A 71,622-nucleotide genomic window follows, 5' to 3' on the forward strand; every position below is an offset into this window, starting at 1 on the left:
AAACAGACTAACTGCGCGAAGCGGCCTAAGGTTTTGGTCCTACAGGAATCACGGAAGAGCCCCTGCCCCGTGTAGCCTCCGGCGGGGACACCGCGCGGTATGAAGCCTTCTGTCCTCCTGCAGTCACAGAGCTGTGCGATTTCACCCACAGACTCGCTCCGCACGACCCAGGTCTGCGCCTGCCCCGAGCGCGAGGTGGCTGATCCTGTACAGTCGGCTCAGAGCGTGGGGCTGGGCCGGACCTTTCCCTGTGAGCAGCACCCTCGGCGTCAAGGAGCACGGTCCTCCCTGTCCAGAGGGGAGGGGTGGTGCTCCCGTGGTGGCTGGAAGCCGCGCGCAGCGGGGAGACGGAGGGCACAGAGCAGGTCCTCGCCCGGAGTTACCGGGTCCAGGGGCACCTCCCTCCCAGGTCAGCTCACAAAGGTCCCAGACAATCGTCCTTGGCGATGACCATTCTGATGTGGCTGCGGCGACCGACAGGGAACACGGCTGCCCGGAAACCTCAAGTTCTCAATAAATGACCACAAAACCCAATGCACAGACCCATGTGTCTCATTTTAATGCTTGACTTCCAAGCATCCTTACTCAACATACCGTATGTATGTTTTGTTTCCTGAGTAAAGCGTGCGTTGGGCTTCCTCCCGTGGCTGTCCATACACCAGCCACCATCACTGCCGTCGTTATTTTGTTTCTGAACTTTTCATTTGCACATGTAGGTCTAGCTTTTTCCTCCATATTATTGAAATAAAACACCCATTTCACAACTCAGCCAAAGCTAGGGCCTTCGGTTCCAGCCTGTTGCCTCAAACGGCCTTTCCTATATCTTACTGTTCACTGTCTGACTCACTCCAGCGTGTTTCTGCCAGATAGCCTTGTTTTTATTCCTCTCCCTCCCTCCCTCCCCCACCTCCCTCCTCTGTCTCTCTGCCTCTTTCTCTCTCCCCATCCCTCCCTCTCTTCCCCTCCTTCCCTCCTCTGTCTCTCTGCCTCTTTCTCCCCTATCCCTCCCTCTCTTCCCCTTCCTCTCTGGACCCCTTCTTTCCCTGTTGCTCTTCTCTGTGTCTTCCCTGTGTCTGTGACTCCATTACTCAGAAATCCCAGGCAGAGCAGCTGGAGCTTCGAAAGAAACCCAGCGTCCTGTGCTGCTGCCCTTGCCTCCTCCAGCTGGTGAGCCCGACACACCCACTTTTAGGCAGCGCTGTGGCTGGAAATGGGTCTTTCTTCTGGGGTCTGCTGCTTCCCTCCCCCTGACTCAGAAGAATGAGTCAGGAGGGAAGAGCAGCTCAAGTTAGGGACAGGGTCCCTTGTGCTGTTGCCTTTTTCTGAATCACTTCTATCATGTTTGCCAAATCCCCTACGAAGTTCTGTTCCCTTGTTTGACACGAGCAGAGGCAGGAGAGATGAATTGCTAAATGGTCGGATCCAGCAGGGCTGGGAGGCTGTGTCAAGCAGGGCTTCCTTCCCCACCAGGCCCATCAGCCTGCATTTTAACTTGTGACTTGCGACAGGAAGCAAAATGCCAATTCCTCCTACCCCTTTCCCCCGGCAGAAACCCTGCTGATTCTTTTTAAAAAAGGGAGAGAGATCATGTGTAGAAAACCTTTTTTTTTTTTTTTTACAATTTATTTCCTGTTGTTAATCTTTAAAAGTGAGCTTCTGGCTAAGTGCAGGGTTTCAGTGGTGAAACTTTGACCATGTGAACACATAAATAAATATTACAGTCTTTGGCAAAACACATGACGTTTCATCAACCTATACGAGAAATTTGTTTAGAAAAACATAAATAACTTACAAAAAATATGGTACATTCAAAATATTCACATCATGATCATTCCCACACCGTCGTACGGTACGGTTGGCCCCACAGCACGGAAACAGAGACCCTGCACGCTGTTGACAGTCGCCACATTTAATGAAGTCTCCCAACGCTTCGTTGGTCTTGGGAATACAGCTCCACACAGAAAAGTAAAAAGTGCAGCAAAACAACGCAACAACGAACCTCAAAGGAAACAACAAAAATAATTGTATCAAAATGCAAGTGTACATTAAAGTTACGGATCGTTCCTATTTGGCATAGAAATGTGAAGACTAACAGAAAGGGGAGAACGACTTGCCCTGTCGGACAGACAGACTTCTCTTACCAAACCCTTTATGTGGAGTGGGATGAGCGACTATTTCCTGCAGAAAGTTCATGCAACTTAAAGCAAACAAACAAAAACGAACACAACAAAACTTGTGCATATTACACATGACTGGTTATTGGGTGTGCCTGGCAAGAATAAATGCCGATTCATTCTCGGCGTTTGAATTGAAAGAATTCCATATACAGCAGATAGATAACAGGATATTGGATTAAAATCACTGGCAACATTATATATTAAGGTTCCATTATAAACTCCTCATTATTCTTTATTTATTCTGTTACAGCTTATAGCATGCTTCATCATGACAACCTAACAGTATAAAGCCTCATATTTTCACGGGATTATATACTTGTGATATGTTTGTTTTTAGGAATTATGCTACATATGCGTTACTAGGCATATTTAAAATAAGTTATTGGTAAATGGTGCTGCATTCTATATTCATTTAATAAATATTAACAAAACATTTATAACTGGAACCTTAATGAAATGTATTATCAAATTAGGTAAAAGCAACTTTTCTGCAGTTACCAAAGCCTAGTTACGAGTTCGATGCCAAGCGCCCTTTTCCGGCTCCTCTGCGGCAGCAGAGCTGGGGAAGGAAGCTCAGGCAGGAGGCCCCGCCCCCGACGCCACAGCCCCACACGCGGCAGCTGAAGGCAGCACGCTTTGCTCGGCTAACCTTTTACTTAAATGAGGTTTTGCCAAATCCACATCTGGAACCGCGTCACACCCATTTTGCAAGGATATTTGTTCTTTGATGAAACTGCATGTCTACTGCACGTGAGGGCTTTTATTGTCAGACAAGAGGAGAGTGGGGAAGGGCTGTTCGTTTATTTCTGTAACTGTTTACACGTTCCAATTAGTTAATTGGCAGCTTATGTCCTCTTGTCTTCTAATCTCTCCTTAGGATAACATCACTTCAAATTTGAACTGAACCTTCTTTATAATTGATTTAACAGGATTCGTGTGTCATTGTGGAGCAGCTCTAATTCAAGAATAGTCACAACTTGAAGCACCAAAAGTAGTTCAGCCACATTTTCCATGCTTAATTTATCATAACGGCTTATGCACAATATTCCCTTCAACTCCATATACACATAAATACAATAAGTAATTACATTTTATATGTAAACGTCGTTCTTTTTAAACAAACAAGAAAAAGCAATGTAATGGCATGCCCAATTTTCACTCCACATAAAGTCTTATATGTCACCAAACTGGATTCCTCTAGTGGGTTAGATGTTCATTTCTGAGTTCCATTGATATGTATCCTCTGAAGGCACTTGGGTTTGGGGTTGCTGACGGGAGGTGAAGAACCATCAGAGTTAAGGTCAAGGGACAGGAGGTGCTGCTGGAGAGAGAAGCCGCAAGGACCACGATGAACTGAGGTGTCTAGGGACCACAGCATGCACAGGGCATTGCCGGAAATGCAGCAAATCTTGTTTAGACATCTACAAAAAAAAAAAAGAAAGAAAGAAACAGAATTAGGATAACTGGACCATCTGTAGTGTTTTATTTTACCTAGAACCTGAAATACAATTACTTTAATTAAAAATGAGATCTACAATATGGATGGATGGATGGATGGATACATGATGAGATGGGTGGGTGGATGGATGGATGGGTGGGTGGGTGGGTAAATGGAGGAGATGGAGGGATGGATCAGTGCATAGGTGGGTGGATGAGATGGATGGGTGGATGAGTGGATGGATGGATGAATAGATGGCTGGGTGGCTGAGATGGATGGATGGATGGATGGATGGATGAGTGGGTAGGTGAGTGGATGAGACGGATGGATTGATGGGTGGGTGGGTGGATGAGATGGATGGACAAGTGGGTGGGTGAATGAGATGGATAGATTAATGGATAAAATAGATAAGTGGGTGGAGGTGGACGAAATGAATGGGTGTATGGGTGGGTGGATGAATTAGATGGATATGTAGATGGATGGGTGGATGGATGGGTGGATGGATGGATGGATGGGTGGGTGGATGGATGAGATAGGTGGGTGGATGGATGGGTGGATGGATGGGTGGATGGATGGGTGGATGGATGGGTGGATGAGATGGATGGATGAGATGGGTGGGTGGGTGGGTGGATGGGTGGATGGATGGATGAGATGGGTGGGTGGATGGATGGGTGGATGGATGGATGGATGGATGGATGAGATGGGTGGATGGGTGAATGGATGGATGAGATAGGTGGGTGGATGGATGGGTGGATGGGTGGATGAGATAGGTAGGTGGATAGGTAGATGGATGGGTGGATGGATTGGCTGAATGGATGAGATGGTTGGCAGATGGATGGATGGATGAGATGGATGGGTGGGAGGAAATCAGATGCCTTAAAAGGCATCCTAACATAAGGAGAAGGAAATCTCCACAGAAGCAAGCAGAGAAATCAAGGTTCTTGTCTTATTCTCTTTACTTCATACTTGATTTTCTTTCTTTCTTTTTTCTTTTTTTTTTTTTTTTTTGGAGGATGTCTCACTCTGTTGCCCAAGCTGGAGTGCAGTGGCAGAATCTTGGCTCACTGCAACCTCTGCCTCCTGAGTTCAAGCGAGTCTCCTGCCTCAGACTCCCGAGATTACAGGCATGTGCCACCACACTCAGCTAATTTTTTTTTTATTTTTAGTAGAGATGGGGTTTTGCCCTGTTGGTCAGGCTGGGCTCGAACTACTGACCTCAGAGGATCCACCTGTCTTGGCCTCCCAAAGTGCAGGGGTTACAGGCGTGAGTCACTAACTGGCCCAATACGTGATTTTCATTGTGTGATTTTCAAGAAGCATCCTGAGCTTTATTTACTGCATCTGTGAAGGGAATGTTTTCATATCCACTTGAAGGTGTGGAATTAAGCAGATGGGATTCAAGTTCTCTTCCAGGTCTATAATATTTTGATTCCAATATACTTGTAGCGAGATAACTGTGGAGAAGCCCTTCCTTCTTCCCTTTCTGCCTGGCTGCCTGCCATTGCTAACACGAGGACCAATCTAAAATGGCTTCAGGAGCCTGGAAGGTGGAGAAAATCGGGGAAGATCTGGAATGTGGCACAATGAGGATGGGTGGGACTGTTGATAATTGGGAAGTGTCCAACCAGAGGCATCCAAATGCAATTAAAAACAAACAGAAACAATCCAGGCTGACCAAACGAAACGGCTGCTTGGAAGGTGCAGGGCGCCCTGCGTGTCACTGAGACCAGGTTTTTCCCCTGAGGTAAAGCCGAAAAGCACACTGTGTACCCCCTCCCTTTCTGGGTGTCGCACGCCCTCCCCACTGGTCTGAGGCGCTCACACTCACCTCTGCATTCGTACTTGAGGTCTGAGAAATAGACCATTTCTTGAGAGAAGACAAACAGACCCAGGCGCCCGCCCGCGTAGGTTTGGTCATAGACAGGTCCTGAGTCCGCCATGATCTGTTTTCCTTCATGCACTAAGACTCTAAAATTGGTTTTGAAAAAGAACAAGAGGAAAGAAAGAGAACACGAACTCTGTGAGGGCCTCACCAGTGGTGGAAGGTCGGCTCCAGACGCAGGCTGTAGATCTGGGGACCCAGCCCTCTGCCTGGGGCTTCAGCACCCCAGGAGGCATTGCTGGCTGTTCCCTTCAAGCTGCAGCCACCCCTGGTGCAGCACTGAACCAGGGCACGCCTTCCTGCAACCTCAACGTTGTCACAATCTGTGAGTTCATTTACAGTCACCTGGGCAAGGGCTTGAGAGGAGACTCAGACTTTGGTGGGGTGAGGAGGGAGCTCCGCCTTCCTGGGAAGCTGCACCGCACTCTCCCCACTCCACCTTGTGCTGAAATCCTGAGCTCACCGGCTTTCCTCCCCACTTTGGAAGCTGCGTGGGGGCAGGGCCTGATGCACCACGCCCTCGGTGGGAGGATGGAGCGCAAATGTGAATACACAGGACACCCCCCAGGGAAACGTCCGGCCAGGCCACCAGCCTGTACGTCACCCACACAGATCTGCCCACTGCTGCTCGGGACTCACACACTCCTGGCATCTGTGCAGAGTCAGCCTGATCTTGGTGCTTATTAACTTTGCAAAAAAAAAAAAAAAATCTTGATTTTAAATTGTCCACATTTTGTTTCAGTAAAAATCGATTACAAATGCCGTTAAGCCAGGAGAGAAGATTCTGTTAGGCTAATGGTGTCAAAACTTCATACAACCGTGTTTTACATTCAGCCATTTACATCGTCAGAAACGGATACAAATCCAGTCTCCAATAAAGCACCAGCTAACTCTGCAAAGACGCAGTTATTTTAATTGCAGGCGTTCTCCCCTGCCTAGGGTATTCATTAGGAGCAAATACGGTTATCATCCCAAAGTTATTTTAAAAACAAAGCAGAATGTTCTACTTTTCAACCCTGTTTTAAAAACAAGTAATATTTAGCACAGATGCAGCGCAGAAAAGAGGAGGCAGCTAATGCCGAAGAATCCAGAGAAAAACGGGAGGTTGGAATTCACTTGAGCAGATTTGTCTGTTAATGCTCCCACCAGCACCCGACAGGAAGCCGCGCGGAGAGCCGCCGCACCCCCGCCTCACCTCATGTAGCCGGTCTTGGGCCTGTGAGTCAGGTGCCACCTGTAGGCTGTGTAGTCCTTCCAGCCAATGTTCCTGGGGTCGTGCCACAGGGTCCGCACCTGAGGGAGGACACAGCACTCCTGAGTGTCACTGGCACCCAGGGTCTTACCACAGCTCCCTAACACCACGCAGGAAGCAAAACTGACTCCGCAAGTTCACTCTTAAGGCTCGTGGTGCTCCATCTCTCTCTCATGTGTTTATCTTAAAAACCTCTACTGTGGATCAAAGTCCAGGGACAGGGAATGTGACTCAGGGCTGAGACCCCCGGCACCTGACCCTCACATTCCCGGACTGGAGAGCAGAGGAACCTGACCCTCAGACTCCCGGATTTGAGAGCACAGGAGCCTGACCCTCAGATTCTGCATTTGAGATGACAGGCGCCTGACCCTCAGACTCCCAGATTTGAGATCACAGGCGCCTGACCCTCAGACTCCCGGATTTGAGAGCACAGGTGCCTGACCCTCAGATTCTGCATTTGAGATGACAGGCGCCTGACCCTCAGACTCCCAGATTTGAGATCACAGGCACCTAACCCTCAGACTCCCGGATTTGAGAGCACAGGCGCCTGACCCTCAGATTCCTGGATTTTAGATCACAGGCGCCTGACCCTCAGACTCCCAGATTTGAGACCACAGGCGCCTGACCCTCAGATTCCCGGATTTGAGATCACAGGCGCCTGACCCTCAGACTCCCGGATTTGAGACCACAGGCGCCTGACCCTCAGATTCCGCATTTGAGATGACAGGCGCCTGACCCTCAGATTCCCGGATTTGAGATCACAGGCGCCTGACCCTCAGACTCCCAGATTTGAGACCACAGGCGCCTGACCCTCAGATTCCCGGATTTGAGATCACAGGCACCTGACCCGCACATTTCTGGGTTCACGTCTGGATCTTTTCTTTCCTTGATACAGGACCTTGGGCAAAATACCTAAAGTTTTGGATATTCAGTTCTTCCTATCTCTAAGTTTTAAAACGTTTTCATATTATATCTTTGATCATTATGTTCTAGGCTCACTGCCTATCTCCAGAAGACGGTAAAATAGGTTTAATTTGTAGGAGGATTAGCAACGTGTTTAACTGCTAATTAGCAACTGCGCTTAGTTGTAACCCCAGGCTTGCTGTCTATAATGAAGTAAGATTATTAAAATGAGCCTGGAGTTGAAATTAATCGAAACAAAAGTGGGATCTCCGGCATGGGCTAGTCCCACTGAAACGCCCCACGGCGCAGCGGTACCGAGGACACGCATGGGCCGGGCTGGCCTTGCTCACCTGCCCCGCCGTGTTCCCCGTGTGCCACAACGCATTCCTCAGGTGCTCGCCGGTCCCCGTGGTGGAGTTCACCACCTTGAGGGACACGCCGGAGTAGCCGTAGGCCCGCGTGGGCTGGTCCTCCCAGTAGGTCTGCGTGACCTGCTTCCACATCACCACGTAGAAGCGGCTGCTCGACTGGTAACCAAAGACGAAGCCGGCATAGTCGTCGTCCCGGTCGGTGTTTACGTAGAAGGTGCCACTGAAGTCCACAGACCCGAACTCGTCAAAACCTGGGTGCAACACCGTAACGTTTCGTTAGAGACACCTCTCAGGTGGCCGGGCACAGTGGCTCACGCCTGTAACCCCAGCACTTTGGGAGGCCGAGGTGGGCGGATCACCTGAGGTCAAGAGTTCGAGACCAGGCTGACCAACATGGCGAAACCTCGTCTCTACTAGAAATACAAACATTGGCCGGGCATGGTGGTGGACGTCTGTAATCCCAGCTACCCAGGAGGCTGAGGCAGGGGAATCACTTGAATCCAGGAGCGGAGGTTGCAGTGAGCCAAGATTGTGCCACTGCACTCTAGCCTGGGCGACAGTGAGACTCCTTCTCAAAAAAAAAAAGGAAACACGTTTCAGGCAATCTCCAGCTTGACCATCTGACAGTGGATGCCCAGTGGGCAGGGTGGGCTCTCCTCTTCACCCCACCGGGCTCTTTCACCAGGAGATTAGTGTAATTGAAGAGACTTTTTTTAGATTCAACTTACAAGAGCTCTGAGAGGGGTATGAGGTCCCATTTCATAGACCAAGTCTATAAGATAAAATGGTTTACTGAAATTTCAGAGACTTCAGAGAGGCAGGTGCATGCGCCTGTCAAGATTATTTAGGCAGACAGTTTCACAGACCATGGAAGGATGGGGGCTTCGGAAAGACCACACCGCATCGTCCCACCTACAGGATCTGAAAGCGCAGTCTGCATCCTCTGCGGGCGCCTCCCCATCGCCTATCTCAGAGACTCACCTACGGCAATGCCAGGGTCCGAGTTGGCCGTCTGAACCAGCTCCTTGCCTTGATGGCGAATGACCCAGTTGGGATCAATCTGGGTGGTCCCTTTGGGATCCAAGGGCACCATCTGGAAGTTCCTGAAGTCCGTCTCACTGATGGCATTGTTTTCAGGACACACGTCATCGATATCTGGGACGTTGTCATTGTCAAAATCATCTTTACAAATATCGCCCCGGCCATCACCTGTTCACAAAGAACAAACAGAGAGAAAAAAAAAAGCAAAGTCGGTGGTTTGCATTAGCTTTTCTGTGTCTGAGAAAGGTGAGTGCATCGTCCTCTGAGCCTCCGAGACTGAGTGCTCTGCAGTGCTCTGTGGATTCGTGCCCTGCAAACTCCAGAACATTTGACTTCGCTGCTGCAAGGAGCCTCACAATGTTTTTGTGACAAATACGCAGCAAAGGCCAGCACAGCAGATTCACAGACAACCATTTCTCACCGTGTTCCAAACCCAGTGCTGAGGGGATAAACCGGAATGGCTGTCAAGTGATGTCGACCTGCATGCCCAGCTGTGTTTGTGAACAGTCTTCTGAATGTTTGTTATGACTTTTCTTAATCATCTTTGCCTCTTACAGTCTATTTGGCTTTAAAGTGGGACTCACACTAAAATGGCTTCTCCTGGGAAGACACAGACGTCATTGTCTAGGGGTCCTTGTGGTCAGGTTTTCAGTGGGGTTGTGACATGGTGGGGAGTGGGGGTGAGGTGGGCCTGGTGCAGACGGGGGGACCACGGATTTGCCACACGTGTCCAGTCTATGAGTCTACGGCGGTGATGATAACCTGACAGGCAGATTGAAATGTACTGAACTAGCTATCACATGGCCTATTGTTTTAGAAGGAGAAAAGGCAGTTGGATTGAATATCTCATCACATTCTTCCACTAGTTTTCGATTCAAAAGCGTACTCTACCTGCTGCGTGGCAGGACGAAGCTGGTATCAGGGCATTCTGAAATGCTAAAATGCTGTTCTGCCTGTCGGCTTCTCCCCGTCCCAGCCCCTCCTTGGGGGAACGCTGCCTGGGGAACAAGTCCCCGCCCGCCCAAGCGTGGAGTCCAGATGACGCTTCCTGTGCTGGCGCCATCCCTTCACGCTGCTCAGGGAAGGCCCGGGAGCTGCCCTTCTGATCCCGGCATCTCCCACGTGCTTCTGAGTCACGCTGGCTCAGACAGCCCTCGTGTCGTCATCTCCATCTGTCTAGGACGTGCCTTCCACAGGCAGCCTGCATCAGCCTGGCCCCATCCGAGGGCCACTTTCTCGCAGCCTCCCCGGAAGCCCCGGAGCACAGCTGTGCCCTTGTTTATTACTCGGGGATGCTGGCTTAAAGGACTGCAGCCCATCCAGCGCCTTCCCGGGCACCCGTGGCTACCGGCCACCTATCCGTGCTCCCCACTGAGCAAAGCAGCTCTTCCTTCTCCGCTTCATACTCCTGCCTTTGTTGTTTGCTTTGCCCTTAAAACAGTCCTCCCTGTCCCCTGCCTGGCCCACACACCAAATCCCCGACTCATCCTACGTTTTAACCAGCATTCTTTCTAGGAGATCATCACCATTCTGGAAGTAACACGGAGGCAGGGATTTCTCCTCCTCCGCCTGACGCACACATGTGCCTGAGGCAGCACACCTGCTGGAGGGCAGAGGAACTCGTACTGCATGGCCCCACGGGCGGCTTAATGTGCCCAAAGCGACCTCACTTTTTCCAGTGGGAGACTCAAGACCATCTCTACGCTTACATATCTCTGCCCCGGCCGGCTGCTCGGAAGCCGGTTTCCCGCACGCCCGGGAGTGGAGGCGGCACCCACCGTCCAGGTCCTCCTGGTCCGGGTTGAACACCAGCCGGCAGTTGTCCCTGTCATCGGGGACGCCGTCGTTGTCATCGTCGGGGTCGCAGGCATCGCCCTGGCCGTCGCTGTCGTGGTCGGCCTGGTTGGCGTTGGAGATGTAGGGGCAGTTGTCCTGGTTGTTCTGGTGGCCGTCCTCATCTATGTCCTCGTTGTTGTCACACTGGTCCCCGACGAGGTCATTGTCCATGTCGGTCTGGGGGAGAGGGCGTGAGGGGTTATGACCGGGGGCAGTTGTCATAGTGATCCCCCACAGTGTCACTGTGCACGTCCCTCTGATGAGGACCCCCAAACCCCCCGCTGCCCGCGGCGGCCCTCACCTGGTCGGGGTTGTGTACCAGGGGGCAGTTGTCACAGTGATCCCCCACACCGTCACCGTCCGTGTCCCTCTGGTCAGTGTTGTAGACATAAGGACAATTGTCTCGTTCATTGAAGACATCTGTTGGTGTTGAGCAGGAAAATAAAAAAACAAACAAACCAGAAGGAAGGACAGGTGAGCTTAGAAAAAGCACACGGCTTTTCCTATCACATTAAATTGCTTATGGCCACACTTTTATTTAATGATAATAAAAAGCCTAAGAATATAGTAAAATATAAACACTACTAGATTCTAGAAGAACATATGACATATTTTATTACAATTCAAATTCCCTTCATTTGAAATAGAAGCAACTTTTGAAGATTTCTGGGCAGTGTTGCAGGAGGAGGAGTTAAACGTACTGTCGCCGTGTAAATCTGAGCTTGCTCAGCTGCTTATTTCTCCCTAATATCCACTGGCGGAGTTCCTAGGAGCTTATCATCCGTGTGCATGAGCGGGAAAGTAACACTGGCAGAGACTGGCAGGGTTTTCAGATGTAATGTCTCAAGAAATCTGAAAGTGATGAATTGCACTGATACTGAAGTTATAAAAATATGAACCAGGCTGAAGTAAACAGCACCATCAGTAACAGCATCACAGATGACAAGGCAAAGCATGACATGTCAGCGGGTCCACGGGAAGAGCCATAACCGAGCTGAGACGCTTGCCTTGCTTTGCTCACGTGGGATCTAGGGAAGGGAAGTAAGGAGCCCTAAAAAATAAAAAAGGAAGGGACTGGGAGCTTGAGATCTGCGTCCAGCACATCACAGACGCCACCCAGATGAGAAGCAGAGGAGCCTCCTGGCCACGGTGAGCCCTTAGACGGCAGCTCACCACGTTTCCCAAGACCATGATGAGGGTGGAGGCAGAAATAGGTGGAAAAGGTTAGATGCAGGTTGGGGAGGCTCAGAAGGGGCGAGACTGGCACCGGGCTGGGAAGAGGAATCCGCGAGGCGTGGCATGTGGGGAGCTGGGGCTGAGCCCGAGCATGCACTTGAGCCTGCCCCAAGCTCCTGCTGCTCCAGGCACCCTGAGAGAAGGAACAGCCATGTGGTGACGGTGGCACTGAGCTGCAGGGCTCGTCCGGGTAAAGCATCCACCAGGAGCAGTGGCAGAGGTAACCACGATACACCCACGTTATTCTAACTGAGCCCTGCGGGAGGAGTTTCCAATACACAGTTAGAAATAAGGGCACAGAGGCGGATGTGCCAGGACCGGGACACAGGACAGACCCATGGCTCCTGGAAGCTCTGTTTGATGAAAACATGTCATGACTTCTTGGAACTTTTGGATGAAGAGTGACCATCGGAGACACCATGAAGAGGCACAAGACCCAGGACTGCAAGGCTGGGGGCAGAGAGAGGAGGGCGCCCAGTTCACAGCTTTCCACAGGGCGGGCCTGTGGCCGGGGACCCCCGACCCGTGGGAAAAGGCACGGCAAAATGAGCATGGGCCCCATGGGAATAACTGAATGAGCCATTTAATCTTACAGTGGTGTAAAGACGAAAGGAGCTTATCCAAAAAAGGCCTCCAGTGGTGCCCCTTTAAATGCATGCATCGGGCAGGTTGGCTCACACCTGTAATACCATCACTTTAGAGGCCGAGGCAGGTGGATCGAGACCAGCCTGACCAACATGGTGAAACCACATCTCTACTAAAAATACGAAATTAGGGCTGGGCGCAGTGGCTCCCGCCTGTAATTCCAGCACTTTGGGAGGCCGAGGCGGGTGGATCACGAGGTCAAGAAATCGAGACCATCCTGGTCAACATGGTGAAACCCCTTCTCTACTAAAAATACAAAAAATTAGCTGGGCATGATGGCGCATGTCTATAGTCCCAGCTGCTCTGGAGGCTGAGGCAGGAGAATTGCCTGAACCCAGGAGGCAGAGGTTGCAGTGAGCCGAGATCGCGCCATTGCACTCCAGCCTGGGTAACAAGAGCGAAACTCTGTCTCAAAAAAAAAAAAAAAAAATACAGAATTAGCTGGGCGTGGTGGCGCGCACTTGTAATCCCAGCTATGGAGGCCGAGGCAGGAGACTCACTTGAACCTGGGAAGTGGAGGTGACAGTGAACCAAGATGACACCATCGCACTCCAGCCTGGGCAACAGAGCAACACTCCATCTGTGGGAGGGAGCAGAAGCACTCACCGTCCCCATCGATGTCCACGGAGCAGGCGTCGCCCTCTCCATTGTTGTCCGTGTCGATCTGGGCGGGGTTGTGCACGTACGGGCAGTTGTCACAGCGGTCTCCAACCTCATCCTTGTCATAGTCAGCCTGGCGGGGGTTGAAGAGCAGCTGGCAGTTGTCCTGGGAAACCAAGAAAGGAAAGACTTTAGCAAGGATCATAGGAATGTGTGTCGGGCCCTTTAGCACTTACAAGTTCCATACTCAGAGTTCATCAGAATCAACATGGAAATCAAACAAACAAAGAAGCCGGTTAGGGCTGGGCCCGGTGGCTCACACCTGTAATCCCAGCACTTTGGGACAGGCAGATCACCTGAGATCAGGAGTTCAAGACCAGCCTGGCCGACATGGTGAAACCCTGTCTCTACTAAAACTACAAAAATTAGCCGGGCGTGGTGGTGCTTGCCTGTAATCCCAGTTACTCAGGAGACTGAGGCAGGAGAGTCACTTAAACCCAGAAGGTGGAGATTGCAGTGAGCCAAGATCGTGCCACTGCACTCCAGCCTGGGGGACAAGACTGAAACTCCGTCTAAAGAAAAAAAATGCCAGTTAGCCCTCGCCAAACACTTTTTCAATATCAAATCATTTTATCATTATTTATGCGTCTGTCTTTTGTTGAAAATTTGGAGACTGCTATGGCAAAAATAGTATACCAGACACGATGGTGAGGAGAGATATGTAAATATCAGATAAATGGATGGGTTAGTGAGCCAGCGCCTCCATCAAAGTCAGATGTGAGGAAGCAGTAAGTGAAATCCATCCATTCGTGCTACAGCTGTTTTGTGTACAAACACGTCAAACCATTTGTGTTTGCAGCAGCTTTCTTGGAAGAATAGTAATGTTTTAAATGTTGCCATAAAGGCAAGTCTATCACCCACGGTGGTGCCAGCCTTACCCATCACCGGCTCCTCGGCAGAAGGAGAGGTCTTCTATTTTTGTGCAGTGAAAGTAGATAAAATTATTCAAAACCTTCCCGGCAGCACACTCCAGGTAGCCCCATGCCCTGAGGAAATGTGCTTTCGAAGCGACTGACTTGATAGTGGCCGTTGGGAGCCGCTCATGCGCAAACACTTGCAAGACGGTTGACCGAGACCCTTCGGTATAAAGCGGCCTCTGCGGACCCCGCTGCTCGCGGACCCCGGGGCAGGTGCGCGGTACGAGCCGCTCCTACCTTCTCGTCGGTCACACCGTCATTGTCATCGTCGTCGTCACAGGCATCGCCAATCCCGTCCTTGTCAAAGTCTTCCTGCCCAGAATTAGGCAGATGGGGGCAGTTATCCTGCAATTGGAGAAGGAAGAATGCTTGCAAAAACATTTTGGAAAGTGTCTCTTTCAGGAACGCAGGTGAAACGAAGTAAGCACAGCGCTGAGAAGGAAGCGTGGCCCGTCCGCCCCGGGTCGGATTGCACCCTCCCGGGAGCTCAAGGAGGAGGCCGGAGGCGAGGCATTTCTTCTCAACTCCTGCCCTGGAAATTATGTCACCACCACTCGTGAGGGAGACAGAAGCAACTAGTGTTCGGAGCCCAGAATCCCAGTGAGGTTTTGCCAAATAGCTGCAGACACAGGAGTATGACAGGGTTTTGCTCCGAGAGAACGTGGGAGAAAAGAGGCTCTGGTGACCCTTTCCTTCCCAGACTTGCACTTAGAAATCAAAAGCCAAAGCTTATAAACGTCTCACCCGCAACCCCTACGAGCTCTCCAAGAAAAGAGTCTTTTGAAAGTGTATGTGATACGTTCAGAAACCAGGGCTGAGGCCTTGAAATTGTCTGCTAACTTAGGCCCACGGTGAGTGTGTAATGCGTGTAACTGGGAAAAAAACTCATTTCATTTCAGTCCAGTTACACCAGAATTTAAAGCTGAGCTGTGCGGACACTAACAACTGGAGGGAACTGGAGATCCAGGAAAAGAGCGTCTGTTTCAGCCTCGTGAACACGCGTACGAGAGCTGCAAGGGGCGTCTCCTCCCCGTGGCTCAAAGCGCATCACTCGTTCAGTCAGAAGGCAGCTCCTGGGGTCACGTCCCGGAGGCCAGAGTCTCAGCACTCACAGATTAACAAAGGAGAGCATGTTGCTCGTCGGGGAGGACCCAGGTCCCCAAGAGGGGCCCTTGGCAACGGGGAGGATTCAGCGCCTGTGTGTCGGGTGAACATGGGAACGGGCACAAAGGCCTTCTGTCATGTCTCACTTTTAAATCCTTTTGTTCTCATAAATTATATATTTACATATGTAACTTTGTAAATTATGTACCATTTCTGAAGTAATTAAATTTTCATCTAAAATTCCACCATAATGAAAAGAATAATCAGGATGTCTTCTGGCAGCGTGACCTTCTGAAGTGCGGAGCTGCGGGAAGGGTAGGCTGGGTGGCCACGGGGTGTGACATAGGTGGGGGTCAGTGCTTCATTGATTTTAAAGCGTATTCATATTTTGTTTTAGTCAGTATTTGCCATCTTTAATCAAGAGGGACTGAAAGAAAAATTAACACAAAATTCACGAGAATGACTAAATATTAAATACGTGAGTCTCTTTATACCTTCAAATGACATTTTGTGTCGGTTTGTGGTTACATGTCTGACTTCTTCAGGAATAAAACTGCACTGAAACATCTTGGAACGCCCTGTGCGGTGGACTGAGTGGCAGTCCCCACAGGGGATGTCCACGACCTGCTGTCTGGAGCCCGGGAATGTCGCCTGATACGGCCGAAGTGAATTTCATCTATATGGTAACAAGTGCAATCAGGTCAAGGACCTTGAAAGGAGCCTCATCCTGGACTATCTGGGTGGGGCCTAAATACAACCCCACGTGTTCTTATCAAAGACAGGCAGGGGAAGCTTCCGGAGAGAAAGGCACTGGAGAAAGCGGGATGAAGACGGAGCAGGGGTCCGGGTGACGCAGCCACCAGCCCCAGAAGCCCAGTGACTGCCACTCTGGAGAAGCTGCGGGAGGCAGAGGGAACGCCCTGCTATCACCTGGCCGTTGTGTTTCTGGCCTCCGGAGCTGGAAGATAACAGATTCCTCTTGTTCTAAGCCTCCTGGCGGCCGTGGCGCTCATGAAAGCCATCCAGCCTGCGACGGGCCCTGACGGAGCTCTACCTCCCCGCCAGCCGAGCTGCTCCTTTACTGCAGCACGCTGGGCTTTGGGCAGAAAACCGTGTCCTAAGTCTTTCCAAGCCGGTCCCCACCTGCCTGAGACACCACGGCCTCTGCACAGCCTGGAGCTAAGCGTGGAGCCGGCCGCCTCTCCCGCTGCTCACCACGTCAGGTGTTGTGACACACGCAGTTGGGAATACGAGCCAAGACGCCTGCCGTTCCCAGGCCCCCAGCAGCGGGCAGCACCAAGATGTGGCTACGTCCAGTAAGGACCCCCAGAAAGGGGAACAACAGGGATGCCTTCAACCTGGTGATCGTGACCTTTAGGCAGGAGGCCCGAGAAACGCTCCCTCCAAATTCACCATGCTTCCGAATTCGCTGTGCTCCCTCCCCGGACCTGGAGGAGGGCTGACCCCGTGGCCCTGGGTGTCCTCACCTTGATGCAGTGGTAGGTGGCGTTGGTGGCGCAGACCAGGTTGAGGTTGGGCCAGCCGTCCAGGTCCGAGTCCTCCCCGCAGATGAGCCCGTCGCCGGCGTAGCCCGTCCGGCACTCACACTTGTACATGGGGTCGCTGAAGTGGCCCAGGTAGATGCACTCTGCGTGCTTGTGGCAGTTGTGTGTCTTGTCCTTGCACGGGTTTTCGGGCTCACACACCTGCGGGAGAAGGGCTGCGTGGTTAGCCACAGGCAGGACGGTGGCTCCAGAGGCGTCTGGGTGGGGTGTCGGGCACGAGGCCACCAGCAGGCCCCATCCCAAGCAGATGAGAGTCCTGAACTGGGAGGGGCTTTCTGGACATGCACTTGAGGTGCCGGTCAGTCGTTCCTGAGGCTCTGAGAGCCACTCGGCCATTGTCTCTGAGCCTCCGCTGCGGCTCACCAAGGACGCCACTGACAGCTGAGAGGCGGTGGGCCGACACTCACAGGCGCCTGGGTGAGCGCTCAGCCCTGCAGCCACGTGAGAGAAGCCACGGAGCCTGGCAGGTGCTCTGCTTCCCGGCCAGCCCCTCCCACATCCCTCCCGGCCACGCCACCCCTTCCTCTTGTTTCTCCTGCTCTTTTCTGGACTCATCTGGTTTTTCCAAAGACTTCCGCAGCACAAAAGGAAAGCTGGCCTTCCGTACTTGCTTTTCCGTCTTGGCAGCCTCCAGGCCGACCCCGGTGGGCTGGCTCCCTCTGTAGCGGGGCGGACAGGGCAGGCAGTGGAAGCCGGGCTGAGTGTTGACACAGCGGGGCACCTTACTGGTGGAGAAGCAGACGTCGGGCACCAGGGCACACTGTGGGACAAGCGGACGTGAGAGGCCACTCCCAACCTCCACGGCACCCACAGCCCGGGGCGGGGTCACCCACCTCATCCAGGTCCTCACAGTGGGTGCCATTGCCCAAGAAGCCCACGGGGCAGGAGCCGCAGGACCAGGACCCGTCCGGGAAGCTGCTGCACTGGGCTCCCGGGAAGCAGGGGTTGGATAAACACCCATCTGGGTGGGAGAAGGTGAAGCAGAGTTAACCACACAGCCTGTTCAGCACAAAAGGAAGCCAGCCCTGTGTGCCACCAAACACTCTGGGATGTCCTTGTCATAAAACTGTGTAGTCAGGAGGGCTCTGGTGTGATACTGCACCATCATCAAGAGGCATCATCTCCAAGAATGCATTGCTCAGGAGGACGCAGTGCAAAGGGTGAGAGGAGCACGTGTACATTATGACTACACATCACGTGCCACGCCGCAAAACTACACCTTCCACAACGCACAACTCCACGCCACGTGCCACACCGCAAGACTACCACCTTCCACAACACGTAACTCCACACCACGTGCCACACTGCACAACTACCTTCCACAACACACACCTACATGCCACGTGCCACACCGCACAACTATCACCTTCCACAACACAACTCCACGCCACGTGCACTGCACAACTACCACCTTCCACAACACGTAACTCCACACCACGTGCCACACTACACAACTACCACCTTCCACAACACACAACTCCATGCCACGTGCCACACCACACAACTACCACCTTCCACAACACATAACTCCACACCACGTGCCACACTGAACAACTACCACCGTCCACAACACACAACTCCATGCCACATGCCACACTGCATGACTACCACCTTCCACAACATACAACTCCATGCCACATGCCACGCCACACAACTACCACCTTCCACAACACACACCTACACGCCGCGTGCCACACCACACAACTATCACCTTCCACACACAACTACATGCCACATGACACACCTTACAACTACCTATGTGCCACATTCCAGACCACACAGCTACACACCACATGCCACACCACACAACTACCACCTTCCACAACACACAACTATACGCCACGTGCCACACCGCACAACCTTCCACAACACACTACACACATGTCACATCGCACAACTACCACCTTCCACAACACTATATGCCATGTGCTACACCGCACAACTACCTATACAACTACACAACTAGCTACATGCCACATGCAACACCACACAACTACAACCTTCCAGAACACAGAACTACACACCACGTGTCACACCACACAACTACAACCTTCCAGAACACAGAACTACACGCCACGTGCCACACCACACAACTATGTGTCATGTTCCAGACCACAAAACTATCCATGCACCACCTTCCACAACACACAACTACACCTTCCACACTGCACAACTACCTACATGCCACATGCCACACTGCACAACTACCTACGCACCACATTCCAGACTACACAACTACCCACTCCTCACCTCCCACAACACACAACTACACACCAGGTGCCACACCCCACAAGTACCTATGTGCCACCTTCCACACCACACAACTACCTATGTGCCATGTTCCAGACCACATAACTATCTACACACCACCTTCTACAATATACAACTGCCTACACACTGTGTTCCACAACACACAATTATACCCCAGGTTCCACACCACACTACCTATGCACCATATTCCAGCCCACACAACTACCCATACACCACCTTCCACAACACACAACTACATGCCACGTGCCACACTGCACAACGACCTACATGCCATGTTCCAGACCACACAACTACCCATGTTCCACCTTCCACAGCACACAACCAGCCACATCCCACAGGCCACACCACAAGGCATCTTTTTTGTTTTTACAGGAGACATACAGCAGGACTGAAACAGATGTGAAAAGCAGGTATCTTTGTGTGTGAAACTAAAATGGAGTTTTCTTGTCTGTGTTTTTCACATGGTTTCCCAGCGCCTGTGCGCGTTTCATGAGAATGAAGCCTGGGGTCCGGCACCCGCTGCGCCCCTCACTCACCCACGGGGCAGCTCCTCTTGTTGCACATCTGGCGCTCCTGCACGTCCCCCACGCAGGCCTTCCCTCCGTACTGAGGCTCCGGGCTGTTGCAGACCCGCGTGCGCTCCCGGATCCCTCCAGCACAGGTGACGGTGCAGGCTGACCACGGGGACCAGGGGCTCCAGCGGCCATCGACTGCGGGGAGAGCCAAGCAGGGGTAGCTCAGAGCAAGGCCCGGGGCGGGGAACGCCAGCTGGCTGAGCGAGGGAAGAGCAGGCGGGGCCTGGTGTTCCCTACGCAGCCCCACAAACGGGTTTCACCCCAGGATGGCTGACGAAGGTTCAGAGAGTCATCACACCACTAAGCCTGTTACAGATTTGGTGGATTTGGGCACTGCTGCAGATGACAGCACTTCCAGCAGCTTTGCTGCGATCTCTTGGCCTCTAGAAGAAAAATCATAAAACCTCTTCTTTTTAATAAAATTTTTTTTCTAATACAGAGTTCTCACTATGTTGTCCAGGCTGGTCTCAAACTCCTGGCCTCAAGCAATCCTCCTGCCTCAGCCTCCCACAGCCTTGGGATCACAGGCACGGTGAGGCACCATGCCCAGCCCCCATCACCATTTATCCCGAAAGCTCAGAACTCCTCACCAAGGTGTCCCTCAGTCATGGAGGGTGGCCTCCACTCAGAAGCCTGCTGTGACACCGAACATCACCATAAGCAGTTTCCAAGAGGCGTGGGCAGAGCTCAAAGCAACCGCTGCGCACACTCTTCCTCCTGGCACGTTCACGCACGTCCTGAGCCAGGTCTCCCTGGGTAAGCCCTGACGCTTTGGGCCAAGTGCTCTGTAACTCCGACCCTGGGGTGCCCAGACTCAGGGAAAGGTCACTCCAGGGACACACCATTCGGTGCATCTGTGGTGTCCCCTGTCCACACTTACTCCTCGTCCCCACTCACTCGTGTCCACTCACCCCATCCACACTCCCCAACCACACTCACTCCTACCCACAATCACACCCACACTCACTCCCAACCACACTCGCACCCACTCCCATCCACTCATTCCCACCCACAATCACTCCCATCCACACTCATCCCACCCACACTCACTCCCACCCACTCACCCCACGCACACTCCCCCCACACATTCCACCCACACTCACTCCCATCCACACTCACTCCCACCCACACTCATTCCATTCACACTCCCACCCACATCCCACCCACACTCACTCCCCCCACACTCCCACCCAGACTCACTCCCACCCAAACTCCTATCCACACTCACTCCCATCCACATTCACTCCTATGCACACTCACTCCCATCCACACTCACAGCAACTCAGTCCCTTCCATACTCCCATCCACACTTATTCCAACTCTCACTCCCATCCACGCTCCCATCCACACTTCCACCCACACTCACATCCACTCACTGCTATCCACATTCCCGCCCACACTCCCATCCACGCTCCCACCCACACTCACTGCCACCCACTCTCCCACCCACACTCACTCCCACCCACTCCCATCCACACTCACTCCCACCCACTCCCATCCACACTCCTCACTCCCACCCACACTTACTCCCATCCACACTCACTCCCACCCACATTCACTCCTACCCACACCACACCCACACACCCACTCACCCCACCCACTCACCCCACCCACACTCACTCCCACCCACATTCACTCCCACCCACACTCACCCCACCCACTCATTCCATTCACTCACTCCCATCCACACTCACTCCACCCACACTCCCACCCACACTCATTCCATTCACACTCCCACCAACATCCCACACACTCACTCCCCCACACATTCCACCCACTCACTCCCACCCACACTCCCACCCACACTCACTCCCACCCACACTCACTCCCATCCACACTCACTCCCATCCACACTCCCATCCACTCACTCCCACCCACACTCACGCCACCCACACTCCCACCCACTCTCACTCCCATCCACACTATCACTCCCACCCACTCACCCCACCCACACCCCACCCACACCCCACCCACACTCCCACCCACACTCACCCCACTCACACTCCCACCCACTCTCACTCCCATCCACACTCCCACTGACTCACACTCCCACCCACACGCTCCCACACATTCCCATCCACACTATCACTCCCATCCACACCCCACCTACACTCCCACCCACACTCACCCCACCCACACTCACTCCCACCGACTCACACTCCCATCCACACTCACTCCCGCACACTCACTCCCATCCACACTCCTATCACTCCCATCCACACCCCACCCACACCCACTCCCGTGACAGAGCTGCAGTGCTGCCTCATTCATCTTTTAGTCTGTCCCGAGCAGGGATGAAATGGAGTATCTCAGAGGAGGTTGGTGCTCCGCACAGGTGAGCAGAATCAGTCACAAAGGACGGGTCCAATATGGAGCCAGGCCCTGGGTGCCGCCTCCTGTGCTGCTTGGCTGGGCTGGAACAGGCCGTGGCACCTGGATCCCAGCTCCAGCTGAGGCTGCTCACTCTGAGCCACCTGCAAACCGCCCACCCCGGGGCCCGCCTTCCCCACACTCACTTGGGCATGGGGCACCCTCGCAGGCTTTGGTCTCCCGGCCACTCCCTTTGCAGTTCCTGCCCCCCATCTGGGGCACTGGGGAGTTGCATAGACGGATGCGTGTGATGTTGCCGACTCCACAGGTCACAGAGCAGGAAGACCAAGGTGACCAGTGGCTCCAGCCGCCATCCTGCCGGACTAACACAAGAAGCACAGAGGATCAGGCTGTGCCACCCACAGGGCTGTGCGCCTATCAGCCTGTGCCTTACCAACTCAGGAGCATCTCACAGCTGCAGAGGAGAGGGAAGGAGCGCCCCTACCAACAGCCGGGAGAAAGAGCCTCGCCTGGCCAGAATCCTCGCAAAGGCCGAGCACCTCCGAGGCAGCTCTGTCCTTTGCAAAGGTCTCCAGTGACTGAGAGAAGCCCGGCTCCACCCCACAGGCAAGTGGGCGTCACCGCCCGACACTCACTGCGGGTGTCACACTTGCTCAGGCTGCAAGCCCGCGTCTGGATGGAGGGCCCCAAGCAGGTGTTGCTGGTGACGTCACAGGACCGTCCTCTCTGCTGGGTCCCAGAGCCACAGGTCACGGAGCACTCGGTCCACTCTGCCCACGGAGACCAGCCCTCCTCACCGTCCACCGCTGCCGGAGGAAGCAAACAGTGGCTCAGGCCCTGCCTGGCAGATGTGCCACAGAACAGAGCAGGCACAGGGCAGCTGGCGTGGGCCACGGTTTGTGCATCCAGGGGTCTGAGGAGCCAGTGCCTGGCCTGGCAGGTAGACGTGCCTGTGGCTGGCCCGTGGCTCCCTGCACAGGAGCTCAGGGGCTGCAGTTCCAGGGAAGAGGAAACACACACTTCTGGGCCTGCTGGTGGGTGCTGAGGGGAGCTAAACCCATGTGTCCGGGAAACCCTTTCAATCGATTTTATAAACTAGCTTGCCAAAGACAGCGCGTGATCTCGTCTACATGAAGTTTCATCAAAGTCATAAAGATTTAATGTATTTCCATTTAATCTCTGTCTGCTGATTTACATAACGTAGTGAAACATTCAATTATTGGTGAAAGTTACAGCTCACTTATTTCCAAATAAACTGAAACAAGCGAATAAAAAGGCAATTCCCTGTAAAGAAATTCTTTGTCGGTAATCACAGCCCCTAAATGGGAGGGAAGACCGCAACTTATGCCAGAAATAATTCCCGTGAGGAGATAAAGCCAATGAATGTGCTACAACTAAACGTTCTAGAGAGCAGGGAAAGAGAAGAAAAGGTAAATGGTCAAGACAGCCTTTTTCTGGTTATGACTTTCTTGATAACATAAATTTTTGCAATTTACCCATCTGACAAAGGGCTAATATCCAGAATCTCCAGACAACTTAAATTTACAAGAAAAAAACAACCCCATCAAAAAGTGAGCAAAGGATATGAACAGACAGTCTTCAAAAGAAGACATTTATGCAGCCAACAAACATGAAAAAAGCTCCTTATCACTGGTCATTAGAGAAATGCAAATCAAAACCACCTTGAGATACCACCTCACACCAGTTAGAATGGTGATCATTAAAAAATCTGGGGACAACAGATGCTGGAGAGGATATGGAGAAATAGGAACACTTTTACACTGTTGGTGGGAGTGTAAATTAATTCAACATTTGTGGAAGACAGTGTGGCGATTCCTCAAGGATCTAGAAATAGAAATTGACCTATTCGACCCAGCAATCCCATTACTGGGTATATACCCAAAAGCTTATAAACCATTCCATTACAAAGACGCATGCACACATATGTTTACTGAGGCACTGTTCACACTAGCGAAGACTTGGAACCAACCTAAATGTCCATCAATCATAGACTGGATAAAGAAATGTGGCACATATACACCATGGAATACCACACAGCCATAAAAAAGGATGAGTTCATGTCCTTTGCAGGGACATGGATGAAGCTGGAAACCACCATTCTCAGCAAACTATAAGAACAGAAAACCAAACACCACATGTTCTCACTCATAAGTTGGTGTTGAACAATGAGAACACACAGTCACAGGGAGGGGAACATCACACACTGGGGCCTGAGGGTCGGGGGCTGGGGAGGAATAGCCAGGGATGAGTGTATTTGGGAGCGATAGCATTAGGAGAAATTCCTAACGTAGATGACCGGGTGATGGATGCAGCAAACCACTACCATGGCACGTGTATACCTGTGCAGCAAACCTGCACGACCTGGACATGCACCCAGAACTTAAAGTATAATAAATAAATAATAAAAAAGCATAAACTATCTCCTTTGAGTCTGATGTGGGCCCTTTGATAATCAATTATATTTTTATGCTGTGCCGGGAACGATCTGACTTTGTGACTATCTAAGAGGTGTTTTCACAAATATCGAATTGTTGATTTTAATTGTAAGACTAACTGTATAGGGGATGAAATTTCTGCATTTTACAGGTAATAAATCCGAAGCTCAGAAAAATCCCATCTTATTCAAAATCACAGCGCGGCGGAGCGTGAGCTCTGAGCCCCTGCTTTCTCTGTCCACATCTAGAGGTCAGGTGTCCCGAGGAGGGAACAGCTCTGGGGCCAGAGGGAAATTCTGGGAATGTTTGGGGGATGGTGACTCCTTTCATCTGGGAGAAGCGCTGCCTGGTCTTAGTGCAGCATCGACTCAGGATGTGGACCTGAAGCACCTTCCCGATGGCATGGCACTGGGGAGCCACTGATGGTTCAGGAGCTCTGGGTGCGGTCAGCAGAGCCAACCTGGGAAGGGAACTCAGCACAGAGGTGGGAGGCAGCACAGACCTGAGGGCAGCGCTGGGGCCACCCCAGTCTCTGAAAATGCACTGAGTTTTCAGGGTGGCTGGGGGCCCCCAGGGTGTCCACGCATGGTTCCCCTCCGTCTCCGTTTCTGTTCCTTGGAACATATTTCTATCACTTAGTGCACAGCCCTTGGGTAAGAGTCTTCGGTTTTTGTTTGTCTGATTTTGTATTGTTCTTTTCCACGAGTGTGTGTGCAGGGATCACTCGCAGTGGCAACATGGTCACAGATCTGGGTGTGTTCTCTGATTCTCAGCTGGGGCTCCATCGGGGCCTGCTCTGGGCTCGCCTGCGTGACATCTGGGCTCAGCTTCTCGTCTGAGAAGCAGCAGGACAGGCCTTCCCTCCCCTGGGTTCCCAGGGCTTCCACGTTCATTTCTGGCCACAAGTCAGTCCACAGTGGATCACCAGTGGCCGGGGTGGCCTTCTGATTCCCTCACCTGTCCCTCACGGGGCTAATCCGCACTCTTGTCCTCCAGAACTAACCAATTAATAATTAAACACACAAGCATGGAACTCCTAAAAATGCAGGATGTGCTCGCGGGCTGGCGATACTCACCTTGGAGGCAGGAAGGGCAGCATTCGCCTTCAATGAATGACGGGCTGGCACAGGTCGCGGGCGGGCAGGTGATTTGGTGGCAGATGGTTTTAAATTTCTACAAGTGAAGAAAGGCATGCATGGAACTCTCATTTGAGAGCAGGGGACCCTGGCACAGGGCTGAGACTGGAAGGGTGGACGGGACGGCTGCATGTCTTCCATCCCACGGACCATACGTTACAAACAGAGGTGTGGACGTAAGGGCGTCCTGTTCTCCCATTAGTGCTCAGAGCCTAATAAGAGCCGCCCCCCAGATGGCTCCTGGCATCCCTTCTGCAAGGGTGCAACAGAGACTGCCACGTTTCCTGGAGGAGGGAAGAAAGGACGGGCAGCGGGAGCTCCTGTGAGCTGAGGCTGAGGCCACTGTCAGCAGAAACGGAGGAACATTACGGACAGAAACGGAAGGAATTGTCTGTCTGTACGACTTCGGGCAGTGACTGCTATTTCCCCAGATGTTTCTGCCGAGCCTCAGGGCTCCACCAGACCCACACCTGGCTCCCCGTTCCTCCTGTTTCTAATGGACTGGGACGCTGGCCGGGTCACTCCCTCACTGTGGGATCTGGTTCTTTGTGTGCAAACGAAGAGGTTGATTCAGTCATAGTTACGGTTCCTGGCCCTTCCATGGCTCTTACCCTCGGATCTCCTCACATAGCGTAATAGGTTTTACACGTCAGCATTGAACGCTGGCATTTCCCGGCAGGCCAGCTGTGCTGAGTGTCCAGCGGTGCCTCTTCCCCCACGAGCCGTGCTCTGGGGCCTCACCTTGCAGGTACACGAGGTGCAGCTGTCCACCACCCATGTCTCGTTTTCCGCAAAGAACCGGCCGTCCTGCCAGCAAGCTGACATGTTCCTCGTCTTAGGAGGGCCACCAATGAGCTCCCAGAGAAACTGGTTGTCGTTCGACTGGAAAATGAAGTGAAACATTTAAGCACAGACGGTAATACAACACATTTAGTCATCACGCTTGAGGATGAAAATAAAGTTCCTTCTTCATTAAGATCCTCTGAAGTCAAGCAGGACTTGACCTGACTCATCCCTGGGAGGACGATCCAGAAGCTGCCCTCCTTCCGTACGCAGCGATCTCTGCCCGTGCCACGACTCAGCACTACGTGGGCTTCTGGGGTGCCTCATCCTCCTGCCTTCCAGGGGAGAGGAAACTGCGTGGCTTACAGCACGCCTTGGCCAGTGGGAGCGACGCTGGGGCTCCTTTAACTGGGGACACAGATGGGACTGGTGGTGGGGGAACGAGGTCCCATGGGGGGACCACACAGCCAGGCTCCTGGCCTCGCCACCCTCCCTGCCCCCGGCTCCAACTCCTGGCATCATTTACTTCGTGTCCTCTGAGTATGAGGTAGAGTCAGCATTCCTGCACCCTGGTTAGCCACAGGGATATCGCAGGCCACCGTGGCCCAGAGCACCTCGTCACGTTCAGTCTCTTTCTCTAAACTGCAAGCTGCCCATCCTGAACCCCGCAGGCATCCATCTCTCTCAGACATGCTGGGCCACTCAAACCTACTTCACGCATGTCAGCCTCACAGGAACTGTGCGTCCCACCTTAAATGAAAGACTTTTCCTCTGCAGGGGTGTGTGTGTGTGTGTGTATACACTCATACGTGTATGTTTACTGAAGAGGTAAATTTCAGCTCACGCCTACAATCCCAGCACTTTTGGAGGCCAAGGCAGGCAGATCACGAGGTCAGGAGATCGAGACCATCCTGGCCAACATGGTGAAACCCCGTCTCTACTAAAAATACAAAAATTAGCTGGGCATGGTGGCGGGCAACTCTAATCCCAGCTACTTGAGTGGTTGAGGCAGGGGAATCACTTGAACCAGGGAGTTGGAAATTGCAGTGAGCTGAGATCGTGTCACTGCACTCAAGCCTGGTGACAGAGACTCCATCTCAAAAAAAAAAAAGAAAGAATTTACTTTGATGACTGTGCCCAGGACCGTTTTCCTTGAGAATACTGCCCGAGGTACCCAACTTCCCTCTCACAACGCTGAATACTGAGCAAGGAGCCCGAGGAGCCCGGCATCAACCTCCCCTGTGAACTGTGGGTTTTTACATGCACCATGAGGCACCGCCAGGCCAGGGAGTGTTGAGACCCGCTGAGACGGGCCAGTGGCGGCACTGCCCGTGCCCTGTGACCCCCGGCAGTCCCCGCGAGGGCACCCACCACTCTCTTGAGGTTCTCGCTGAGCTGGTTCACAAGGACGTGGAGCCCGGACAGCTCCTGGACCATGTTTCCCAGCTCCTCGCAGGAGCGCTCGCACACCTCCGGCCTCCTCTCCGAGCTGGAGCCCACGTACTCGGTGGTGACGTGAGGGCCGAGGCGCAGCGTCTCCGTGTTCTCGCTGATGGCATTGATCTCAGCTGAGGGGAAGGAAGCACAGAAGTATGGTGAACATCATGGGGGACGGGGCCAGCAGCAGGGGCCGGGACCACAGGGAGGACCACAGGGTGGACCACCAGGAGGATCTTAGGGAGGATCACAGGGGGGACCACAGGGAGGATCTTAGGGAGGACCACAGGGGGGAACCAGAGGGAGGATCACAGGGAGGATCACAGGGGGGACCACAGGGAGGATCTTAGGGAGGACCACAGGGAGGATCTTAGGGAGGACCATAGGGGGGACCACAGGGAGGATCACAGGGAGGATCACAGGGGGGACCACAGGGGGGACCACAGGAGGGACCACAGGAAGGACCACAGGGAGGCCCACAGGGAGGCCCACAGAGGGGACCACAGGGGGGACCACAGGGAGGATCTTAGGGAAGACCACAGGGGGGACCACAGGGAGGATCTTAGGGAAGACCACAGGGGGGACCACAAGGAGGATCACGGGGGGGCCACAGGGAGGATCTTAGGGAGGATCACAGGGGGGACCACAGGGGGGACCACAGGAGGGACCACAGGGAGGCCCACAGAGGGGACCACAGGAAGGATCACAGGAAGGACCACAGGGAGGCCCACAGAGGGGACCACAGGGGGGACCACAGGAGGGACCACAGGGAGGCCCACAGAGGGGACCACAGGGAGGATCACAGGAAGGACCACAGGGAGGCCCACAGAGGGGACCACAGGGGGGACCACAGGAGGGACCACAGGGAGGCCCACAGAGGGGACCACAGGGAGGATCACAGGAAGGACCACAGGGAGGCCCACAGGGAGGCCCACAGAGGGGACCACAGGGGAGAACACAGGAGGGACCACAGGGAGGCCCACAGAGGGGACCACAGGGAGGATCACAGGAAGGACCACAGGGAGGCCCACAGGGAGGCCCACAGAGGGGACCACAGAGGGGACCACAGGAGGGACCACAGGAAGGACAACAGGGAGGCCCACAGGGAGGCCCACAGAGGGGACCACAGGGGGGACCACAGGGAGGATCTTAGGGAAGACCACAGGGGGGACCACAGGGAGGATCTTAGGGAAGACCACAGCGGGGACCACAAGGAGGATCACGGGGGGGCCACAGGGAGGATCTTAGGGAGGATCACAGGGGGGACCACAGGGGGGACCACAGGAGGGACCACAGGGAGGCCCACAGAGGGGACCACAGGGAGGATCACAGGAAGGACCACAGGGAGGCCCACAGAGGGGACCACAGGGAGGATCACAGGAAGGACCACAGGGAGGCCCACAGGGAGGCCCACAGAGGGGACCACAGGGGAGAACACAGGAGGGACCACAGGGAGGCCCACAGAGGGGACCACAGGGAGGATCACAGGAAGGACCACAGGGAGGCCCACAGGGAGGCCCACAGAGGGGACCACAGAGGGGACCACAGGAGGGACCACAGGAAGGACCACAGGGAGGCCCACAGAGGGGAACACAGGGGGGACCACAGGGAGGATCTTAGGGAAGACTACAGGGGGGACCACAAGGAGGATCACGGGGGGGCCACAGGGAGGATCTTAGGGAGGATCACAGGGGGGACCACAGGGAGGATCTTAGGGAGGCCCACAGAGGGGACCACAGGGGGGACCACAGGGAGGATCTTAGGGAAGACCACAGTGGGGACCACAGGGGGGGACTACAGGAGGGACCACAGGGGGGACCACAGGGAGGATCACAGGGGGGACCACAGGGAGGATCTTAGGGAGGATCACAGGGGGGACCACAGGGGGGACCACAGGAGGGACCACAGGGAGGCCCACAGAGGGGACCACAGGGAGGATCACAGGAAGGACCACAGGGAGGCCCACAGAGGGGACCACAGGGGGGACCACAGGAGGGACCACAGGGAGGCCCACAGAGGGGACCACAGGGAGGATCACAGGAAGGACCACAGGGAGGCCCACAGGGAGGCCCACAGAGGGGACCACAGGGGAGACCACAGGAGGGACCACAGGGAGGCCCACAGAGGGGACCACAGGGAGGATCACAGGAAGGACCACAGGGAGGCCCACAGGGAGGCCCACAGAGGGGACCACAGAGGGGACCACAGGAGGGACCACAGGAAGGACCACAGGGAGGCCCACAGGGAGGCCCACAGAGGGGAACACAGGGGGGACCACAGGGAGGATCTTAGGGAAGACTACAGGGGGGACCACAAGGAGGATCACGGGGGGCCACAGGGAGGATCTTAGGGAGGATCACAGGGGGGACCACAGGGAGGATCACAGGAAGGACCACAGGGAGGCCCACAGGGAGGCCCACAGAGGGGACCACAGGGGGGACCACAGGGAGGATCTTAGGGAAGACCACAGTGGGGACCACAGGGGGGACTACAGGGGGGACCACAGAGGGGACCACAGGGGGGACCACAGGGAGGATCACAGGGGGGACCACAGGGAGGATCTTAGGGAGGATCACAGGGGGGACCACAGGGGGGACCACAGGAGGGACCACAGGGAGGCCCACAGAGGGGACCACAGGGAAGATCACAGGAAGGACCACAGGGAGGCCCACAGAGGGGACCACAGAGGGGACCACAGGGAGGACCACAGGAGGGACCACAGGAAGGACCACAGGGAGACCCACAGGGAGGCCCACAGAGAGGCCCACAGAGGGGAACACAGGGGGGACCACAGGGAGGATCTTAGGGAAGACTACAGGGGGGACCACAGGGAGGATCACAGGGGGGGCCACAGGGAGGATCTTAGGGAGGATCACAGGGGGGACCACAGGGGGGACCACAGGAGGGACCACAGGAAGGACCACAGGGAGGCCCACAGGGGGGACCACAGGGAGGATCTTAGGGAAGACCACAGGGGGGAACACAGGGAGGATCACAGGGAGGACCACAGGGAGGACCACAGGGGGACCACAGGGAAGACCACAGGGAGGATCACCTGCCCTGGCTCCCAGAGAGGCCTCGTGCTGGGTGACACCAGGAAGAGCAAGGACAGGAGACATCAGTGTATGCTGATAACAGACACACACACACACACACACACACACACAGTGTTTGCTTACATAGAGTTGTAAGTCGTGTTTGTCATAGTGGGTTCGTTTTACTCACTAACCATTATGACAACTGACTTAACATGCCATTGACGACCTCAGGTGTAGTTTAACTGAACCCGTGTCAAATTATGGTACTTTAAAAGTGTGACTGGGAACACTGCTAAGGGTGTATTTCCTTTTATACAAACAATATTTGCATATACGATTTGCTTATAAAAACAGTAGTTGCCTATATTGGTGAAAATACACACATACACACATGTATGCATAATGTATCAGACTGAGAAAACATTATTGTGAAATAAAAGTACCCAGAAGCCTCACAGCCACCTATACCCCAGGAGCCCCGGGAAGAGCTCGGCCTCACGAAGCTGAGGCCCCGGCACTCGGAGTGCTGGAGCCAAGATACCTCAGCCCGTGCCGCAAATTACCGCTCAGATAACAGCACGCCCAGCGTCATGGTGGGGTGAGCGTCGGCGCTAGAATGAGGACTGGACTTACAGCACCTTTCTCCCTGCACTGATGATCAAATGTCTCCTCGTTCTCTTTCCTCACAGGACGGTCACAATGATAAGGACATGCAAAGTCTAACTGGAGAGGGGGCTATGCACCCCAGATCTGAGGTAGGCGGTGGGGTCATTGTGCATCACAGATACAAAATTCCACGTATTCCTGATGTGCAGATCCATACAACGACAATTTACACTTGTCATAATCTGGAACTGAGATGGCGTGGCCTTCGTGCGCACACAGCCACCGTGTAGCAGACGCCAGCCCCGCTGTGAGGCTGTCAGACCCGGGGCAGCCGTGATCCCTGCTCACCAGGAGCTGAACGCAGCAGCCACACAGAACCCCCTTGGGCACCAGCCTTCGTTTTTGTAAAACGAGGAAAGTGAAAGTGCCCATCTCACGTAGTCGCTTTGAAGATTAAACGACGTACGGCATTTAACAAACGTGTCACAGCGACCTTCATAATTAAATGATCAATACTGGAAAGTATGCTTGGAAATACAATTCACAATTGCAACTGACTTTCAGAGAATGTGACATCGTCTGTCAATGATTTCAGAGGCATTGATTCCGGTAACATGATGGCGTCAACAACTATGAACGTGCAGGAAAAGTCCTGTAAGTCAAGTTCGACAAATGCCCGTGATGTTTCCTTAGGCAGGCGACCGTCACATGTTAATACCCTGGAGCAGTTGCCTGTATTTAAAGTCATGTTAAGGTACCAGCTATTTATTTTTAGTCTTGTATATCAAAATTTTTTTGGATTATTAAAATATACTGAAAATTAATTGTTTAATCAATTTATTTTTTCAAATATCAACTTGTCTCAGTTGACCAGCTAACTCACTCAAAGACAACAGTGGTAGTTACCCAAGTATTTTTACTTAAATTTTTACAAGCATGCACACGCGCACGTGCGCGCACACACACACACACACCATGTCACAATAGAAACCCATCCAAGACAGTAAATAATGAAATCAATTTTTAAAAACACACCTACCTCCCTGGCCTTGCTGACAACCCTTCTTGCTTAGAATATCTTCCACAGAGTTTTCAAAAACTAGGTGAACATTCTGAAGCAAACCCTGTAAATATATACAAGGAGAAAAATAGAGCAACAGATGAACATCCAATGTCTGAAGCTAACTGACATCCTAAACATACAAGTTGGAATATTCAAGCGGTGAGACTGTCCTTCTATGTAGCAGGTTTGTAATGTCTTTATAATCAGTTTTCCTATATATACTACTTCTGAAATTTTGTTTTTAAGCATGACACAAGAAGTGGAAGTGGAACGCAAGATATCTACAAACTAGAAGAAGGAAATGTTGCATCAGTAAGAGTGAGGATGGCCCTTGGAGGAGCGTGGCCCGCTGCGTCTCTGGGCAGTTCCCAGGGACGGTGAAGTCCATTCTTTCCTTGCAAGTCACTCATGATCAGTGAGTTCCTGCGTTTGGCCAAGGGGCTCACGGAGGCCACTGGTCCACTCAGAGACACAGACCTCGGCCTACAGAAGTGCCTTCCACAGCTGAGTCACAGTGGGCTGGGCCAATCCCATATGGTGTGGAACTCCCTGACGCCCATGAGAGATTAACTCAACAGCAAGCTACACATCTCTAGGCCTTGGACTCAAATTACTGAGTTTAACATTGTATTTATTTCTTTCCAAGACCTCCATGTTCAGGAGAGAGCAATGTCCTAACTAACACACCATCATGATTCTAAACGCTTGCGATTTAAGGAAGATTCATTTCCAGACATGTTTTAACTAAAATGGACATGACACTATTTCCTCATAAATCAGCCGCCCTGTCCCCTGGAAAAGGACCCTTGCTACTTTGCTCTCCCATCATTTTGCCACTAAAGCAAACATTTAGAAGCGGTTTCAGTTGTGAGCTAAAGAGTCTGAGGTTGCTAGAAACATTCGAATGGGGCTGATTGCTTGATCATCAAAGCAGCACTCAGTCTCAACTGATGATTCTCAGCCCAGTCGGGAAAGCACACCTGGGACAACTCTCTCTGATTAATCGTGGCTCAGAAAGGTGAGCGCTGTTGTGTCTGTGTGTGTGCTGTGTGTGTTGTCTGCATGTGGGGGTGAGTGCATGTGTGAAAGTACCTATGTGCTTGCAATTACCAGTGGCTCTGCGTGCATGGTGTATGCACGGGTGCCTGTGTGTACGCATGCATGCTGGAGCTATGTGTATGTATGCCTTCACATGTGGTGTTTGTGTATGTGTGCGTGCACATGTGTGGTTCTGTGTCTGCATCTATATGATGTTTGTGTGTTTGTATGTGTGTGTGATGTGAGTGAATGCAAGTGTATGTATGGTGTCTATGTGTATATGTATGTGCATGTGTGTGACTGTATGGTGCTTGTGTGCACGTGTGTGTTCACATGTGTGTAGTGTGTGCACACCTGTTTGTGTGTGTGTATATGTATAAGTGCCTATATGTGGTGTTTGTGTGCACATGTGCATGTGTGACCGTGTGTTCACATGTATGTGTGTGGTGTGTGTGCCTGTGGTATGTGCACACGAGTGAATGTGAGTGTATGTATGGTGTTTATGTGCATGTATGTGTGCCCATGTCAGGTGTTTGTGTGCACATGTGTGTGGCTGTGTGGTGTGTATTGTGTACATGTGCGGTATGCTCACACACGTGTGGATGTGAGTGTATGTATGGTGTTTATGTGTGTGTATGTGTGCCCATGTCAGGTGTTTGTGTGCACATGTGTGTGGCTGTGTGGTGTGTATTGTGTACATCTGTGGTATGCTCACACATGTGTGGATGTGAGTGTATGTATGGTGTTTATGTGTGTGTATGTGTGCCCATGTCAGGTGTTTGTGTGCACGTGTGTGGCTGTGTGGTGTGTATTGTGTACATGTGTGGTATGCTCACATATGTGTGGATGTGAGTGTATGTATGGTGTTTATGTGTGTGTATGTGTGCCCATGTCAGGTGTTTGTGTGCACATGTGTGTGGCTGTGTGGTGTGTATTGTGTACATCTGTGGTATGCTCACACATGTGTGGATGTGAGTGTATGTATGGTGTTTGTGTGCATGTGTGCCCATGTCAGGTGTTTGTGTGCACATGCGTGTGGCTGTGTGGTGTGTATTGTGTACATCTGTGGTATGCTCACACATGTGTGGATGTGAGTGTATGTATGGTGTTTATGTGTGTGCATGTGTGCCCATGTCAGGTGTTTGTGTGCACATGTGTGTGGCTGTGTGCTGTGTATTGTGTACATGTGCGGTATGCTCACACATGTGAATGTGAGTGTATGCATAGTGTTTATGTGTAAATATGTGTGCATGTGTTTCTGTGTGTGCATGCATGGTTGTGTGTAGTGTGCATGTGTGCACATGACTGCCTGTTTATGCAGGTGTATGTGTGTGCCCATGTATAGTGTTTGTGTGCACATGGGCATGCCTACGTGAGGGTGTGCTCACATGTGTGTGGTGTGATGTGTGTATATGTCTGTGCATGTGTGTGTGGTGTATACACATGAGTGTGAGTGCATATGCAGTGTTTGTGTATATGTCTTTGCTTGTGTGTGTCCGTGTGTTTTCAGGTGTGTGTGGTGTGGCGTGTGTGCATGTGTGCACATGCTCGTGGCTGTGTGTGGTGTGCATGTGTGAATGTGCCGTGTGCTTTTCCAAGGCCAGGCTTTGCCTGCTCAAGTCCAACATTGCATCACTGGCTGCGCTCAAGGGTCAGTTCCCAGCAAAGCTCTGTCCTCCCTCCCAGCGGCTGCCTCCCCACAGGGCGTACCCTGAAGTGACTGTCTCTGGCAGAGCCTTTGGCCACATACATCCGGCTCTTTTCTGCCTGCAGGTGCTCGTAGAAGGGCTCGTCCAGTGTGAAACTGTCTATGAGGTCGCAGCCCACGTGCAGGCTGTAGGTCTCGCCAGCCACCTGCACGGTGACATTCTTCCACTGGGAGTCAGCCAGGCCCACGTCCTCCAGGGAGACCACATGCCGGGTGCCATCCACCCAATAGGCGAGGTCCAGCGTGTCCGCAGGGCCGTTGGAGACGATCTCGAACTGCCTCTGGGACGGCCCAGGGCCCTCCAGAGCCAGCAGCGTGCCCCGGGACTTTCCGTCCTGCTTCAGCTGGGCCGTGAGGAAGAAGCCTTCCTTCTGCCGCATGGTCTTGGTGATCCTGCTGAGGTCCTCGGCGTTCACGGGCGGGATGTAGTCGAAGCGCACGAAGCGGTAAGCCGGCACGCCGGGGTCGGGCCCTCGGAACTGCTTGGCGCCAATGGTCTTACGGTTGATGTTGCTGGCACTGAAAAGGTCGAAGGTCATCTCTTTGTCCTGGTGACCGGCTGCAAAGGAACCGCAGGAAAGGAGGGTGACGTAGGGAAGAGGGCGAGGCTCGCCCCACCCAGGGTGACAAACCAGAGCCTCGCGTGTGAGGAAATGAACAAGGCCACCCCTATTCCGCAGCGTCTCCCCCTCTTTGACAGGAAGGCCAGAGCTATCGCTGATGCAAAGCCACCGTCCTCCGTGCCAGTGCCGCTACTCGGAGTGTGGTCCCAACGCGGCTGCAGGTCTGTGGGTCAGTTTCTGTCCCTGGCTGTCAAGGAGCCTGTGCCAGGAGGTAAATCGGTGGAGCCAGGCAGTGCCCCGCCTGCCTATTCCACGGTCCCTTTGCATAGCACGACCTTCTTGGCCAGGGAAGCCATGCCCCGACTGACATTCTGGCACACGTCCCAGGTCTTGACTTTGAGCCAGCGTTCGGTCTGTCTCTCCCCTCTGAGATCTCGGGCTGAAAAGCAGCCTTCCTCTCTACCAGTCAATGGCTCCGGAAAACATTAAATAAATGAATAAAGTAGGAAAGGCATGGTTCTTCAGCCTCCTACTGATAGAGCGTCAGAAAGCGGCTAAATCATATGTTGCTTTCTCGAGATCAACTGCCTTAACCCAGTTATGTCAGCATCTTGTTATTTCTTAAAAACGTATTCTCCAACTCATAATGCACCCTGTGGGTGAGGATCCGAAACCGTGACGGGTCTCAAGTAGATAAACAAATGGTTTTCAGTCACCACCTAAACTGTTGGCGAGAAAAGTGATCAGACCTCACCAAAATCCTAACAGTTTAAACAATTCAAAGTAATACCCTGAGCGGAAAGTTTAAACAAAGCCTTCCTCTCCATCTAATGTCTGGCAAATTACAAGAGTGTTGCTGATAGAAATGGGCGTTCTACCACGTTCCCTGTAGCTGCTTGGCAATAATTTAAAAAATTAAAAGCTTTAATTCGGCATTTCTAACTTTGTAACCTACCCAAAGGATAAAATCACAAATGCTATTAAGATTTATTCACCACACTTGTTTCGTGTCATCATTTATGCTAATGAAAATAGGCCAATCTAAGTGGCAATTGGTTGAAAAATATGAGGCTTTCTCTGAGATGAAATATTATGCAGTCATTAAAAACCACATTGTAAAAAGGTAAACATGGGAAAATATTTAAAGGAGGAAGAAAGTGGGATAAAAGAAGTCACCCAACGCCAAATACCTGCAGTGTTGTGACCATCCTGTACGGAAACGAGGTGGACTGTGCACGGAAAATACCGCAGCTCTGGGTGGAATGGTATTGTTCTCTAACACCTGAATTTTCCAAAGATAAATTATCTCAGGTCACACTGCCTCAAAAGTAAGTTACTGTGCGGACACTCACCTTGCGTGCTGGGCCACACCCACAAAGCCAGCAGGACCAGCCCCCAGACCATCTTGCCTCCCGCAGTTTGCCTCCTGGGAATACAAGAACCCCTTGTTAGTGATGAGTCCACAGCTGGAATCCTGCCTGTGCGAGACACTGGCCCGGTGCCTCACATGACCATTGAAAAACAGTTTGCATCTAAAACTCAGCACCAACTGGATTCGTGGGAAGCTGAGAGCTAAGGAGGAGATTTGCTGATCGAGCAGGATTCTTCTAACTGAAACTAAGATTTGCTGGGCTAGCATCTGCTGGCAAGCACTGTACTCATCAGGTTGTAAATATTCCTATAGTTTCATCTTCACGATGGCCTGAGAGGCAAGTGGTGCTCTAACTGTCCTCACTTCACAGATGAGCGAGGGGAAGAGGGCAAGCTCGGCGCTCGCCTGGAGTCATTCTGTTCACAGGACGCGTGGCCAGGACTTAGATCGAGAAAGTTTGAATTTAGAAAAATATCCAGCCCCACAAAAATAATCTGTGAAAGCATTTTGTGTAAATATCCAGGAAAAACAGTTACGCATAACCTAATTAAATAGAATAAATATTAACTGTATAAAAAGTAACAAATAAACTTAATTTGGTGAATTACACTTACAAAAACACAGAACACTTGACTAAGCCATCATTTTGACCCTGGCTTTTCAGTTTCCTGCAGGCCTGTTTTTCCATTCTTGGGGATTTTAAGTTGGCACAGCTCAGGGGAGGCTGGACGCGAAGTCAGGAGGCCTGGCCTGAAGCCCGGCTGCAGATTAACCCTGTGGGTCTCAGCTTCTCCTTTCCCGAACGGGCGTGTGGGTCCCATGGCTCCCCAAGCCCCTTCCAGCAACCGGTCACACCCTGCTCTAGCATGGAGCTAACTCGGAGACTCCCATTCTTCCCATATTTAGAATATCAAAGGCCGTTAACTTCTCATTGTTAATCCCAGGACTTTCCAGAAACAGCATTTGGTAACCTGGAAATCCTCACCTTCCAGGAAAGACGAACGTTCCCCAGAAGGAGAGAAATGCCAGGCAGCCCCCCCGGACCCTCCCCAACACATCTGCTCCTCCCCAGTGCTGCCCCCCGGGGTCCTTAGTGACTGGGGCACCCATCCCGGTTCCAGAAGAATCACCGGCTGCCAGCACCAGCTGCGCCACCTGAGAGAACTGACTTAACTTCTGAGTCCCCGTCTCCGCATCTATACAGTGACACCCATAGTCATGTACAACGTCCACCTCATCAGGTGGTTATGAGAGACGCGTTCAGCAAACGAATCTTCGCCGGGGGCTGACTCAGCCCGGCCAGCCACAGGCACAGGTCACCAGAGCAGAACGCGCCTCTGGGTCTGGGACGCTTTCTGCTCTGACTGCCCGAGGCAGCCGCAGTCATAACCGTGGTGCCGATAGGGCCTTTCTATGGAGCCCTTACGAGGGTTTGATGACAGGGAGAACACTTGGCCGTGAACTCGCGGGCAGTGAGCGCCACAGACGACAGGGGCTGGAATCGGCAGCGCGGGCACCGCCTCGGCAGGCTCTTCCCACCTCTCCGGCTCCGGCCGGACCCGCACCGCGCATCCGCCCACCTGCTGGGCACATCCCAGGCCCCGGGGACACCTGTGTGGGGCTGGCTCCGCGGAGGCCCCCCAAGACCGGTAAATGCGGAAGTTCTGGACACCCAGCTTCATAAGGACAGGTTAGGAAAAGCAAATCAGAGTCCTTGGATAAAACCAGATCCTACTGTCTCTGCCTTGACGTGGATTCTTACAACAGCAGGAGCCCAGCAAAGCCTCCCCGCTGCGGATCGTCGAAGGACTGCGAGGCTCCCATCCAGCAGGAAGGACCGGCGGCCAGGCTACCCGGCCTCAGCGCTTCCAGCGACACCGGCGGCGATGGAACCGGGGAGGAGCTGCAGGGTGCCCTGCCCGGTGCCCTGCCCGGTGCCCTGCCCGGTGCCCTGCCCGGTGCCCTGCCCGGCCTCTGCGCGCCACACGCCCACGTTCACGCTCGCCATTGTCACTGCCTCCCTGCAGCAGAATGTAGCTTGAATTTGCAAAGGTCTTTTCATATGAACAACTGAAGTAAAAGATAACTTTGCAGAGGGCTAATTGTTCCCGAGCTGCCCCCCGCCGAGAGCAGGCTCCCGAGGGCTCAGCCCCCGTCGCGGCAGCCGTTCGCCCTGGCAGCTGGCTTTTCATATGCACCCTGCCGCAAAACTGTGAAGCGCCACAGTGCGCCCGTCGCGGGACTGTCCATGGACTCACCACAAACTCTAGTTACATTCAGAACCGCTTTTCAGCTGCTTACGCTGTTTGCAATCGGAGTCTGTGATCTCCGGTCACTCTTCAGACGCTCGGGGAGTTGTCGCTAATTCCCTTCTCACAGCCCCTCCTCAGCAGCAAAGTCTGCAGCGGAACCGTCTTATTCTGACGCTGAAAAGCACCGCGCATTCACCTGGTTCCCAGGCAGGTACGTGCATGAAAACGGCAGCAACCACAACCCTCCGAGAGCGAGGGGCGCGCGGCCGGCGGGAGCACAGCCCGGAGGAAGGGCCGAGGGGGCCACGTGCCTGCTCTCAGGCGGGCCCCAAAAACTCCATCGTGGCCACCACCCACCTTAAACTAAGAATCTGTGTTGCTCTTTTTCCTGCTCCCTTCTGAGGATTCGAGAGCTCTAATTATATTCAAGAAATGAAATAATTGAGCGAATTTAAGAAATATTTAAGAAATGAAATAGTTGGGTGAATTTAAGAAATCATCTCACCTGGTTCGCTGAGAAGACGCGGTGATGACCGAGGGGACAGGGTCGGGCTCTGCCGGGCTGCGGAGGCCGCCGCGCTGGACCCTCCCGTGGACGTGGCCGCGCTGGGCGCTCCCGTGGACGTGGCCGCGCGGCTCCCGGGCCGCCCGCTTTATACGCGGCTTCTCCCGTGCGGCGCCGTCAATCACACACGCCGGGAAGCGCGGTTAATTCATTCCTTCGAAGCCGTGACATCACGCCCCTTCTGATCTCACCATTTGCTCCGAGTACCTGCCGCGGGGTCCAAGTCCAGCCCCTCCGAGCCGGACGCCGCCGCCTCCTGCTCCCGCACCCCGGCCCCAGCCAGACGGGCCTGGGAGGAGCCAGACGGAGAGAGGGAAGGCAGGGACTCACTTTTCCTGTCTTCTCTCAGGAAATAAGATGCTATAAATAACACCAGCAAGATTGGCTACGACTCCTCATTGTGCCTAAGAGAAGAAAAAGCGAGTTCTGTGCCTTCGATATGTTTCGAATTACTCAGTGTGGTACTGGCCTTTCTAACTCAAGTGAGTGGCTCCCAATAACACGGGAAATAAATCGGTGAGTGTAAGTAAGTAGTCTGTGTATTAATGAAGTTATTATGGCCAATAATCAAGTTTATTACGTGACGAAGAGGACGTAGCCAACGTTTATCTCAGGCAGTTAGAGGACGGAAGGCTGGACTGCAGCGTTGGGAAAACTTATTTTAACCCCAGTCCTCGGAGCCCCTACAAGGACGTCTCCCAGTGGACGTGCAAACCCGGCCAAGCCCCTCGGTGCCCAGGTTCAGGGGGCTTCTCCAGAGGGATAGCCTGGTGTGCAGGACCCCGGAGAGCCACAGGCAGGGGCAGCAGTGACCTTGCCTCACACACCTCATGCTTCTCCCAAAATCAGGGTGCTCTCTGCACAGGGGTGTGGGGTGCTGCTTCTCAGAGGTCAAGATGGATGATGAAAGGTGGGCGCAGCTTCTCCCAGGTCAGGAAGGACAGTGGAAAGGGGAGCTGCTGCTCTAAGGCTGGGGGTGGACGGTGCATGGGGGAGCTGAGTCTCCCAGGTAAGGGTGGACGGTGGGTGGGGGAGCTGAGTCTCCCAGGTAAGGATGGACGGTGGATGGGGGAGCTGAGTCTCCCAGGTAAGGGTGGACGGTGGGTGGGGGAGCTGAGTCTCCCAGGTAAGGGTGGACGGTGGATGGGGGAGCTGAGTCTCCCAGGTAAGGGTGGACGGTGGATAGGGGAGCTGAGTCTCCCAGGTAAGGGTGGACGGTGGGTGGGGGAGCTGAGTCTCCCAGGTAAGGGTGGACGGTGGATGGGGGAGCTGAGTCTCCCAGGTAAGGGTGGACGGTGGATGGGGGAGCTGAGTCTCCCAGGTAAGCGTGGACGGTGGATGGGGGAGCTGACTCTCCCAAGTAAGGGTGGACGGTGGATGGGGGAGCTGAGCCTCCCAGGTAAGCGTGGACGGTGGATGGGGGAGCTGAGCCTCCCAGGTAAGCGTGGACGGTGGATGGGGGAGCTGACTCTCCCAAGTAAGGGTGGACGGTGGATGGGGGAACTGAGCCTCCCAGGTAAGCGTGGACGGTGGATGGGGGAGCTGACTCTCCCAAGTAAGGGTGGACGGTGGATGGGGGAGCTGAGTCTCCCAGGTAAAGGTGGACGGTGGATGGGGGAGCAGACTCTCCCAAGTAAGGGTGGATGGTGGATGGGGGAGCTGAGTCTCCCAGGTAAGGGTGGACGGTGGATGGGGGAGCTGAGTCTCCCAGGTAAGGGTGGACGGTGGATGGGGGAGCTGAGTCTCCCAGGTAAGCGTGGACGGTGGATGGGGGAGCTGAGTCTCCCAGGTAAGGGTGGACGGTGGATGGGGAGGAATCGCTTCTCCCAGGTAAGGGTGGACGGTGGATGGGGGAGCTGAGCCTCCCAGGTAAGCGTGGACGGTGGATGGGGGAGCTGACTCTCCCAAGTAAGGGTGGACGGTGGATGGGGGAGCTGAGCCTCCCAGGTAAGCGTGGACGGTGGATGGGGGAGCTGAGCCTCCCAGGTAAGCGTGGACGGTGGATGGGGGAGCTGACTCTCCCAAGTAAGGGTGGACGGTGGATGGGGGAACTGAGCCTCCCAGGTAAGCGTGGACGGTGGATGGGGGAGCTGACTCTCCCAAGTAAGGGTGGACGGTGGATGGGGGAGCTGAGTCTCCCAGGTAAGCGTGGACGGTGGATGGGGGAGCTTAGTCTCCCAGGTAAGGGTGGACGGTGGATGGGGGAACTGAGCCTCCCAGGTAAGCGTGGACGGTGGATGGGGGAGCTGACTCTCCCAAGTAAGGGTGGACGGTGGATGGGGGAGCTGAGTCTCCCAGGTAAGGGTGGACGGTGGGTGGGGGAGCTGACTCTCCCAGGTAAGGGTGGACGGTGGGTGGGGGAGCTGAGTCTCCCAGGTAAGGGTGGACGGTGGATGGGGAAGCTGAGTCTCCCAGGTAAGGATGGACGGTGGGTGTGGGAGCTGAGTCTCCCAGGTAAGCGTGGACGGTGGATGGGGGAGCTGACTCTCCCAGGTAAGGGTGGACGGTGGATGGGGGAGCTGAGTCTCCCAGGTAAGGGTGGACGGTGGATGGGGGAGCTGAGTCTCCCAGGTAAGCGTGGACGGTGGATGGGGGAGCTGACTCTCCCAGGTAAGGGTGGACGGTGGATGCGGGAGCTGACTCTCCCAAGTAAGGGTGGACGGTGGATGGGGGAGCTGAGTCTCCCAGGTAAGGGTGGACGGTGGATGGGGGAGCTTAGTCTCCCAGGTAAGGGTGGACGGTGGGTGGGGGAGCTGACTCTCCCAGGTAAGGGTGGACGGTGGATGCGGGAGCTGACTCTCCCAAGTAAGGGTGGACGGTGGATGGGGGAGCTGAGTCTCCCAGGTAAGCGTGGACGGTGGATGGGGGAGCTGACTCTCCCAGGTAAGGGTGGACGGTGGATGGGGGAGCTTAGTCTCCCAGGTAAGGGTGGACGGTGGGTGGGGGAGCTGACTCTCCCAGGTAAGGGTGGACGGTGGGTGGGGGAGCTGAGTCTCCCAGGTAAGGGTGGACGGTGGATGGGGAAGCTGAGTCTCCCAGGTAAGGGTGGACGGTGGATGGGGGAGCTGAGCCTCCCAGATAAGGGTGGACGGTGGATGGGGGAGCTGAGCCTCCCAGGTAAGGGTGGATGGTGGATGGGGGAGCTGAGCCTCCCAGGTAAGGGTGGACGGTGGATGGGGGAGCTGAGTCTCCCAGGTAAGCGTGGACGGTGGATGGGGGAGCTGAGTCTCCCAGGTAAGGGTGGACGGTGGGTGGGGTAGCTGAGTCTCCCAGGTAAGGGTGGACGGTGGGTGGGGGAGCTGAGTCTCCCAGGTAAGGGTGGACGGTGGATGGGGGAGCTGAGCCTCCCAGGTAAGGGTGGACGGTGGATGGGGGAGCTGAGTCTCCCAGATAAGGGTGGACGGTGGATGGGGGAGCTGAGTCTCCCAGTAAGGGTGGACGGTGGATGGGGGAGCTGAGTCTCCCAGGTAAGGGTGGACGGTGGATGGGGGAGTTGAGTCTCCCAGGTAAGCGTGGACGGTGGATGGGGGAGCTTAGTCTCCCAGGTAAGGGTGGACGGTGGGTGGGGGAGCTGAGTCTCCCAGGTAAGGGTGGAGGGTGGATGGGGGAGCTGAGCCTCCCAGATAAGGGTGGACGGTGGGTGGGGGAGCTGAGTCTCCCAGGTAAGGGTGGACGGTGGATGGGGGAGCTGAGCCTCCCAGATAAGGGTGGACGGTGGATGGGGGAGCTGAGCCTCCCAGATAAGGGTGGACGGTGGATGGGGGAGCCGAGTCTCCCAGATAAGGGTGGACGGTGGATGGGGGAGCTGAGTCTCCCAGTAAGGGTGGACGGTGGATGGGGGAGCTGAGTCTCCCAGGTAAGCGTGGACGGTGGATGGGGGAGCTGAGTCTCCCAGGTAAGGGTGGACGGTGGATGGGGAGGAATCGCTTCTCCCAGGTAAGGGTGGATGGTGGATGGGGGGTCACTTCTCCCAGGTAAGGGTGGATGGTGGATAGTGGGGGCTCCACTTCTCCCAGGTAAGGCTGTAAGGGTGTATGGTGTACGGAGAGCTGCTGCTTCTCCTAGGCTAGGGTAGATGGTAAGTAGGGGAGGTGCTGTTTCTCCCAGGCCAGGGTTAATGATGGACAGCGGAGGTCAGAGTGAAAGGTGGATGGCAAAGGGGCCGATTCTCCCAGGTCAGGGTTAACAGTGGACACGGGAGGGGCCTCTTCTCCCAGGTGGAGGTGGACCTTGGATGAGGAAGTTCTTCTCCCTCCAGCTTGGGTGGGTGGTGAGTGGAGGAAGGGCTGCTTTGCCAGAGCCCCCTGCACGTGCTTCCTGTCGGCACCTGCCTGTCAGGTTCCTTCCCATTGTGTGGAGTTATTAGCTTGGCCATGGACTCCCCACGTCTTAGTTAGAGAACATGAGAGTGAATTTCTGTGGACACAACCCTTATCCCCCTTTCTGTGGCAGGGGTGCATCTCTCAGGCCTCCTGCCATTCCCCCACAGGGCTCCAGCGCTGCAGAGAGTGGCTGGCACCACAGAGAGCCAGCCTCACTTCCTGGCCTCTGTCTTCAGGGGGGATATGCAAGCGGTCTGTGGGAGAGGGAGGGAGCTTTACACACACAGAGAACAGACTAGACTTCAAGAGTGTATGTGTCGTGTTTAAGGTACGTTGTTTGCTTTTTAAGCTATTGGTGACAACGTCATCATTTGAAATAAAAAGTAATTTAAATAGATTGCTGTTACCTCAAATTCAAAACAGTATAACCCAGTTACCCTTAGAGAATGTTCAGTGGATAATTGTCCATTCATCAGTTTGACTTTTTCTGCCTCCAGGTTACTTTTTCCTGGGGTTGGAATGTGGAGGGCAGCCTCCCCTGCTCCGCCGTGCCATGGCCTCCCCGTTCCTTCATCTGCAGGACGCGCGTTTCCTGATTAAGGCTGAAGACTCGCAGCTCTGCTGCTCAGCACTTAGGAGCATGCAGTGAAGACCGTGGCACCGACGGGGCGGGGAAGGAACGTAGCCGTGACCTCCACGTGCGGATGGGCGGGTGCAGAGGTGACAGGCCTCCTTCCTTAAGACCTGGCAGCCAGAATCAGGAAGGCTCTTTAGAGGGGGAAGAAGGAAGCCGATTGGAAAATGGCCCGTGGACGGGGCATCCCCAGGTGAGAAAGGATTTCAGGCAGAGACAGTGGGTGGGTCAGTGGGTGGGTCAGTGGGTGGGTGTTCATAGTGCAGAGAACAGCAGGCTCCCGGCGCAGAGCCCGGGCCCAGGTGCGTGGAATGGGCTTCACAGGCGGTGGGCGTCGCAGAGGTTCCCGGCAGGGTGAGGTGGGTCTTCTCAGCCCCGATGTGCAGGACGCCAGAGGGGGAGTGGAGGGGCAGCTCCGGTCAGCGTCTTCCCTGGGCCCCCTGGGAGTGAGGAGGAAGGGAGATGTGAAGATGAAGCGAAAAGCAGCCAGAGGCCTGGGCGGGAAAGCCAGCGAGGCTGAGGGAGGCATGGGCGCATGGGCGCAGAAGGACCAGGCACAGACACAGCAGGTGGAATCCTGCCCCACAAGTTCACGCCCACCCCGAACCTGTGGATGAACTTACTGGAAATACCAGCACCTTCATGGATGAAATCAAGTTAAGATGAGGTTGAGCTGAAGTAGGGCAGGCCCCGAGTCTAGTGGCTAGTGTTCTAAAGAGAACAGAGAATATGAACACACAGACACAGGGCGAGCACTGTCTGATGGAGGCAGAGACCACAGTGACGCAGCCACCAGCAAAGGTCACCAAGGACTGCCAGAAACACTAGAAGCTGCGGGAGACAGGGAGGGGCCTCTGCCGAGCATCCCAAGGACGAGCAGCCCCGCCACCCCCTGCGTTTAAAACTGCTGGACTCCAGAACCGCGGGGCAATGCAGGTGTGTTGTTTGTGATACCATCATCATCACAGCCGGGCGGGCCCAGGAGGCTAAGACGGGCACCCCTTGGAGACACCGCAGGTGCAGCTGCACGCCGCTGCAGTCAAGTGAGCTGCATAGACCTGTGGTTTCCCAGTGCGTGTAAAAGTGATGTTTAGGCTCTACCATAGTCTAGTCATAGCAGCACGATGTCTAAAAGAACAACGTACACATCTTAATTCTAAAACACTTCATTGCTCAAAACTACTAACCTGCAATGAATCGTCGTCTTCTTGCTGGGGGAGAGCCTTGCGTGAGCGCCGACGGCTACCGACTGATCAGGGTGGTGGCTCTCGAGGGTCGGAGGGGCTGTGGCAAGTTCTTAAAGGAAGACCACAGTGAAGTTTGCTGCATCCATTGACTGTCGTTCACCACTTTCTCTGTAGCATGTCATCCTGTTTGATAGCAGTTTATCCACACAAGAACTTCTTCCAAAATTGATGTCAATTCTCCGAAACCCTGCTGCTGCTTTGTCAGCTAAGCTGATGTAGTGTTCTGAAGTCTTTGTCATCTCAGCATCTTCCCCAGGAGGGAAGCATTTCCCGTCTTCACTGGGAGGACATGTCATCTGAGTAGGTCATTTGCTTTGCTCATCCACAATAAGTAACTCCCGATCCAGTCAAGTTTTATCATGAGAGTACAGCAGTTCAGTCCCATCCTCAGGCCCAGCTTCTAATTCGTCATTCTCTTGCTCATTCCATCATATCTTCAGTGACTTCCTCCACAAAAGCCTGGAGCCTTCAGAGCCATCCTTCACGGTGGGAAACAGCTTCTTCCAAACTCCTGTCAGTGCTGATATTTTTCCTTCTCCCATGAACCATGAATGTTCTAGTGGCATCTAGAATGGTGAATCCTTTCCAGAAGGTTTTCAGTTGACTTTGCCCAGATTCTTCAGAGGAATCACTCTCTATGGCAGCTATAGCCTCATGAAATGTGTTTGTTAAATAGTAAGATTGAAAGTCCAAATCACTCCTGATCCACTGGCTGCAGAATGGATATGTGTTGGCAGGCGTGAAAACAACATTCATCTCACTGACCATCTCCATCAGAGCTCTGGGGTGACCGAGCACATTGACAAAGAGCAGTCACATTCTAAAACAGATCTGTTTTTGAGCAGCAGGTCTCAACAGTGGGCTTAAAATATTTAGCAAACCATGCTGAGAACAGATTTGCTGTCATTTAGACTTTTTTGATCCATTTAAAGGGCACAAGAATAATAGATTTAGGATAGTTCTTAAGGGTCTGAAGATCTCAGACACGTACATGAACACGAGTTCCAGCTTTGAGTCACCAGCTGCATTAGCCTCTAATAAAAGTGACAGCCTGGCCTTTGAATATTTGAAGCCCAGCATTGACGCCTCTCTACTGTGACAGCTGCAGATGGCCTCTTCTTCTAATAGAAGACTAGTCCACCTTCACTAAAAATCGGCTGTGGAGTGCAGCCCCCTCATCAGTCATTTTAGCTGAAGCTTTTGGGTCACTTGCTGCAGCTTCTCCATCGCACCTGCTGCCTCACCTTGAACTTTCATCTCGCAGCGACGGCTTCTTCCCTACACTCCGTGAACCAGTCTCTGCCAGCCTCGGGCTGTTCTTCTGCAGCTTCCTCATCTCTCTCACCCTCACAGAACTCAAGAGATTAGAGCCTTGCTTTAGATTCGGCTTTGGCTTCAGAGAACGTTGTGGCTGGTTTGATTTTCTCTTCAGGACACTCAAACTTTCTCCCTCTCAGCAATAAGGCTGTTCTGCTTCCTTATCATGTGTGTGCTCATTGGAGGAGGACTTTCAATGTCCTTTCAGAACTTTTCCTTTGCACTTGCAACGTGGCTAACTGGTGCAAGAGGCCACGCTTTCAGCCTGCCTCGGCTTGGACGTACCTTCCTCACTAAGCTCAGTCACGTCTAGCTTTTGATTTGAAGCGAGAAATCAAAACTCTTCCTGTCACTTGAACTCTTAGAGGCCACTGTAGGTGATTCATTGGCTTAATTTCAATATTGTTGCATCTCAGGGAATACGGAGGCCTGAAGAGAGAGGGAAAGACGGACCCGCCGTCCGTGGGGAAGTCAGAGCACATACAATGCCCATCAGTGATCTCTGCCATCTTCTATGGCTGCAGCTGTGGATGGCCCGAAACAATTAAGGTAGTTAACACTGAAGATCACCATCACAGACATAATAATCATGAAAAATGTGAAATATGGTAGGAATTGCAAAACATGACACGGAGCCACGAACCGAACACTTGCAGTTGGAGAAGCGGCCCCTGCACACTTGCAGGATCGCCACAGACCTCCCTCCGTCACCGCACAGATTGAATCACAGTAAAAGGAGGACGCCTGTGCAGACACATGGCCCGAAACTTCCATTTCTCCAGGTGTTTCTAAAGCAGTCATGCAGTCCCGAAGATGCCCCGTTACAGTGGGAGTCCCTAAGAGTTAGAACATTTTGAGCTCTGTGATCAGAGACGGGCTCTGAGGCAGGGGAGCAGGTGTGTGGTGCTGATGGCTTAGTAGCAATCTGAGAACCACATGAGGAGGACCGTGGGCTCTGCTCAGTTCTGGCCGTGAGCGTTCCCGCCTGGCCAGTGCCGCAGAGGAGACAGGCAGCCCCCGAGGCAACGTCAGCACATGTGACTAGGGAACGAGAGATCTCGAGGGCAGAAAGGGCGGCCCGAGCTCGTCACCCAGATGGCCCATGCCAAGCAGGAGGTAGCTTGCCTTCCAAGGGCACCAGACTAGCCAGACCAAAGTCTCGTTAATCTGGAAACCAAACTCCCAGAATGGAAGGCAGGTGAAGGTCAGGGCTGAGAGGCAAAGAGGGAAAGCGAGGGAGGCATTCAGAGCGTGGAATGCCGGCACCTCCCGCCCAGCAGGGAGACAGGCATGGTCCAGGAAATAAGAGGCCTTGGGACAGGGAGGACGAATTGGATGTCCAGGCAGCTCGGAGCAAGAGGGTGAAGGGAACCATGTCCACTTGCTCAAGCTCTGCCTCCACTTAGGGCAGGGGCAGAGCGCGGGGGCTTGCGCTGTGCCCACAGGCATGGACAAAGTGACCCCCGTTCCTTTTCCTGTGTGTGCTCTGAGTCACTGCAGCTTGGGTGGAACTGAAGCAGGAGGGACTGGCCCCCGCCCTGGCCCTGGGAATTCTGGGCCCCTGTCCAGGGAAGGATCCTGGTCCCAAGGGCCCCAGGGTCGGCAAGGCGAGGCCAGAGCCAGGAGGGAGTGAGCCGGGGGTGCCCAGCACCAGCCTCGCCTTCTCTGCTCTCTGCCTTGGGAGGGTCCCAGGAGAAGGAGCCAGGAGGCACAGGACACAGGGAGGCCTTCCTGTCCTGGGACGCATTCAGGTCTTCCGGGCACAGCAGTGGGTCCCCACGCCCCGGAGCAGGGACAGGGAGCCGATGCCAAGAGGTTGCCGGGGCAGGCATCTGTTTCCTCTTAGCCTGTGGGCTCAGCGAGCAAGCAGCGGGTCTCACGTCTCCTCCCGTCCAACAGAGGACAGCGCGAGTGAGTCCCGGGCAAGTGCGCCACCTGGACTCGGAGCAAAGCTCACGAGGACAGAGGCAGGGTGGGATCAGGGCTGGGTGAACGGAGCACTGATGCAGAAAGACTGCTGCGCGGCCTGGGCAGGACGGAGGCACGTGGCCCGGTGGACAGGCAGGCAGATGGAGGCACTTCTCTTCCTGGGAGAGGCAGGCAAGGTGGTGGGTTGAGCAGAGAGTCTAGCTCCGGCCGCAAGCCAGCTGTGCCATTGTGACTGTCTCCTGGGTCCTTTGCTCTCTGCTCTGTAGAATGGGTGACAACAAGCCCACCCCAGGATGGTGGCCAGGATAAAAGTGCCCTGCTGAGTTCCAGTCACTCCAGTCTTGCTGCTCCAAGCGCAGCCTTGGAGTGGGGGAGCTTGTTCAAAGGCCACTGTCAGATTCCCCAACCCCCAACTACTGAGTCAGAAGCCGCCAGTGGGCCAAGCCCAGTGTCCTGTGTGTGCGTTTCAGCTGGAGCCGCCGTGCAGGGAAAGTCCGTCTGCTTGCTCTTTCAATAATTTTAGCAAGCTCTAAGCAGCACCCATCCAGCAAATATCCCCAGATCACCTTGGGGTGTGTAGGGAGCAGGTTCAGGCCACAGAGAAGAGCAGGAAGAGGTGATATAAAAGCCTCTGAGTCAGAAGGGCTGTGACAGGTGTGCCTGGCCCCAGCCCCCAGCCCATGCTCTGTCTTCAGCCCAGGCCTATGCACATTCTACGTGTCTGCTTGCTTTTCAGCCCTCGCGTCACTGTGAAAAGGACACAGCTACACCAGGATTTTCAGATTCTGATGCAGTCCATGAACACACGAACAACGGAAACCGTGGATCAGGGGCAGGAGTGTCCAGGGGAGAAGGGGGCCCTTGTCCTCACCACACCTGTGGTCCATGCCCTGGGGGCTCCATCTGCCGGTCCCCCTCTTCCCTCTTTCCAGTGGCCTCACCTGTCTCCTGCCCCTGGGTTTAAAAACATCACCTCTAACCAAGGATCACCCTGACTTTAGGCTCACCATCCGGCTTCCACTGAAATATGCCCATTGGATGTAAAACTCCTCCCGATTCCCAGGAATGGAGCCACCTCACCCCAACCTCCCCCAAACCAGCAAGTGTTCTGACCACCAGGCTCTGCAAGGCAAGACCTCTGAGTCACCTGTGACTCTTATCTCTCCCTGAACTGGGGTCCAATGCACCTGCGAGCCCCAAGAGCTCAGCCTGGCCCAGGCCCCTGCCTCACCTCCCGCCCCACGGCAGCTACTTCCAACCCAGGCTTCCACCATCTTCTTCCTCTGGATCCCGGCCATGGGAGTGGTCAGCAGGTCATCCTCACTCAGAGTCCCCAGGAGCTCACTGAGCCTCCTCCTGCACCGAGATCCTAATAAAACGGGGACCTCTCCTAGGGAGCTGTGAGGCCGCGTCCCACAGAGCGCTCAGAACAGGTCCCAGCCTCACAGGAGAGAGAGGTCCGTGGCTCACTAGTGCCAGGCACCCCAGTCCTCCGTCCTGGGCCCATTCCACCCCCAGCCCCTCCCCACATGGCGACCACAGGGACATCTGTACAGAGACCCCGCTGGAAAAATCCCCCAAGGGCCCCCCGGTGTACTTAGAGTTAAGAGCAGACCCCCACGGCTTCCTCCTGGGGTCCAGCACTGCCCACGTTCCCTCGCCGTCCAGGCTTCCCTGCCTCCTGGCCGCCTTTCTGTGCCTCAGACGCTGTCCTTGAGCTCTCACTGCCCTTTCTCCCATCACATCCTCAGAGGCTAGGGGTTTTTTTTTTTTTTTTTTGAGATGAAGTCTCACTCTCTCACCCAGGCAGTAGTGAAATGGCGAGATCTCGGCTCACTGCAACCTCCACCTCCTTGGTTCGAGCAATTCTCCTGCCTCAGCCTCCCGAGTAGGATTACAGGTGTGCACCACCAAGCCCAGCTAATTTTTGCATTTTTAGTAGAGACGGGGTTTCACCGTGTTGGCCAGGATGGTCTCAATCTCTTGCCCTTGTGATCCGCCTGCCTCAGCCTCCCAAAGTGCCGGGATGACAGGTGTGAGCCACCGCGCCCAGCTGAGACTGGGTCTTTGGTCACCCAGACCCCAGGCCCAAACCCTCCTCCGGGGGTCTTCTCTGACCACTGGCACCAAATACCCCACACTGCATTCCCCCTTTCCGGGTGATTTCACCTTTACCTTACCATCTGTCAGCTGGCTCAACAGACCCTGGCCAAGGGCGTGAGCCTCTCCGCAAACAGGCACAGAGCCAGCGATGGACCCCGGCCGAGGGCGTGAGCCTCTCCGCAGACGGGCCCACTCTTGGCTGTGAGCTCGGGTGTTGGTGTTTAGCTGGGAGAGATGGAAAGTAGCCAAGCTGATCGGACCGGAAACTGACTACTGCTCACCACACGCCATCAGAAGAGAAGAAATGCTGGTTTTCACACAGAAATGCATAAACCAATATCTTTGTTCATCTGTTAAGTCAATCATAATTTTAGTAAATACCATAAACCCAGGACTCTGCTAGTCAATGAGCATGAGCTAGCTGTGAAGGTAGCACACAGCACCCTGAGCAGGTGGCAGCTATGAACATAGCACACAGCACCCTGAGCAGGTGGCAGCTATGAACATAGCACACAGCACCCTGAGCGGGTGCCAGCTGTGAACATAGCTCACAGGGGTGCCAGCTGTGAACGTAGCACACAGCACCCTGAGCGGGCGCCAGCTGTGAACGTAGCACACAGCACCCTGAGCGGGCGCCAGCTGTGAACGTAGCACACAGCACCCTGAGCGGGCGCCAGCTGTGAACGTAGCTCACAGCACCCTGAGCGGGCGCCAGCTGTGAACGTAGCATACAGCACCCTGAGCGGGCGCCAGCTGTGAACGTAGCTCACAGCACCCTGAGCGGGCGCCAGCTGTGAACGTAGCTCACAGCACCCTGAGCGGGCGCCAGCTGTGAACGTAGCTCACAGCACCCTGAGCGGGCGCCAGCTGTGAACGTAGCTCACAGCACCCTGAGCGGGCGCCAGCTGTGAACGTAGCTCACAGCACCCTGAGCGGGCGCCAGCTGTGAACGTAGCTCACAGCACCCTGAGCGGGCGCCAGCTGTGAACGTAGCTCACAGCACCCTGAGCGGGCGCCAGCTGTGAACGTAGCTCACAGCACCCTGAGCGGGCGCCAGCTGTGAACGTAGCTCACAGCACCCTGAGCGGGCGCCAGCTGTGAACGTAGCTCACAGCACCCTGAGCGGGCGCCAGCTGTGAACGTAGCTCACAGCACCCTGAGCGGGCGCCAGCTGTGAACGTAGCTCACAGCACCCTGAGCGGGCGCCAGCTGTGAACGTAGCATACAGCACCCTGAGCGGGCGCCAGCTGTGAACGTAGCATACAGCACCCTGAGCGGGCGCCAGCTGTGAACGTAGCTCACAGCACCCTGAGCGGGCGCCAGCTGTGAACGTAGCATACAGCACCCTGAGCGGGCGCCGGCTGTGAACATCTCACACAGCACCCTGTTTTTGTGGAGGGAGAATCCAATGCAATGATGAGTTTCAAGGCTGTTTCTTACAGAGTTCTTTATCTGAGACATCAATCTCAAATCTAAGAAACAGAGCTAAGCTCCAACTTTCCAGAATTGAGAAGGATGGCTTCTGCTTCCAGACATCTTCTGTGAGTATCGCTGGCTCAGTGGAGCTTTCACAGTCACAGGTGCAGAATCCCCTGTGCTGTGGACACTGAGCTGTTTCACAGGGATGGGTGCAGGGGCACTGGTCACAGGGATGAACAAAGAAATGGACACAGGTCACAGGGATGGACACAGGGCACAGGATGGACACAAGGATGGACACAGGTCACAGGGATGGACACAGGAATGGACACAGGGCACAGGGATGGACACAGGTCACAGGGATGGACACAGGTCACAGAGATGGACACAGGTCACAGGATGGACACAAGGATGGACACAGGTCACAGGGATGGACACAGGAATGGACACAGGTCACAGGGATGGACACAGGGATGGACACAGGGCACAGGGATGGACATAGGTCACAGGGATGGACACAGGTCACAGAATGGATACAAGGATGGACACAGGTCACAGGGATGGACACAGGTCACAGGGATGGACACAGGTCACAGGATGGACACAAGGATGGACACAGGTCACAGGGATGGACACAGGGCACAGGGATGGACACAGGTCACAGGGATGGACACAGGAATGGACACAGGTCACAGGGATGGACACAGGAATGGACACAGGTCACAGGGATGGACACAGGTCACAGGGATGGACACAGGAATGGACACAGGGCACAGGGATAGACATAGGTCACAGGAATGGACACAGGTCACAGGATGGACATAGGTCACAGGAATGGACACAGGTCACAGGATGGACACAAGGATGGACACAGGTCACAGGGATGGACACAGGGCACAGGGATGGACACAGGTCACAGGGATGGACACAGGAATGGACACAGGTCACAGGGATGGACACAGGAATGGACAGGTCACAGGGATGGACACAGGGATGGACACAGGTCACAGGGATGGACACAGGAATGGACACAGGGCACAGGGATGGACATAGGTCACAGGAATGGACACAGGTCACAGGATGGACATAGGTCACAGGGATGGACACAGGTCACAGGATGGACACAAGGATGGACACAGGGCACAGGGATGGGCACAGGTCACAGGGATGGACACAGGAATGGACACAGGGCACAGGGATGGACATAGGTCACAGGGATGGACACAGGTCACAGGTTGGACACAAGGATGAACACAGGTCACAGGGATGGACACAGGGCACAGGGATGGACACAGGGATGGCCACAGGGATACGCCCACACACATGACTCTAGCCCCGTCTGAGGGGCGGGGCATTTTCCTGGCTTGGGATGGCAGCTAGGGCAGAGTGCGAAGGCACCCAAAGGAAGAATCTTCCAGCCCAGACACGTGTCTGGCCCCGTGAGTGCAGACAGTGGGCACACGAGCAGCAGGGACAGGGGAGCAATTCTGAAGATGACTCATCTGTGGGAAGGAGGGGAACAGGACTGGGTGCTCATCAGGCACAGGATGGTCTCTCCACACCCCGGGCCTCTCCCGGCTCCCATCTCTGAGCCATGGTCACTCTGTCATGTTGTGTCACAACAGCGGGGGCTCAGGGACCACACATGCCTCAGCCAAACAGGCCACGGAAGAAGGAGGAGGACGGGAGGAGGGGAAGGGGAGGAGCAGCTGGAACTGAAGAGAATGAGGCTGGAGACACTGGCCTGGTCCTGGAGACAGAAAGGCAGGTGCCCACGCCCCACGCAATGGGCTTTGATGCACACAGTCTTCCCAGAAGCAACGCCTGGCATCTGGCTCTTTAATCCCGCAAGCCTACTGGGCGGTGGAGGATGTTGGGGTCACCTGGGCCTGGCAGCCATATGTGGGGAGAGACCAGGAATCCAATCCTGCTCCTCCGACGAAGCGAGAGAGAAACAGGCCCGGCTGGGGACCAGGGCCTTGCAGCAGGTCCGGACTTAGTGAGGGGCCAAGCTCAACAGAGAAAACCCAAGGTGGGCCCATGCAGGGAGTTGTGGGCATGCAGAGGCGTCGCCCCCAGGACTGGGAGAGGCTGGGGCTGGGCTGCAAACCTCCCTCTGGCCTGAGCCGGAGGGACCTGTGCAGAAGAGGAGGGCTGGGCTTAGGGCGGCCCCATTTCTGGAAGGTTCTTGGAATTGGGAGAATACAGGGAACACGGGGATGGAAGAATGAGCCAGAGTGAAATGAGATGAGGGCATTTCCCGTGACGGGATCCTAAGCCTGCTGTTAGTAAGGGAACAATCTACTCCTCTCATGGACAAGCGAGCACACTTCCCTTCGGATCCGGAGCTCGTGTGTCCCTGGGCCCCGGGTGCAGGGCAGGGGTGTGTTGTCTGTGCTGTCACTCCCCATCCACGGGGGTCAGCTGAGAGATCCTCTGGGGGTGGCTGCAGCCATCTCACGTCCACGTAGAACCTGGGAGGGCGGTCTCTGCTCACATCCACGCAGAACCTGGGAGGGCGGTATCTGCCTACGTCCACGCAGAACCTGGGAGGGCGGTCTCTGCCCACTTCCACGCAGAACCTGGCAGGGCGGTCTCTGCTCACATCCACGCAGAACCTGCGCGGGGCGGTCTCTGCCCACTTCCACGCAGAACCTGGGAGGGCAGTCTCTGCTCACGTCCATGCAGAACCTGGGAGGGGCGGTCTCTGCTCACGTCCACACAGAACCTGGGAGGGCGGTCTCTGCCCACTTCCACGCAGAACCTGGGAGGGTGGTCTCTGCCCACGTCCACGCAGAACCTGGGAGGGCGGTCTCTGCCCACGTCCACGCAGAACCTGGGAGGGTGGTCTCTGCCCACGTCCACGCAGAACCTGGGAGGGCGGTCTCTGCCCACTTCCACGCAGAACCTGGGAGGGCGGTCTCTGCTCACGTTCACGCAGAACCTGGGAGGGCGGTCTCTGCCCACTTCCACGCAGAAGCTGGGAGGGTGGTCTCTGCCCACGTCCACGCAGAACCTGGGAGGGCGGTCTCTGCCCACGTCCACGCAGAACCTGGGAGGGTGGTCTCTGCCCACTTCCACGCAGAACCTGGGAGGGCGGTCTCTGCCCACTTCCACGCAGAACCTGGGAGGGCGGTCTCTGCTCACGTTCACGCAGAACCTGGGCAGGGCGGTCTCTGCCCACTTCCACGCAGAACCTGCGCGGGGCGATCTCTGCTCACGTCCACGCAGAACCTGGGCAGGAGGGTCTCTGCCCACATCCACGCAGAACCTGGGAGGGCGGTCTCTGCCCACGTCCACGCAGAACCTGGGAGGGCGGTCTCTGCCCACTTCCACAGAGAACCTGGGAGGGCCGTCTCTGCCCACGTCCACGCAGAACCTGGGAGGGCGGTCTCTGCCCACGTCCACGCAGAACCTGGGAGGGCGGTCTCTGCCCACTTCCACAGAGAACCTGGGAGGGCGGTCTCTGCCCACTTCCACACAGAACCTGGGAGGGCGGTCTCTGCCCACGTTCACGCAGAACCTGGGCAGGGTGGTCTCTGCCCACTTCCACGCAGAACCTGGGAGGGCGGTCTCTGCTCACGTCCATGCAGAACCTGGGCAGGAGGGTCTCTGCCCATTTCCATGCAGAACCTGGGCGGGGCGGTCTCTGCTCATTTCCAGGTAAAACCAGGCAGGGTGATCTCTGCCAACACTCGCAGCGTCTCATGGGCTGTTGACCCTCAGAGCAGAGCCTGGCTCTGTGGGAAGAAGGGGTTTGCATCACGTCTTCATCAACGGTCCACTTGCTGGCATTCATGGTGTTTAACTTAGTAAAGATTCGTGATGCTTTTATTTTTCCCATTATCCATTATACAGAGAAAACCAGGGTCTGCCACACCGACCGGAACCGGGCATGGGGATGGCTGCTTTAGACACACATGGGCTTCTTTCCTACCCTCGTATGTGATTAAGAAGCATTAACATCCACGTACCATTTCAGCGGGACTGTGCCCTCATTTGCTGAACTTCAGCGGTGTTTTTGCTCAGTACTCGTCTTCTGCAGGGAAGCATGTTGGTCCTGAGTCACCCTCTGTGTGGTGTCCTGGGAGAATGCACACATGGCCGTGGGGTTTTCACAAACAAATCCATGTGACTGACATTTGCACAATATTTTTGTAATTAGGCAGGAATTTGAGCATGGAGACCAAGTTGAGGACGCTCAGCCGTCACCCGCGTGCTCACCACTCACTTGCTGTGTGCATGTGCGCGCCTTATTATTGTGGAATTTATTATTTGGTCAAAAAGGGCAGAAGAATTCCAGTGATTATAAAATACTCCAGCTAGCATGACAGATGTAAATATGACTCCCAAAATTGAGCAAGCTTAACCTTTTGCAAAAGGCAATCATGGAAAGAGTTTAGACTGTCTTCGTTCGTCTCAACGTCACTACAAGTTAGTGATAAGGCGAAATTTTGCAAGATGCCCTAAGCTGTATGACCTCAGAAAGAGGCCTCGCGTCCTTCATTTTCTACTTAGTTTTGAAAAGTGCTTGGCAAACCTTGTGTATTACTCAGGGCTCTCCAGAGAAACAGAAGCAGTAGGACGTGAGAATCAGATTATGTGATTAGGGAGGCTGACCAGACCCTAAGATCGGCAGTCAGCAAAGTGTCCCGCCAGGGGAGCCGGTGGTGTAGTCCTTGTCTGGAGACTGGCAGGCTAATGCCCAGGAGAAACCAATGCTTGGTTCCAGCCCCAAAGAAGGAAAAAGGCTAATGTCTCAGTTCAAAGGCAATCAGGCAGGAGGAGTTCTCTTATGTGGAGGAGGATCAACTTTTTTGTTCTGTTCAGGCCTTCAGCTGATTGGACAGGGCCCACCCATGCTGGGGAGGGTCATCTGCTCTACTCAGTGTTCCAATTGGAACATGATGCTCACCTTATTCAGGGCACCTCACAGATACCCCAGAAGTCACATTCAACCAAATATCTGGGCACACCATGGCCCAGTCAAGTTGACACATAAAATTAACCTTCACACCTTACATGAGCAAGAATTAAAAGCCGAAAGAAGAGAAGGCAGAGGGACGGCCTCTGTTGAATGGAGTTTCCAGTGGGCACAGGTGGGCCACGAGCCATGCAGCGACACTCACCGAGAGCACACTCACTCCTCCAGCCAACCGCCTTAAAGCTTCAGGGACGGGGGCAGATCAAAAGCGAGCCAGGGCAGGAGGGGGTTAAAAGGAACCCTTTCAGTTTAAATCTTTGATCCTGAAAGTGTTTTCTGTGCACGCATTTTATTGTGCTTCTAATTTTTGAAGACATTGAAAAATGGAAAAGATGGAAATTTCTCTGACGGTCATTTTATAAAGTGTTTCATTTCACTCATTGAGAAGAGCAGATAGAGGCTGAGAGGCTTTTAAGGCAGAATCAGTGTTGGAACAACTAAAACTGCTGAGATTAAATGAAAACACAGGTGTGGGCGTACGGATGTTTTCCTGGGGGGAAGGTCTGTGGATTTCAGTCATATAGTAGAGGGACCCCTGGCTCTAACTGGATTAACTGTCACTGCCTTATCGTTTCCCAGAGCTTTGGAGTTTGTAAGGAACTGCCGCGCTAGAATGAAAGCTTCACAGGAACATGGAGTTTCCGTCTCTTTTCTTCCAGGGCCTAACACAGTGCCTGGCATGGAGTGAGGACCAGCGAGGAGTTTTCCCGTGACCTTCCTATTCTGGTCTTTGCATCTGCCCTGTACAGTAGATGATTAGCTCCAGTAGAAAAGTCACAGGAGCCCAGGCAGTTTGAATGCCCTATGCAAATGAGCCCGGAAGGCCAGAATCTTGCTGCCATCCTCACTGCAAGTCCAGGCTCAACTCCTCAAACCAGTGGCCAAGACCTGCTGGTGCAGGAACCGAGGGTGGAAGAGACGGGTTGTGGGATACTGACCCTGCCTGGAGCCACGCACCCTGTTGCTGTCATTGCCGAGAGTGAAGTTCATTTCATCGCCTGCCGGAGAAGTAGAGATAAAATTGAACAAAATAAGTGAATTCCAAGGTCTGCTCATGCATGCTTCAGTTCAGTTGTTTTGCAGTGACAGAGGCAGGTGGGGCTCTGGTCCCTGTTTACTATAATAAGTGTAAGCTGGACGAGAGAACGTCAGCTGGAGAAGAAGTTGGAAAGAGCCTTTTGCTCGTGATGTGGGAGTTGACAGCAACAGAGAAATCCCAGAATAAGTAGCTGAACTGAGAAAAGAAGCTAATATTTGGAAACTGCTGTGGAAGAGATGAAATTGGAAGCAAAACCTATGAGTCAGTTTCTCATTCAAACATTCAGACCACGTGCCCTCAGACAAGGGGTTCAGTCTCTCTAAACCCTATTTTATCTGCACTGTCCCAGAAGCAGTCCAGAGTCCCTTCCTCAGAATAATATGCCAAGATCTCACAGGAAATTACAGAACAGTACAGGTTAATGTGTAAATCGAATAATAAAATGTAACCTGCCTTTGCCAGCCGACGTACCACTTGCATCAGACTTGTCTGTACAAGATGCTGAGGACTAACTCTGCTGTTTTTATCTTGCCCAAACTCCTGTCTAAGGGGACTGGGAGTCATGCCCTCTGATGAGTTTCACTTTCCAACCCGACTCTGGCATAACATCATGAAACGAAGAAGAAAATCAAAATATTTTAACCCCAAGCACGTTTCTTTGTCATATTCTGAAATGACCCTGCAAAGCTGTTCTTTGTGGGAGAAATTTGCATCTGCAGAGAATCTCCATTAACATCAAGGGATCTTTTCCTTCCACACTCTCCCAATTCTAAAGAGATTAACCAAGATCTGAATGGAAAGCGTGTGTCACCTATTGTCTCCAAGGGCAGCCTCTATAAAGCTTCAAAATCATTTTGGTCTCCACAATCTTCAGCTTAACCTGAACGTTCCCTTTCTATCTATTCCAGATCTTTAAACAGACTCAACCAATTGTCAACCAGAAAATGTTTACATTCACCTGTAGCCTGGAAGCCCTAGCTTTGAGTTTTCCCACCTTTCTGGACCAAGCCAATGTATTTCTTAAACGGATTTGATTGATGTCTCCTGCCTCCCTAAAATGTGCAAAACCAAGCTGCGCCCCGACCGCCTTGAGCACAAGTTCTCAGGACCTCCTGAGGGGCTGTGTCATGGGCCATGGTCACTCATATTTGGCTCACAATAAATCTCTTCAAATATTTCACAGTGTTCAACTAAATGCCTTTCAAAGTACTATAATCATTAGCTCATTCAACTTTATAACACTGTATATGGCAGAAAGAATCATTTTTGGCTGGGCGCGGTGGCTCATGCCCATAATCCCAGCACTTTGGGAGGCCGAGGTGGGCAGATCACGAGATCAAGAGATTGAGACCATCCTGGCCAAAACAGTGAAACCCCATCTCTACTAAAAAATACAAAAATTAGCTGGGCGTGGTGGTGCATGCCTGTAGTCCCAGCTACTCAGGAGGCAGAGGCAGGAGAATTGCTTGAACCTGGGAGGTGGAGGTTGCACTCAGCTGAGATGGCACCACTGCACTCCAGCCTGGTGCCTGGCGACAGAGCAAGACTCTATCTTAAGAAAAAAAAAAAAAAAAAAGAAAGAATCATTTTGTCAATAGATGTGTTCCTCTTAAATCTGTGCAAAATTCCACCCCGTGTTTCCTGGCTGGGATAAAAACAGTTACCGCTAGGCAATTCCTAAGAGATAGAACACGTAGTCAGGCCACTGGAATACACACCCCAACTCCTCTGTGTCTAGGGGGGCTAGAAAAACATGTGCCAAAACTGTTAACCCAAGCAGGACAAAAATTAATTACCAAGGACAATAATTAATTCAAGCTTTTTTTTCTCTCTGACACATGGTCAGGCTGCAAATTTTCCAAATATTTATCCTCTGCTTCCATTTTAAATGTAAGTTTCAGCTTCATTTCTCTGTCCCTACATCTGAGCCATTAGAAACAGCCAGATTGTATCTTGAATGCTGTGCTACTTAGAAATTTCTATGTCCCCCACCAGGTACTCCAAGCGCCCACTCTCAAGTTCAGACAGATTTTTGGGCATGAACAGAATTTAGCCAAGTTCATGGAAGTAGTTCATGGAAATTATACCAAGGAAACAGTTCACTAGATTTTCATGCTAAGTCAGCCAGTACTGAAATTGTTCAGATATGCAATTTGAATGACCTCCATGGTCCAAGTCAAATTACCTAAAAACTGGTTTAATAAACAGTGCTATGCACCTGATACAGTCTGGCTATTTGTCCCCACCCAAATCATGTTGAAATATAACGCCCAGTGTTGGAGGTGGGGATTTGTGGGGGGTGTTTGGGTCACGGGGGCAGACACTTGATGGCTTGGTGCTATTCTCACCATCGTGAGTCTCACAAGATCTGGTTGTTTAAGTGTGTGGCCCCTCCCCCACCCCTTGCTTCTGCTCCCGACATGTGATACACCTGCTCCCCAGAGCCTTCTGCCATGACTGTAAGCTTTACAGGTGTTTCACTGTAAGCTTTCCGAATGTGAAACACCTGCTCCCCAGAGCCTTCTGCCATGACTGTAAGCTTTACAGTTGTTTCACTGTAAGCTTTCCGAATGTGAAACACCTGCTCCCCAGAGCCTTCTGCTATGACTGTAAGCTCTACAGGTGTTTCACTGTAACCTTTCCGAATGTCATACACCTGCTCCCCAGAGCCTTCTGCCATGACTGTAAGCTTTACAGGTGTTTCACTGTAACCTTTCCGAATGTGATACACCTGCTCTCCAGAGCATTCTGCCATGACTGTAAGCTTTACAGGTGTTTCACTGTAACCTTTCCGAATGTGATACACCTGCTCCCCTAGAGTCTTCTGCCATGACTGTAAGCTTTACAGGTGTTTCACTGTAAGCTTTCCGAATGTGAAACACCTGCTCCCCAGAGCCTTCTGCCATGACTGTAAGCTTTACAGTTGTTTCACTGTAAGCTTTCCGAATGTGAAACACCTGCTCCCCAGAGCCTTCTGCTATGACTGTAAGCTCTACAGGTGTTTCACTGTAACCTTTCCGAATGTCATACACCTGCTCCCCAGAGCATTCTGCCATGACTGTAAGCTTTACAGGTGTTTCACTGTAACCTTTCCGAATGTGATACACCTGCTCCCCCAGAGTCTTCTGCCATGACTGTAAGCTTTACAGGTGTTTCACTGTAAGCTTTCCGAATGTGAAACACCTGCTCCCCAGAGCCTTCTGCCATGACTGTAAGCTTTACAGTTGTTTCACTGTAAGCTTTCCGAATGTGAAACACCTGCTCCCCAGAGCCTTCTGCCATGACTGTAAGCTTTACAGGTGTTTCACTGTAAGCTTTCCGAATGTGAAACACCTGCTCCCCAGAGCATTCTGCCATGACTGTAAGCTTTACAGGTGTTTCACTGTAAGCTTTCCGAATGTGAAACACCTGCTCCCCAGAGCCTTCTGCTATGACTGTAAGCTCTACAGGTGTTTCACTGTAAGCTTTCCGAATGTGAAACACCTGCTCCCCAGAGCCTTCTGCTATGACTGTAAGCTTTACAGTTGTTTCACTGTAAGCTTTCCGAATGTGAAACACCTGCTCCCCAGAGCGTTCTGCCATGACTGTAAGCTTTACAGTGTTTCACTGTAACCTTTCCGAATGTGATACACCTGCTCCCCAGAGCATTCTGCCATGACTGTAAGCTTTACAGGTGTTTCACTGTAACCTTTCCGAATGTGATACACCTGCTCCCCCAGAGCCTTCTGCTATGACTGTAAGCTTTACAGGTGTTTCACTGTAAGCTTTCCGAATGTGATACATCTGCTCCCCAGAGCCTTCTGCTATGACTGTAAGCTTTACAGGTGTTTCACTGTAAGCTTTCTGAATGTGATACACCTGCTCCCCAGAGCCTTCTGCCATGACTAAGCTTTCCGAGGCCTCCCCAGAAGCAGATGCTGGTGCTGTACTTCCTATGCATCCTGAAGAACCAAGAGTCAATTAAACTTCTTTTCTTATAAATTACCTAGTCTCACATATTTCTTTAGCAATGCAAGAAGGGGCTAATGCAGAAAATTGGTACTGAGGATGGGGCATTGTTGTAAAGATACCAGAAAATGTGGAAGGAACTTTGGAACTGGAAGAAATTGGAAGAGTTTGGAGCGCTCAGAAGGAGACAGGCAAATGAGAGACAGTTTGGAATTTCTTAGAGACTTGCTAAACTGTTGTGTTTGAAGTGCTGATGATGATATGGACGACAAAGGCCAGTCTGACAAGGCCTCAGGAGGAAATGAGGAACTTACCGGGAACTAGAGCAAGGATTGCCCTTGTTATTCTCTAGCAAAGAACTTGGCTACATTCTGTTCATGCCCAAAGGTCTGTCTGAACTTGAGAGTGGGCGCTTGGAGTACCTGGTGCGGGACATTTTCTAAGTAGCACAGCATTTAAGATATGATCTGGCTGTTTCTAACGGCTCAGATATAGGAACAGAGAAATGACTTGAAGCTGAAACTTACATTTAAAATGGAAGCAGAGGAGAAATATTTGGAAAATTTGCAGCCTGACCATGTGTCAGAGAAAAAAAAAAAAGCTTTTTCAAGAAAGGAATTCAAGCAAGCTAGGGGGCAGCCACTTGCTAGAGATATTTGCATAACTGAAAAGGAGCTGAGACAATGGAATAACGGCCTCTATGGCAGTTTAGAGATCGCTCAGGCAGCCCCTCCTATCACAGGCCTGGAGGCCTAGGAGGACTGACTGGTTCCAAGGTCCAGCCCCAGGGGGCCACTGCTGTGCATTGCTGCAGGAGGCTGCGTCTCACATCCCAGCCACTCCAGCTCCAGCCTCCACTTAAAGGGGCCCAGATACAGCTCAGTTCTCACCTTCAGACGGAGCAAGCTGTAAGCCTTGGAAGCTTCCACATGGTGTTCAGCATGTGACTGCACAGAGCATAAGACTAAATCAGGCTTGGCATTCTCAGCCTAGATTTCAGAGGATGTATATAAAAGCCTGGGTGTCCAGGCAGAAGCCTGCTGCAGGGGCAGAGCTTCACAGAGAACCCCCGCTAGAGGAGTGCAGAGGGGATATGTGGGGTTGGAGCCCCCACACAGTGTCCTCACTGTGGTACTGCCTAGTGGAGCCGTGGGGAAAGGGCCACTGCCCTCTAGACCCCAGAAGGGTAGAGCCACCAGCCACCTGCACCCTGTGCGTGGAAAAGCCACAGGCACTCAGCCACCTGTGAGAGCAGCTGTGGTGGTGGAACCCTGCAAAACCACAGGGACAGAGCTTTCCAAGGCCTTGGGAGCTCACTCCTTGCACCACCATGCCCTGGATGTGAAACATGGAGTCAAAGGAGACTAATTTGGAGCTTTAAGATTTAATGACTGCCCTGCTGGGTTTCAGAACATGCATGGGGCCTGTAGCACCCCCCACCGTTTTTTGGGCTGATTTATCCATTTTGGAATGGGAATGTATACTAAATGCCTATACCCATGTGTATCTTGAGAGTAAATAACTTGCTTAATTTTACACATTTATAGGAGGGACTCATCTCTGGATGAGACTTTGCACTGGAACTTGGGACTTGAGACTTTCAAATTAATGCTGTAATAAGTTAAGAGTTTAATGGACTATTAGCAAGGCATGATTTTATTTTGCAATGGGAGAAGGACATGAGATTTAGGGGGCCCAGGGACAGGATAATGCGGTTTGAATATCTGTCCCCACAAAAATCGCATGTTGAGATGTAATGCTCAATTTTGGAGGTGGGACCTTGTGGGGCGTGTTTGGCTCATGGGAGTGAACCCTCAGGTCATGGCGCTGTCCTTATCATAGCAAGTGAGTTCTCATAAGCTCTGGTCGTTTAAAGGTGTGTGGCACGTCCCCTCCTCTTGTCTTCTCCCACCACCTGTGCCCCACTTGCCTTCTGCCATGACTGAAAGCTTCCTGAGGCCTCCCCAGGATCAGATGCTGGCAGTATGCTTCCTCTACAGCTTGTAAGACTGTGAGCCATTAAACTTCCTCTTTTAAAAAAATTACCCAGTCCCAGGCATTTCTTTACAGCAATGCAACAATGGCCTAATACAGCACCTAAATTGGAGAAACAAAATTTTTCTTTTAGAGGATATAAATTCAATGTTAACCATGGACTAATGGAGAGCCTGGGCAGCTGCCTAGTCCTTGCTGAGTTCTTAAACTTTCCATTATTAAAAGCTCTGCACTCGTTGACTCCTCATGGAAAAGAAGAACTGATCCAAATTACATATATCTATATCTATGTAGGTACAGATGTATTTGTGGGTGGTGACTATTCTCAATTGCTAAAATAGTTATGACCAATGTCAGGTTGGTCAAACCCGTAATCCTGGAAATCCAATGAAAACTTCAGGTACATTTCTGCAACCTGATAGGCCATTTAAACATTTATAAAGAGATTTTGTTCAAAATTCACTTTAAACGTGTGTTTTCTGGTTGTTTAGAAGCTTTCCCATGTCAGAAGGCTGCCGCTATTATAGTAGCTAAAAGGTTATTAGTAAACATACCTCCTTCGTGGGGCATTCCAGGGGAACTCTCCGGTGATGGAGGTGCTACTTTCACTGGACAAGCTATAAGCAGTTAAGGTACCACTGATAAAATAGCATGAGGCAAGGCTAAATGAATAGACTGGATTGCCTTGATCAAAGGGATTGCAGGCTGATGACAGTCAGATCCCTTTCTGTGGGGGACATACGTCGACCCCTCATGAAACAGTCACTGAAAGGATTCTGCCTCAGTAATGGAACCTCAAGTATCATCTGCTTAGAAACTCTCATACGGCTCAAGGCTACGAGGCTTAAATGCATTACACTAAAATGTGCTTTCAGCAGGTATAGAAACCATGCACGGTCCCCTGACCGAGGACAAACAATTGGAAATCTTAACTGCAGACTGGATCTTCTGGAAATGACATCAAAGAAAGCCTGCCCTTGCCACTTCCACGGCCACAAAACCTTGGAACCTCAAATTTTGGATTCATTAACTCACAGCTCAGGAGGGCTACTCCAGGTTCTTGGAACTGTAATCTTATTGGAGACCTTAAACTAAAACTAACCAGGGAAGCTTCTCCCCAGAAGTAAACAGCATCCTAGATATGGACAGCCTTCCCAGAATCTTGTATCCAGATTCCTCTGCCATGATGAGACGTGACCTCTCTTGATTTTTTCCTTGCTTATGTCTCTCTGAATAGTAAAATTGAAAAATGCGTCTTGTGTACACTCATGCATATACTTTTATTTGTGGAGGATTTCACAGCCAACCACATGCCTGGGAAGCTTTATGTCTTGACTGGTGAAATATGAAGGGCCAATGTGGTAATAAATTTTACTGGTAGCTTCGTTGCTCCGTAATGTCAGAAGCAGAGTGTCTGTCCACTCCTCTTAACCTGCATCACAGGTCACTGTGACCATGAGGGCACCGTAACCTATGAACGACAGTGCCGGATGGAAACCCAAAATGCTGGTAACTGAGCGTGGGGCTGAGGCCCGAAGTGTCGGTCACATTCTCACTTCGGTGAAAACCTCACCAAAAGGGGAGGATTTTTCAGTGAAATTACGGGAGGCCATTGTTTGGAACTGAGCTCATGCTCGAGGTCCCAGTAGATCAGACCAAACCAGAATGAAGTCATGCCTGTGAAATGCAACATAACTAAGCTGAAACTTAAAGTAGATAGATCCCAAAACAGACCAGTTTAATTTTCCTCCGGAAAACAGGAGATTCTGGAATATCATGGAAGTCCCTGCTCTCAGCTTTACAGAAAGCCGCCTGAGGGGCTCCTTTTCTCCTCCGTTTTTGTGGTCTTTAGTTCCCTTCTTATTTCCCAGAGGGACTCCAGACCAACTAACTCTGTTTACTGAGGTGATAGAATGATGTCAATGAATAAAGTTTTGATCAATTGCTCCAAATTGAAAGGTGGATTACAAGTGGGGAGATTATTAAGTTTAGCCTAAAGCTGCCTTTTTACATATTTTAATTTCAGCCTGAAGGTTTTTCTGTGCATAGTGGGCTGTAACCTAACTGGATGTGTAAGGAGACTTCAGCCTACTCTTGTGCCAATCACCAAAGGCGGATGCTCAAACCATGTTCAATAAGGCGAAAGCAAGCTGTGTCCGACCCAGCGTTTCTGAAGCTCACTTCCGTTTTGTGTTCATTCCTTTCCTTTTTCTGTCTGTACAATCCTGTGGCAGCCCGACAGTCGCTCTGATCCGATTCTCCTTCTAAGGGCTGCCGGATTCATGAATTGTCCTTTGCTCAACTAAACTGTTAGATTTAATCTATTATAAGTTTTCCTGTTAGCATAGTACAGGTTCTGTTATATTTGTTTTATTAATTTTATTTTTGAGATGGAGTCTTGCTCTGCCACCCAGGCTGGAGTGCAGTGGCACAGCCTCCACCTCCTGGGTTCAAGTGATTCTCCTGCCTCAGCCTCCAGAGTAGCTGGGATTACAGGCGTGTGTCACCACACCCGGCTAAGTTTTTGTATTTTTAGTAGAGACAGGGTTTTGTCATGTTGGCCAGGCCGGTCTCAAACTCCTGACCTCAGGTGATCCTCCCACAGTGCAGGGATTACAGGCGTGAGCCACCGCACCTGTTATTGTTTTATATGAGCAAAATAAATAAATAGGAAGCCAGTAAGTAAATTACTATGTACAGAATTTGAGATGAGTTTGGGAAAGTATTTTTAATTTTTGTTGTTTAAATTTCTTTTTGTTAACATTGGTGTTAATAAGTAAAAGAAAAATGATTAGTTCTCTGTTTCCTAGAGTTGATGGCAGGTTGATTTTTGAATGTACCAAGCAACATTTGTAAAAGCAAGCACACTTTCCTTGGTCTTAAAAAAGTCCTTTTCTATGTAACTGCAGGATAAAGTAGGCGTAAACCTGTAACATGGAGATTTCACAGGATGCACTATTTCCCTAGTGCTTCTGTTCATTTTCTGTAGTATGTTTTTTTAATGGTGCAGCTTATGCTGGTTTCTTTTTGTTATTGTCAATTCTCATTTGAAAATCATTAATATTTCCAGCTTAAAATTTTTATATAGTACCCCAGAAGATTTAGCTGAACCTAATTGTAAGAAGGCTTGTGATCATTTGCATGTAATGGCAAAGCTGTCCAAGACCCTTAGTTTCCAACAGTAAAACAAAATTGGTCTACTGGAGAAGAGTAAAGCTGTGTCTCGGTTGGAAGAGAAATTTAGGTGTCCACCAACATTTTCTTAGCTTTAAACAGAGCACAAGTATGCCTCAGATTATAGCAACCCAATCTGCACAAGTTAAGCCTGCATAAAGCTCAGCATTCAGTTAACTGAGGAGAAAATACACCTGTGGGGATTTGAGGACGTTTGCTGTCTTGAACATGCACTGTCCTTTCTCACGGCCGGCTGTTGAGTTTTACTTGGTGAAGAGGCACAAAGGTGGGAGACCTGGATTCAGGCTCACCTTGACCATCTTCAGTAAAATTGCAACCTTTCAATGTCTTTCCTTCCCCTTCTGCAAAACAGACATAATTAGAGCATTTATCTCATTAGATCTTCGCGAGGATCAAGGAGACAGTGCACGTGAAGCGTTAAATGCTGCATCGTCAGTAATCCCGGATAGACATTAGTGACCGTTCGTCACTGCCTGATACACAGGGCCACAAATACACTTTAAAGCCCCCTCTAATTTTCAAAGGCTTTACACAATGTTCTTCTTAAAATCTTGCAAGGAAAGCAGAGCCCAGTGCCGTGACGGTGACTGAATGAAGGACGAGGACCGGATTTGCAGACGTTTGCATCCTCCCCTGCTGGTCACATTTATCACCCAGATAGAACTTAGTTTTAATTCTCTTGGGAAAACATTCGTTTTATAGCTGGTTTCATGAATTTTATTTATTGGCTGAATGAAGCTTTCTAATAGTTGCTTAATATTTCCTTGTAACCTTAGCAAAGCCCCCTAGCCCGCTCCTACACACGTAGAACACACCTCATGTCCTTGGAGACGTATTTACTAAGGATCCAGCTGGCTTAGGCCGCATTGCCACCAAATGCCAAACATTTGGGCCTGTAGATGCGGGTCCAGAGAGGGGGAGAAGTCCGTCAGGCACATCACTGCATAATCACGCAAACCCGAAAGCCGGGTGCCACCATTTCCTCCGCGTTAAAACAAAACCCATGACAGTTGATCCATTTTCCTGCTCATGCTGGGCTTATCTGAAGCATTGAGTTGCGCTGTTAAGTTTCACAGCTTTCATGCTGAAGTCCAAGTCCTTATTCAGTGTCTTACAATAACATCGACCAGGGAGGAATGGAAGGAAAGAATCCAGTTCTCCCCTCAGCCCTACATATCACCATCAGGAGCTCCTTCCTCGGTGTCTGGAAGGTTAGAAGCAGCTGCTGGTCCACATCAGGTGGCTGTTCTGAGCAGTAGCATGTATGCACTGCATTTTTGTGTTGACCAATAGATCATCTAGATGATATTGACTAAGGACCACTTAAACAAAAATGTAAGAAGCAACATCAGAAAATTTTGTGGAACTAATGTAGACTGTAATCTTCATTTCTTCATTAAGAGTACTCAGTGTAATTATGTTAGTGATGACTTGTGACGTTTGAACCAACACTGCCTCTCGGCTGGCACCATCCGCCTGGCGCCCCCTCTTCACGTATCAGCTTTGCTGTCTAAAAAAACGGGACACAAACACAGCTCTGATTGATAATTCTCTTGGGAAACATAAATTTTATAAATCCTGTCAAATAACTTGCATTGTCTTATAAAATTCTCATTCAAGTCTACTAAAAAAATATTACAACAGGATAGGCTGGTTGCCAATAATCCTGTGATAAATGGCATGTAGGCCAGTGTCACGAAACCATGTTTCCGAGATGTTAACAGACATTCTCTGAGAAAAGTGGTGCTAAGAATCTCTTTTCTTCTAAGATGTGCCATGAGATATGGCGGATGCATTTGGAGCTGTTCCTGTGATTGTGTGATGGTCTCTCTGCAGGATGACTTCCGTGGATGAACGCATGACCTGAGCGGTATCTGCAAACCACCCTTTCTCCAGAGATGAGTGCAGGGGAGCTGGCAAGATGCTTGCCTGGAGATGTGGTTCATGGGAGTTGTCAAAACATTCCCAGAAATGCACAGTAACGTAGAAAGTGGAATACTGATTGAAAAGATTTCTGTGGTGACCTTCTCAGAGCATGCTGTAAAACCCAGGGGAACGCTTCAAATGACAAGGTTGGTACCAAAATGGTCTTTTGAAAAAATCAAGATTGGTTAAATAGTCACAGTTTTTGGCTGAGCAGGGTACATTAGGATGGGATTACTGCTCAGCCTCAAAACTGCATGGCCTATAACCACGGACACGCACCCTCCCTCGGGTCTGCAGGCCAGCTCAGCGGGGGCTGGCCAGGTGGGGTTTCAGGAAGCAGGTTGGGTTCATGTCTGACTTATTTCCTCATTCCCGTTGGACCTGCACCTACCAGGCTTGTCACTAAGGCACAAGGGAATGAGTGAGAACCAGCCACACACCCGAGGCCTCACCCTAAACCAACCAGTGTCGTTTCTGCTCACATTCTGAGACTAAGCAAGTCTCCTGGCCTCACCCAGCATCCCCGGCGCAGGGAAGCACGCCCCTCCACCTTCACGGGAGTGTCGGAAGCCACGTGGGAATTGGTGTGGTGGGAAGAACAGTGCACTTAACCTCCAGACGCACGAACTGGGAGGGCTCCCACTCCGTCTCCACGCCACACCTAGCTTCTCTATAGCTGGGCAAAAATAGGAAGGAGGTTAACCTGAATCATTTATCAAATGATGGAGATCAGCAGACTTGGTGAGATTAAAACTTCAGCAGCACTCCTAGCATAACTGACTAAATAGTGAAAGACACCTTGATATACAAAACCCGCTGAGCTACCCAGTGATTCTTCTGAAAAAGATTAGGGCTACTGCATGCCAACCTTTGAGCAATGCCTCGGTTACTTACATTATGGTTACTATAGAAAACTGGGAAAACAGAAGAAATAATTAAAACATCGATAAATAATTGGTGGCCCCTCCATCCAGAGATCACATTTCAAATATTCCTTCTGTCTGTTTTGCTGTGCATACTGCTACACATAATTCTCACCATATTTCAAAAATGATTTCAATAGTCAACATTGACTGAACGCTGTATACATCAACTTTCTTAGGAACTAATTCTCCCCAAATAAAAGTTAACTCTTGACATAGCTCCTCGGGACGATAATGTGTTATTTTTACCAAAAATAATAGAATTGCTAAGAAAATACAGAAAATAGTTGAGTGTAATCTGCCTTAGTGGTTGACACGTTTATGTGGTGGTGTTCCCAGCTTCCTCTGTAAAAGTGATTCCCACAGCAGCCCACCTTCGTCGGGAATGGGCAGTAAGGACCGTGCCTGAGGTATTCGAGT

General features: G+C 52.6%; 1 protein-coding gene across 2 annotated transcripts; it reads right to left on the minus strand.

Annotated features, from left to right (window-relative positions):
- Positions 1–1,888: 1,888 nt before the first annotated feature.
- THBS2 (thrombospondin 2) lies at positions 1,889–40,203 on the minus strand. 2 transcript variants are annotated; one of them, XM_064384086.1, is made up of 22 exons: positions 40,162–40,203; positions 37,385–37,458; positions 35,472–36,028; positions 32,700–32,784; positions 27,951–28,147; positions 26,538–26,678; positions 25,737–25,833; positions 22,840–23,010; positions 22,390–22,566; positions 19,835–20,008; positions 17,861–17,988; positions 17,635–17,787; positions 16,950–17,168; positions 14,596–14,703; positions 13,388–13,547; positions 11,202–11,320; positions 10,843–11,077; positions 9,005–9,232; positions 8,003–8,274; positions 6,693–6,790; positions 5,444–5,583; positions 1,889–3,598 (listed from the first exon to the last, which is right to left on the minus strand). In XM_064384086.1, the coding sequence occupies exons 2-22, from the start codon at positions 37,434–37,436 to the stop codon at positions 3,591–3,593; spliced, it is 3,519 nt and encodes a 1,172-aa protein (XP_064240156.1). In that variant the 5' UTR covers positions 37,437–37,458; positions 40,162–40,203; the 3' UTR covers positions 1,889–3,590. The 2 variants fall into 2 exon arrangements, with proteins under 2 accessions (XP_064240156.1, XP_064240155.1); XM_064384085.1 differs by lacking the exon at positions 40,162–40,203 and adding an exon at positions 38,019–38,375.
- Between the last annotated feature and the right edge of the window lie 31,419 nt (positions 40,204–71,622).

Source organism: Aotus nancymaae, unplaced genomic scaffold (assembly GCF_030222135.1).
Source record: "Aotus nancymaae isolate 86718 unplaced genomic scaffold, 86718_ANA_hifiasm-v0.15.2.pri h1tg000034l, whole genome shotgun sequence".
Lineage (NCBI taxonomy): Eukaryota > Metazoa > Chordata > Mammalia > Primates > Aotidae > Aotus > Aotus nancymaae.

Excerpts from the sequence above, each read along its gene's own strand:
- THBS2 (XM_064384085.1), bottom strand. The coding sequence starts at position 38,092 with ATGGAAAAACAGGCCTGCAGGAAACTGAAAAGCCAGGGTCAAAATGAT. Across the intron at positions 32,785-35,471 it reads CCAGAGACAGTCACTTCAGG|GGTTTGCTTCAGAATGTTCA; the intron begins GTACGCCCTGTG and ends ATATATTTACAG. Across the intron at positions 8,275-9,004 it reads GGACCCTGGCATTGCCGTAG|GTTTTGACGAGTTCGGGTCT; the intron begins GTGAGTCTCTGA and ends TGTTGCACCCAG.